General features: G+C 49.3%; 4 protein-coding genes and 1 long non-coding RNA gene across 5 annotated transcripts; all 5 read right to left on the bottom strand.

The window, feature by feature from the left end:
• Nucleotides 1–3,309: 3,309 nt before the first annotated feature.
• Nucleotides 3,310–5,688, bottom strand: LOC144148589 (kell blood group glycoprotein homolog). The gene has a single exon (XM_077680104.1). It carries the CDS (start codon nucleotides 5,686–5,688, stop codon nucleotides 3,310–3,312), a length of 2,379 nt encoding a protein of 792 aa, XP_077536230.1.
• A 19,798-nt stretch (nucleotides 5,689–25,486) lies between these two features.
• LOC144148587 (disintegrin and metalloproteinase domain-containing protein 10-like) lies at nucleotides 25,487–27,580 on the bottom strand. The gene has a single exon (XM_077680102.1). It carries the CDS (start codon nucleotides 27,578–27,580, stop codon nucleotides 25,487–25,489), a length of 2,094 nt encoding a protein of 697 aa, XP_077536228.1.
• Nucleotides 27,581–34,706: 7,126 nt separating this feature from the next.
• LOC144148586 (uncharacterized) lies at nucleotides 34,707–36,131 on the bottom strand. The gene has a single exon (XM_077680101.1). The coding sequence runs from the start codon at nucleotides 36,129–36,131 to the stop codon at nucleotides 34,707–34,709; it is 1,425 nt and encodes a 474-aa protein (XP_077536227.1).
• Nucleotides 36,132–43,463: 7,332 nt separating this feature from the next.
• On the bottom strand, nucleotides 43,464–45,953 carry LOC144148585 (endothelin-converting enzyme 1-like). The gene has a single exon (XM_077680100.1). The coding sequence runs from the start codon at nucleotides 45,951–45,953 to the stop codon at nucleotides 43,464–43,466; it is 2,490 nt and encodes an 829-aa protein (XP_077536226.1).
• A 4,513-nt stretch (nucleotides 45,954–50,466) lies between these two features.
• LOC144148855 (uncharacterized) lies at nucleotides 50,467–62,010 on the bottom strand. The gene is made up of 2 exons (XR_013318081.1): nucleotides 61,875–62,010; nucleotides 50,467–50,671 (listed from the first exon to the last, which is right to left on the bottom strand). It is a non-coding gene; the product is annotated as an uncharacterized LOC144148855 (long non-coding RNA).
• Between the last annotated feature and the right edge of the window lie 9,013 nt (nucleotides 62,011–71,023).

Genomic DNA, 71,023 nt, shown 5'->3' with positions numbered 1-71,023 from the left:
TTTCGCTTGTCGCTGTCACCCAGTACACTCTGCTGTTGTACCTTTTGAGTTACGTTTTCGGCGTCGCTTGTCTCCGTCACTGCATGTGGTCCCCCCTTCATCTTAAGAAACTCGCCGCTAACGCGAGCACATGCGTTAAGTGCTAATCACGCTGTTATTTATACATATCTGTGATAAATATTGAATGCCAGAAAGTGGCATCCCGAAAACGGTAAAGCATACCGAAAACAGAACTAACAAGCACTTCCGAGCCGAGAAGCATAATCCATAGCCCTTTGTACTAGCCACTTGCTGCCAATCCGATTCGCACACTACCCACAATTCCCATGTCGGCGTGCGATCGCAGCGACACTTTCCGCTCTAGGTAATATTGAGAAACTCTATGGCTGAGGCCCGCGTCGCGGCGCGTAAAAACGTCGTTCTGCCGGCTTAAATAAAGTTTTATCAATCCAACCCAATCTAATTATGTCTTCCTAAAGAAAGTGGAGAGAAGCGCGAAAGATTTCTGACATCAAAACTGCATGCGTAAAAGGTGCATCAAAACCTTCGCTAAAAGTGCGTCCAAACGATCGTCAAACCTTAAAAGACCCAAAACACGAACAAAGAACGAACTCATGCCACGATTTTTCGTAAACGTGTCAGGATACGTAGTTTATGAGATAAAGGAACACTCTTTCACCCCTTCTTCATGGTCAATGCGCGTATTGTCTAATCTAGAAACGTCCCTTTTTCTCGATTTTCGAGTAGCCATTTTGACACAATGGAAACCCCGTTTTACGTACGCGCCCCGTGTCCAGAGATCTTATCAGAGCTCTTTGGTTGACCAACCAAGACTATGGGGAAATGCATTAGCTTTTCGACAGGACGCCATCCGTCCCACTAAGGAAGCTTCGCTTTAAAAATGTTTATGTCGACGCTGCTGTGTCCGCGGGCGTAAACATTTTCAGAAACTAGCCATAGACAGCTTCGCTTTAAATTTTTTCAAGAGGCTTTCGGTGCGCCCTCAGCACCGGAACGGAAACGGTCGCCACATGCTGCTTTCGGCTCCTGGCCGGCGCCTGGTGAACAGTCGACACTTATCCTCGAGTGCGAGGCTGGACAGCAAGATCCGCCATCTCTCTTTAAAGGAGCCATGAAGACAAAAAACAAGTTGGGTTTATTAGAAAGACTGCTTAGTCCCGATAACAATGATACCAATATCATCGCAATCTTCGAACAAATGACGGAGATATTAAAGAAAACGTGCGACGCCATGGCGACCCTCCGAAGCCAATTTCCCGCAATGGAAGTGTTTGGGCTCGTTGGTTCATACTCCAAAGAAAAACAGCGCTCAAGACGACACAGAAAGAAGGAGGAGGCTACACACGGTGCGGTGCCTGGGCGGTGCCTGAACGTACGGCTTATGGAGCACGCGTCCAGTGTCAAAGCGAAATCCGGTGGCTGGCTCCCCTCGCACGTGTCGTCCTGCAAGTGCACTCCTGAATTTGAGCAGTGTAAAGTGATAAAGCACTACGGAAATCAGCGCACGCGTGAGCTGCTGGAAGCATACACGATTTATAAGAGTGGCACTGATTGCGTAAGCACCCCTTCTGTTGCCTTGTCTCCAAAGGAGATAGCGTTTATTGAGGACTAAGCGAAATAGTCGAACTAGTGATATGATAACGCAAAGATGCGGTTTCTTGTCTATACTTTTAATGTTTTTTTGTAATCTTTTATGTTTCTGTATTCTTTCCACCCTTATCTTGGTGTAACCTTTTCGTTTATATTGCTGAACGGCAAATAAACTCTTTGTTGGTTGTCAGCGCTGTGTGTGTAGCTTCCTCCTTTCAATTTCCCGCAACTTTTCTATGACGTCATGGAACCTTGTTTGTGCGATTGGCGGCCGCCTAACTGACCTGTCGCGACGACGCATCACTGGACGTCTGTAATGGGGCCTCTAGTTCCATTTTACCGCATAACTTGAATGCTAACGTGCAGTTAACGCACCGAAAATTATTTTTTGTTGTTGACCCGTATGACGTCATTCTTGCTCACAACACGTCACTGTGGCGCAAAATTTGAAAGATTTTAAATACTTTTTGCTTTTTTTTCGTTAAAAAACATTTTTTGTGGCTCTAATGGAGCGGAGTGAGAAACTGAATCCTAGTTTTTTTTCAAATTAAATGACGTTGTGTTTTCTCTTAATGGCTCCTTTAAGTGTTGGAGTGGGAGTGATGGGAGGAGGAGCACAAACGGGTGGGGAGTGTTTCTGGCATGAACGCATTCGCTTCTAAAAATTTGAGCGCGATAAAACAATAGAGAGTTTTAGCATAGCGGCTAGCGGATTCTCACGGGACGGGGTCGGGTTAGCGGGACCCTACTGCGCAGGCGCGCGCGGGGAGGGTGAAGAGGTTGATGAGGGTGAGGAGGATTGCGCGAGCAGAGCGAAGGCTGGCCCGCGGAACTAATTCCCCCTACCGGAACGAATTTACGCCTGCCCAGTCGGGCCCCGCTACCCGCCGCCGTAGCGTTAGCGGATGGAGCGCGCTATGCTAAAACAGAGAGTTTTAGCATAGCGGCTCCCGTACGCTACGCTAAGGTTAGCGGGTAGCGGGACCGGACTGCGCATGCGCGCGTGGGGAGTGCGAGGAGGTTGCCCCTCAGCGGAGGGAAAGAGCGGGCATGGCGAAGGCAGGCCGCGCGGAACTAATTCACCCCACCGTGACAAATTTGCTCTCCCCAGTCGCGCCCCGCTACCCGCCGCCGTAGCGTTAGCGGACGGAGCACGCTATGCTAAAACTCTCTATTAACGCAGAAGAAGGCCGACGCGTAAGTCCTTTTTCTCTGTCGTGCTTTTCGAGCTCGAGTTTTTAGAACCAGTATTTACCAACTTGGCTAATAATGTGGTATACTATCTTCTACCATGTGCATGGGTATGATGGCACGTTGGACGAGCTTGTATTAGTTTGTGGAAACGTGCAAATCTCGACGGGTAGTTCCCATGGCCAAGTCCCGCCGACAGCAACGCTTTCGTGGCGACGTGGTCGAGCTTAATAACTATGTGGCCAGCATTGCGTATGTAAAAGTTCCTGCAGGGACTTCTACACACTGACTCCCCCTCCCTTGAGGGCTTACTGCACCTAACTAGGCTGCCAAAGAGCCGGGAGAAATGAATCGTTGGTTGCCTGAGGTGGCAAACTTTTTCACCCAATCAGGACAGGGCCGGCCCTTTGCAAATACAAAGCGGCTCCCGTCACTGCGTGTCTCCGACGCGACTGCTTCTCGGTATCTCTGAACGAGGCAGCGGAAGCGTGGGCGAAGGTGCGTGCTTTATTGGCCGTTCCAGATGGCGCACCTGCGCGAAGGGTTCATGGGCGCAGCGTACGAGCAATTCCAGAGCTTAGCGAACGACGCCGAGTTGCGGAGCGGCTGGTTGACGCGCGTGCGCGCCTGGTCGGTCCGGTCGGACGTCCCCGCACAGAGGCTGGCGGCCAGCAGCACGTGGAACAGGTGTCGCGTGTCCAGACCCCGCTGCAGTCCGGCGCTGTCGCCCAGCGCGACGCGTCGCTCGCGCAAGTAGGCCCCGAACTGCGCCTGCGCCGGCACGATCGCCGCGTTGTCGAGCCAGCGTCGTGCCGACGCGAGCCCGTCGTCACCCAACGAGCCGTACTGGGCGTCGAGGCAGCCCTCCGTGCGATGCAGCGCCGCCGACGTGTTCATCGACCACTCGAGGCGGCCGAAGGCGTGGCTCCGCTGGTGCACGGCCTCGAGCAGAGCGCGCGCCAGCCGGCTGGCCAGGCGTGGAACCTGGACACCCAGTGACTCCTCGGACAGCTGCTTCAGGTCCAGCAGCGCCGCCGGCACGAACACCGAGCCGCTGGCCCAGTCCCAGCGGGGCCACGTGTCGAACACCGAGCCCTTCCAGCGGCCGGCCAGGCGCGCGGCGTAGCTGGCGCGGCAGGCGTCGCGGTACGCGGCCAGCAGGCGGCCCGGCCGGGCGTGGACGCCGTGCTGCTGCGCGCCCGTCCTGACCGGAGGGTAGAAGAAGCGCACGCGCACCGAAGCCAAGACGTTGCGGGCGCGAGGTCGGTCGGCGGGGGCCAGCCACGGCAGCGTGGGCAGAGCCGAGACGAGACGGCCCTTGAGCTCCGAGGAGAGCGACGCCAGTGAGGCGAGCTCCAGCTTGGTGTCCAGCAGGTGCCCGAAGGTGGCCATGTAGCGGTCCTGCAGCAGCGGCTCGAGCTGTCGCAGGCAGCGCCGCCAGCGGGGCCAGGCCGCCGGGCGCGGTTCGTGTCCACCGGCGAGCTGGCGAATCCGCAGGTCCCACAGTTCCCGGAAGTCGTCACCCAGCAGCGGCGCCAGGTGCACGATGAGTCGGAAGCCCAGGTAGTTGAGCACGTCCGAGGAGCGCGTCATTTGGAGCACCGAGCGCAGAGCGCGCAAATAACGGTCGCTCTTGACCAGCAGGCGCGTCCGGTCGCGAACCGTGATCAGACCGCGCAGCACTTGCGACAGCAGAGGCTTGTAGGCGCTGTACGAGGCGACCGTTGCCAGCCTGTACCGGCTGGCCGCGAAATCTTCCTCCCCGCGGCTGCTCGACACCTCGGCAAGCTTTTCGGAGAATTCGCGTACGCCCGCGCTGGCGTTGGCCTCCTTGGAGTCGCCGATGATGCGGAAGGCGGCTGCCGCGGCGTCCGTGTACCACCGGGGAAGCCGGCGTTCCTTGTGCCGGCCGATGAGCAGGTCCGGCTCGCCGACGGCCACCAGCAGCGTGCTGGGCGGGCCCTGCAGCTGCAGCGTCTCGACGGTCAGCAGCGCGTCGAGTCCGACGTCCCGCGACAGGGCGGCCGTGATGCGCCACACGTCGATGCGGCCGCGGTTGTTGCGAAAGGGCCAGCCGCCCAGGCCCACTTCCTCGAGCAGCTCTCGCAGCTGGCGCCGCAGAGTGGCCTCGGAGCCCTTCCAACACTCCTCGAGCAGCGGCGGGGCTCGGCTGCCGCGCATGGCTTCGACCAGGGCGCGCTCCGTGCGGGCCACCAGCTGGGCGTCCGACGACTGTCGCCGGCGGTGGCACACGAAGTCGTAAAAGTCCACGCACGGGTCAGCCGCCCAGTCGAGGTAGCCCTTGAGGTAGGCCGAGTGCGCCAGGCAGAAGCGACTCAGACATGCGCTGTGGACCACGCTCTTCTGCGACGCCGTCACCGCCGCTTCGGTGGTGCTGTTGGGCGAGCTCGCGTTGTCGGTCGCCGAGGTCGTTCCGCTGACGGGGCTGCTGTTGAGATCGGAGGAAGTCACGGCCACTGCGACCGCACGTTGCGAGGCGCCAGCCATGTGGCCCAGTCGGTCGTTGGACCAGTTCACGTACAGGTACAAGAGCGCGCCTGAACAGAGGAGGATGACGGCCGTGCTGACGACAGCGAACACGGAGCCAGGTGCCGGCGAGGTCTTGGAGTTCGAGCCCCATCCGAACGGAGCGCGGGCCGCTGTGCTACCACCGCTGCTGCTGCTGCTGTACTCGGACTCCTCGCCGTAATCGTCGTCCTTATGCCGCAGTTTGCGCAGCAAGTACGGCTTGTGGCGCGTGGAGACCAGCGTTTCGGACGAGTCGTCAGTCACTCGATCCTCCAGCGAAGCGAGCCGGCGCACAGCCCGCGGCGAATAGCGCTTCCCGCGGGGGCCTGGTTCGTCCCAGGCCAGCTCTGGCCCCATGCTGCATGACTTCTTTTTCCGCCCCCTCGACGACACGCGCAGAGCCCTATCCTGTGACCCCGTAGGGCAGTGCATACCCGTCCTGGGGCATTGGCCGATAAGCTGGCTGTGATAAAAGAGGCGATTTGTTCGCAAGAGACATAAGGAGAACGAAAAACATGCGAACACAAGGGTAGTGCCAGGAAAAAGAGGCAGGAAAAGATAGCGGGCTTGGGAGGGAAAATGTGCCTGTCGCTACAAAGGTGCGCACAACACCCCGGAGGAAAAACCTCCATGGCAGAATCGTCAAGCGAAAGAACAAGATGTGGAACAGCTCAAAGGTATAGACTGAGACGTAAGCGCAATTCTCAGCTATCTTTTCTACTTTTCTAGAGACCACGCACGTAAGTGCATTTGCTCAGGTTGTACAGGCACACAAACGTTGCCCCCCCCCCACACAAACCCCCCCCCCCCCCTTGATACGGGAGTTGGGGTATACACGTTTCGTTTGAGTAGGAAGACCGATGGTTCAATTACACAGTTAGCGCCCCTCTTTTAAAGCGAAGTTTTCTATGCCTCGCTGATGCTGATGGTATACACGAAAACGCACTGCAGAAAAGCCAACATGTGAACATGTATTATGAACATGTACCAACTCGCCCAGTCTTTCGTTTTAGAAAAGCCAAATTTGATCACATCGCAGTAAAGCCGACTTTACACACTGTACGAAAGCGATGATGATGATGAAATGCATTATAAACACTCTGCAGAAAAGCCAATTTTAGACAAAGTGCAGGATAGCGACGACGATGATAAAAGACACTGCGGGAAAGCCACCTTTACACGCTGCTGGAAAGCGGTGATGATAAAAAATATAATGCAGGAAAAAGATGATGATGATGGGGAATACACTACAGGAAAGCACTTTAAACACCCTGCAGGAAACGACGATGATGATGAAATACATCCTATAAGCACGGTTGGACTTTGGTGGGGGCGGGGTGGGGGGGGGGGGGGGTTGGCTTTGGACTCTAATAGTTAGATGTTGGACTTAGGTAGTGAGTGTATTTTGGACTTTAGTTTTGACTCAGGTTGCGTAGACGGTGCAGGAGAGCTTTGCGTTTTAACCATCTTTCGGTGTCGGGAAGGGGGGAGGGGGACGTCACTTTGTCAGGCTTTTTCTTTTCTTGTAGCCTTTTTGACTGTTCGCCTTGACAACTGTATAGCCATTCCTGTACCTGATGTCGCAATAAACTTTCAACGTTTTTTCATTAGAACGGGGCTTTTACTTTTTAATGTCCTTGAGGGTTTCCCGTACCTCAGTGTCGCTACATCTTCGCGCAATTTTAATTTGTGTAAATAAATAGCGGGTTACACGTGCAGGTCAAACAGTGAACTGGCAAGGGCGCACTAGCTTTGGTTTGCAGCGAAGCGGTCTTGCACTAGGTTTTGAGCCACACCTTTTTTACAGCGAAGCTGTCTAAAGTTACGTTGTTACCTGGCATACGTTGAGCGCTAGGTTCTGCGTGCGTCTGTCAGGTCGCGTCGACAAAGAATCGTACGCGCTCGTTTCACAGCTAACGTAAACGCCTCTGTAGATCTGAATCTAATACAGGTATTCATGAATCATACTGAAATTGGCTGCTTAGAGGACTGTAGGATTACGCCGAGTTTCGTTTACTTGTCATAACTACTTCACAGCGAAGTTGTTACCTGTCTGCTATGATTACATGGCCGTCAACGGAGGGGGTAGGATTATTAAAAACGGCTGTAACTCTTACTTTATCGGAACTATCCCGAAACAAATTATATGAGAATTAATCTCCGATTATTTCAAAAAACGTTATATGCATTTATTTGATCAATATAGTAAGTCCCCATGCATCACTTAGTTTAGAAAGGTATATGCATTTATTTGATCAATATAGTAACCCCCCATGCATAACTCAGTATAGTTATCCACCAAGACAGCTTCGCTGGTTTTCCATCTTCGCGGTAGTGGAAGGGCACTAATTTTTTTTATGGAGACGTTGTGCTCGTGCACACGATCTTCACTGCAGCGTGCCATATCTGTATAAATATTTGCCTTAATACTGGTACAGTCAACTCTCGACAATTCAAAGTCGCCTAATTGATTGATTGATTGTAGGGTTTAACGCGCCGACGCAACGCAGGCGATGAGGCGCACCGTAGTGGAGGGCTCCGGATTAATTCTGACCATGTTGGGATCTTTTGCGTGCGCAGAAATCTGGTACACACGGGCGTTTTTCACCTCCATCAGAAAAGTGGCCGCCGCGGCCGGGAATCAAACCCACGTCCTCGTGCTCAGCAGCAGGACGCCTTGCCCACTGAGCCACCGCGGCGGGTAAGTCGTTTAATTGGAATTTTCGGTTAATTGGAAGTGATTTTCTGGTCCCTCCACTTTTTCCTGCAACCCAATGGAATAACTCGCTCGATCATTCGACGCTAAAACCCGTCACATCGGTTAGTTGGCCATTATTTCAAATAAAAAGCACCGCCGTGACAGCCATTTCTCGATAAAATTTAAAATTTCAAGCGCCAAAACGCCGGCGTGCGCTGCACTACGTCGGCGTCATCGCAATGGAGTCAGCGCCCAGTCGATAAAGCGGCAGTTCAATTGGGACTCGCGCCAGCGTACGTATCCCTATCTTTTCAGGTTCTCAACCTCCTTCATCGCGCACACCATCGTGTGATCAGTTTAGGTGGAGGGCTATTTACGCTTCGATTTTAGGGATGTCTCAACTGCCATGGCAAACCGTGTCATACGCTCGAATTGGCGCCGACAGTCGAGATTATGAACAAAAGGAAAAAGAACTGTGGTTCATTCCTTTGTCATAGGAATCCGTAAAAAGCAGAAGTGAAATGTGCAGCGAAATCTGCAGCTGAGCATGATTTGCGGGTCGGCGGCTGTCTTGTGGCTGTTTGGCGAGCGACGTCCTGCTGACGGGACGCTTTTGCAAAGGTGTACTGACGTCATTTCCGTGACGGATATGACGTCAGCGAAGTCTTGTGTATCCCAGCATAAAACACTTCCGTTTTAAAATATAAAACCCGAAAAAGAACAACCCTAAGTATAACGTACTCTTTAGTACTAATAAACGTTGCTTCCCCACAAGAAGACCCTGTGTGCAGGGGTGCACCCTTTACAGGCCGCTTGCTTCGTTGTACTGGCGTCATTTCCGTGACGGATATTACGTCAGCGAAATCTTCGTGTATCCGGGAATAAAACACTTTCGTGTTAAAAAGGAGACGTGTTGCGGCCTCTAACGATGCTGTTCTTGTGGTTTTTGTTTAATTAGAAATTCGGTTAATTGGAAGTGCATTGCTGTCCTCGTGGACTTCTTATTAACGGGAGGGAACTGTATAAGGCAAATCGTACCAAATTTTCGGCCGACGTAAGGGTTGGCGGGCTTATTTCCGCACCCTATGCGCTTCTTGTATTTCTTCGCTACTCATGAGCAAATGCCTGCAAGTTTCACGGAGCCTGGGAAGGAGACTTTAATTCCGCATTTATTATGAAACCTTTCTTATATTGTGGAACGTACCTTGGACATCAGGAACGCCTTCAGGCTTTGCAGCTCCCCCTTCAAAATAATCAATTAGATACTGAAGCAAGTCTCGGGAAGACTGTGGATATATCCAAATCACAGAAAAGAAATTGGGCGCTGAATCAATATAGACCGGGCAGTATTCGGTAAGTATCCAGAAGTTTTCGGGAGTGAACTACCGTAACCATTACAAAAGCGGGTATACTACAGCGAACTGCAATATGCGTCACGATTAGTTCGAAATAGCCGAATCAGCCAATAACGAGTTTTTTTGTTACGAGTTCGCAGTACGTAGACCCCCTTACCCCCACCCGCCCTCCTCCTGTCATTCCCGCATGCAGAAACGAACATAATAAAATATCCCATCACCATACAGAAACCTATCTTTCTTGAAAGTAGTATGATGGCGGATCGTTCACCCACTCTCTAGATGTCCCCCCAAACACACCCTTTGTGGCTCCTGAACGGCTCCTTTTGGATACCCCAATCATGGCCGTATTAGAGTGTCCTCGTCACAACTTCACCTGTGCATACCGTGCTAAGTGAACGCTCACAGTGCAGTGCAGACTTTATATGAACAATCTTCCCCTCCCCTTTTCCCCGTGTCCCACAACAGGGCCTATTGGCCTCCTCCTATAATAAAGTCATCCATTACATTCCATTGCAAGCAATAAAGCTTTTTTCCGCTGTAAATACCTACATTCCCAAAAAGCGGTGATTCTTGTTTTCACTTTCGTTTTGGCGGCGTCAACTAGCACAGCATTCTCTACATGAGACATCATTTGCATCAGTTGCAGTCCGTGTCCTTCTATATCGAAGCAATATTGGTGGAGCACATTGACTGCCGAAAGCGCTTCATTAAGCATCGGACGGCTTCCGCTCGCGACATCCCCCGCCTCTTCGGGGCTTCCAGCAACGACAGCAGCCATGACATCGGCGACGGTGTCGGCGTCTGAGGGGCTCACAGTGAGGGCAACGTCGTCGTCGACACTCAGGCAATCCTCGAAAGGTACTCCTTTCAGCACAACATCGGAAACGTTGGCGGGATCTTCCCACAGTTCACCGATGCTTCCATCTTGGTCCGGACTGGCTGACTGGGAGGGTTTAATCGTGAGTCAGGCGCGTCGGGAACAGTTACGGAAAGTGCCGGGAGTCACGTCGCTCCATGGGAGGCTCAACATCTCTATCGCAGCCAATCAACATCTCAATCGCCGCTCCGAGACCATGCATTTGGGCGGCAATTCTGGGCGCTCCGAGTTCGATATATCAAATGTGAACTTCGTTATAAGGGATATTTTTCGCGTGTATTTTCGTAACTGATCTTTCTTTGTTCGATATATAGCATAATTCGCTTTATCCGGGTTCGTTATAATCAGGTTTGACTGTATAACCAGCGTGTACAGTCGTCCACAAGCTTAGCTGGAGCAATGCTTTACCCACTCATCGTCTCCTCCCGATTTATAGTGTAAAGTAATTTAGTCACGACTGCTGCATTTATTTTAACTTTAAGGGCACTCATTACAGCTCCACCATTGTTTGAAGAGTTTTTGTTGAGAACTTTCGAGATATTCTACGCTAAAGTCAAATGCGGTGCTCCAGCGAAGCCTGTGGATGACTGTACAACCGGTTGTGACGTATACGGGGCAAAAACGTCAGGTCTGTCTAAGCACATTGAGAGGAAACTTCGATAAGCTTAACGAACGTTTGAAAGGAAGATGCTACGGATGACTTTTGGATAGAGAGAGAGAGAAAAAAAAATCACGCCATATCCACGGAATGAATGATGATGAGTGGGGCGAAGCTCGAGAGGGGGAGATCATCGGTAACCGTAACTCTCCCGTGAAAGTTCGCCCATTACATCATTAAGAAAGACGTAAGACTGTGTGCGCACATTGTACAAATCAACTTTTATTTTCGGAGTCAATGCTCCCAGGCCCAGACCTGGTGAAAGACCCCGCGCCATCGAGGACTACCCCGCACCTCCACCACAATTTGTCACGTAGGATGGGACACAACGGTAAAGAAAGAACTTTTATTTAGGGCGAACTTGTGCCCGAACAAGACGAGAGGAAACGAGCAAAGGTCCTTGCGTCTCGTTCGATCTCCGAGAACGACTGCCTGCGTTCGTGGCGTGATCTCTTGCGTGATCTCCCCCTCGCAGTGCACGTGCGCTCGCGCCTCCGTTGGCGAACACAGACAAGCTCGCGCTCCCGGTGCCGAGTTTGCGCTCCCGGTTGCAGCCGGTTCTTGCGCGTGCAACGCGGCCCACTTTGCGACATCTCCGAAAGCATGCGGCGGTCACGTACCACGAGACACAGGGGATGGACAGACCCATGGCTTTAGGACCTTCGCCCCTAAAAAAAACTTTAATTGCCCACAGGACCTAGGTCCAGGCCCTAATTGCAGTCATCAATACACCGGGTCCGAGTAGTGGTGAAGATTGTTCGTGCGGATCCAGTGCACATGATCACAGAGAGATACATGAGCAGTGTAACTTGACATGGAGGTTCGAGCTAGTTAGTAATCCACTGTACGAATTTCACGCGCAAAAACGCAGACAGGGGATGAACGGGACAGAGGCAAGCGCTTTGCCTCTGCCCCGTTCGTCCCCTGCCTGAATTTTTGCGCTTAAAATTCGTACAATGGGCAGTGTGCATGTTCATTGTCGGCGGGGTGGGCAGCCAGAGTTCCCAGGAAGTGATGGAGGCAAATATTGGGGCAAGAGGAGGCGGGTGGATAGGGGTAGGAAGAACAGGTGGGACAGGAAAGATGGCCGATAGATGCGATGAAGAATGTTGTGATGGGAGGGGAGTGAAGAAGCTCGCCAAATCAGGCACGCAGCCTCACGAGTTAGGCGGGAACGGGGCGGGGGGGGGGGGGGGGTGGTACAGGGTGCGTGGAAGGCGCTGGGAGTGTAATTGATAACGGGAAGCACGGTGCTGAGTGCGAACCGTCGGCGGGATGACTTTTAAAGATAGCAAATCAGCAACCTGGGTCAGCGTATATAAGCGCGTGTGGAGGACATCCTAGTTCAATTTGAGCGAAGGAAGTGGGCGGATGCGGGACAAACGGTGGACCATTCGTTTAACAGAATGGCTACCACGGCACGGTAAACAGAGTAAGGGAAGGCCTAGGGCAAAGAAGAAGAAAACAACAGAGAGAAGAAAGCAATTCCCTAGCATTACGTACCATAGACTGAACTATAGTGTTTTTCAAAATTCACATATAGAAGCACTGCATCGGGACATTCTTGAACATCCTCAAAACCTGGTGACCTTAGCCCAGTTCGGCGTTGCCAGCAGCCTGGCGAGCGTGATTCAGTGGGCGTCTGCCTCCTTCGATATTCCCCCTCCTCCCGCATCAGTGACCTTCGGTCCTCCCCTTCCCAATAAAAGAATTTATCATGATCACCTTAGCTGCCAAGAAAGTGTTGCACGTCACGACACGGGGGATGTAGAAGTTTCAGCCTGGAAGCAATGTGAGGCCTTGACCTGCAGGTGCGAAGGAGCCCGGCTTCAGTGTCATTGGCGGATCCAAAAGCAGTATAGCGGCACACGAAGCTAGGCTACTGGTGATAAATTTCAGATGAATCCCCGATAATGACTTGGCATAGTTCCCCATGATCCAAATTACGACGCGGAACACCTTTCGATATCGAGCTGAGCTGAAGAAAGAGGACGTCAACTTCAATGTTTCGTCAACACGGCGGTTATCTATACCGGAGAAGGTAATATCACCGGCATGAGCTGGTACCTTAACCTACACTGAAGGAAGGGAAAACACGCGGACAAGGGGATAATTTTTGACGCGGAGTCAAAGCGGTTCCATGTAAAGGCCAAAAAGGAGGGGAAAAGGGGAACTTGCGGATGATTTAACGGGTATAGGTTGAGTCACGGTTCTATTTGGAGTACCAAAATGTAGTCCAGTAGACTCTCGATAATTCGAAGTGGCTCAACTGGAATTTTCGTTTAGTAGGAAGTGGTGCGCTGGTCCCGGAAATTTTACATGCAATTCAATGAAAAAATCGCCCGATGATTTGAAGATACAACCCATTAAATCGGTTAATTGGAAGTTATTTAGAATAAACGCATCGAGACGGCCATCATTTCCCGATAACATTCATAATTGTAAGCGCCAAAACACCGCCGTGAGCTGCACGTACACGTCGGCGCCATCGCAACTGAGGTAGCGCACAGTCGCTGAAATTTCAGTGGTAATGGCGGTGGCCCATAAACTGGCGCATACCGATTCAGGGAGATTGGACAAGAAGATTTTGAACACGAAAGTGTTTTATTCCCGGATACACGAAGATTTCGCAGACGTCATTTCCGTCACACGCCAGTACAACGAAGCTAGCGGCCTGTAAAGGGTGCACCTCAGCACACAAGGTCTTCTTGCTGGGAAGCTACATTTAGTACAGGAGAGTACGTTATTCTTAGGGTTGTTCGTTTTCAAGTTTTATATTTTAACACGAAAGTGTTTTATGCCGCGGTACCCCAAGATTTCACTGACGTCATATCCGTCACGGAAATGACGCAGTGCACCTTTGCCGAAGCGACCCGGCAGCAGGACGTCGCTCGCCAAACACAGCCACAAGACAGCCGCCGACTCGCAAATCATGCTCAGCTGCGGACTTCGCTGCACATTTCACTTTCGTGTTATACTGATTCCTTGACAGGGGAATCAACCACAGTTTTTTTTTTCATTAAAAAGAACCAGATAAGGACAAACAGTACAGTTGAAGAAAGAATTTAGTATGTAAATTTAAGAGAGAAAGGAAAAAAAGTCTACCAAAGCTTGCACTTACGCGCAAGACTTGAATCGAGAAGCTTCTGTAGGTGAGCATTGACGGACACAAAGTTAGTTTAAGTAGCACGCCCTGCCTTTCGGATCGCGGCCGCTTCCTCGTCTAGAGACCCTGCGCGCAAGGTCTCTAGGATACTGAGCGCATGCGCACGCTCCTCTCGAGTGTGGCGGCGGCCGCTTTCACATGTATTTCCGGTGTATATAGAGTGAGCGATAGCGTTCCGGGCGGGGAGCTTTCGGCGCGCTGAACCCCGAACTTACGGCCAGTAACAACAGCTCCGCCGTTAAAAGAAAGTGGCAGTGCGGTTGGGACTCGCTCCAGCATACGCGTCCATCTTTTTTCAAATCCTCGACCTTTTTTGTTGCGCACGGTGCCATGTGAGCAGTTTGCGTGGTTGGCTCTTCAAGGGACCCTGCATCAGTTTTTTCAACGTTTTTGAAATCTTAAATGCTTGCAACGTAGTCACCCAACACACCCAGTACTTAGATTAGGGGGTCGCAAAGTACCTTAGCTAGAAATTACTGCTCTATGCCCATCAGATGACCTGTAAACTCGCTCAAGAGATTTATCACCTTTTCCCAGCCTTGGTGCTCTTCAACGGCTCGAATTACGTCACTGAGGCCAGGTAGCGGCTGTTGGCCGGTTTTCCTTCGGTTGCAGCAAGTAACGCTTTTTGATACAACTTTAAAAATAAAGCCACAAAAGCAAAGCAGAAACGGAAGGCGTATCTGGTACGACCAGCAAATCACGAAGTGCCGCTCCGCGCTGGCTATGGTGCTGGCGATAGCTATATAGCTTTCGCAGTGCTTCCAGAGGCGAAGTAAAGAGTGAAAGCGTTTATCGAAAGTGTTGAAAAGCGCCTTTCAGGCTTCGATTTTAGCGGTAAGTCTCAACTATCAAACCAGCTAGGGCTGGACATCGGTTAAAAAATTTAACAGGATTAATCGGCAGGGTTTAATCGGGTATTTGATGGATTCATCGGGTGCATTGCTTATGGAGAAAAAAAGAGTAAAAAAAGTTTGCTTGTTAGACTGGTATTTGAACTGTCACGTGGCCGACACAGTCACGTTTGGATAATTCATAGCGAGCTCGCGCTGCTCGGCTGCGGAAGTGGTTTGGTAACATTTGCAAGCATCAGTGTGATCCAGCCCTGTTCACTGACACTCCAGATGAGGTCAGCTGATCACCACCATGGCGCTGAAGCGTTCGGAATACGTGTTTCCAAAAGCTTCGCTGCACAGAGCACCCACTTGACATGTCTGTTCGCGTGATGCAGAACAGTAATTAAATGTCGTAATTGGCTTCGCCCCAAACTAAAAGCGACCTAAAACATACCAAATCACTATTGCTTACAAAAAGAACAGGTAGATTTGTGTTTAGAAAAAAAAAATTAAATTTCGAAAAAAAAAGTAAGCAATGAAAAAAAGACATACCGTAAAATCCGAAGAGATAGCCCACCTGAGATCGAGAGCAAATCGAGTGAAAATATGACGTGGGCTAACTTTCGGTGTGCAGTAAAAAAAGATGAGAAATGCATCGCAGCCAAAGAGTGAACACGCGTTTATTAGCACTGTATTCATTCGTCGTCAAAACCGTCGAACGAACAGTCGCTCTCACTGTCAAACAAAAGGTCGACCACCTCCTCACGCACGGAGTTGGACGCGGTTGGCAGGCAGCAGGAGGAGGGATCGCCGAAACGAGCCGCTCATGAAGCTCTGAGTCTTCTTATCCATCGAGGGCTGTGGATATAGCGCACCTTTTCAGGTTCCTGTGACCTGTGACCTGTTATCTCACCCTACCCACGCTAGCTAACCTCGTTTCCCCGGGCGTCATCCCCGGCTGGGATGATGCTATTGTCAGGGGTGGGTTATCTTTCGGTGTTTTTGAAAAAATTGGAAAATTGTGCCAAAAACAGGGGTGGGTTATCTTTCGGGGGTGGGGCATCTCTCGGGATTTTACGGTAGACCTGATGGGGCCAGAACCCAAGGCGTCAGCGCCAGTACTCAGTACTCTACATCGAGGCTAGAGAGCCCGATCGGTGGGCTCGTTGTAGCAAGCGCTCAAAAGAATAGCGCGTGATGTGACATCACACATGTCACGTGGGTGCTCTGTGCAGCGAAGCGTTTGGAAACACGTGGCCGGGACGCTTATACCCGCGTTTGTTGTCATGCACACTATTTTTGGAATCAGGAATAGGAGGCAGCGCTCATCAATCGTGGTTTGTATACGTCAGATAGCCTATCCAACGCCAAAGTGGTCTGAGTGCCCCAGAAAAATTTCCGAGCTGGTTGTCGACCACGAAGCCAGAGATATTCTATCGCCGCACATGAGAAGCCTCCACAATCACAGGGCCGTCTCCACATCGATTCACCCTCAAATCATCCCTCGCAGGGAAACTCCATCGGATTCAATACCCCTACCCTAGTGACGCTATCCGACCCCAGTCTTCCGCGTTCGAAATTTCGCCTACATCCCCTTTTTGGGCAAAAGACTAATGTAGGCAGATTCCTTAATAACGATTACTTGTCTCTTTTGTTGTTCTTTTTCTTTCTCATTATTACTTGAGGACCTGCGTCCTTGTTCTGCGTAACCGCGGCTTTAACACGGCCCGCTATTATGCCTATTGGATAAAGAAGTGAGGGATAATTCATATTCAGGTTAGCCTCATACAAAGCTGTATTTTTAGTTTTAGCCTTGCGTAATTGGTGGGCGCCCGTCTAGATCCCACCAAAGGGAGATAGAGAAAACGATTTTGATTAGCCCGGCGATGTCGGCCGAGCTAAAGATAAATGTTCTACATATGGAGAATTCATCAGTGGAAAAAGGCAGTGGGTAGTATCTTAGTTTATTCTGTTCTGCGGACGTTTTACTTGTGGTCTTGTACTTATGTATTGTACTTGCGTATTTTTTCTATTGTTCTTGCTGATGTACAGGTGTGTAGTGTTAAATTCTTGCCCCTCGTGCTGGGGCCCTTAAATGGGCCGGAACGATTCTCTAAATAAATAAATAAATAAATAAATAAATAAATAAATAAATAAATAAATAAATAAATAAATAAATAAATAAATAAATAAATAAACAAATAAATAAATAAATAAATAAATAAATAAATAAATAAATAAATAAATAAATAAATAAATAAATAAATAAATAAATAAATAAATCGACATTTTAAATGGACAGCTTAGAAGTGCAGCAGCACATGCCGTCCCCTGACGGAGACAATTAACGAGCAAATGATAGAAGCGGGAAAAGTGTTTACGGTCCTTTATTCAGAGATCGAGGAGACAGCGGGACAGCTTGACCCATAACTCAGTGTGCTGCGAATAATTGCACCCCAAAATACAGGCCGGCCAAAGACTCCGGTACCCCGGAAGAATACTCGTAGCATCCTCATCCCTTACTTGCACGCTCTGTTATCAGCAGGCTGCTTGAGAGTCTGTGATGACGATTCTACTGGACAGTTTCCTTTCAGGGAGGGTGGCACGAACGACCCCGCGGTTACTTCAGCGATACCGTCCATCTCACCTAGTGGCGATCGTTTGGACACCTGCCCATGCCTCTGTAACGGGCAAAAACTTCGCCCACCGACAGGCTCGTGAACTGGCCCACCGAGCCCCAGAGGTCACCGCAGCTCCGGCGCCACTTCTCACCTATCAGGAAATTACTCAATTTTACCGGACCACCAGACGAAAATTCCCGTGCCCTCACCCATCCCTTTAGCAAAACTAAGGAAATTACACTCCGATAATTACAAGCAGGGAAGTACGTTCACCCGGTTCGAATGAATTTATTGTTTCCCACACAGTACGCCGCTCTATGCAAATTTTTTTCACAGCTAGGTACCCTCCAGCACATAATTGTGGAATGCGCTCACAACCCAGCCCTACCACCCTTCTCCACCTGTTCCTTTCCTGAGCTGTGGGAGACACTACTGACCAGCTGTCAACCGGAGGACCAGACTCTCCTGGTGACACAAGCGAAGACGGCGAGGGCAACGCATGGATTCCCGGACTAGGGTTCCACTCTCACATTTGAGCTCATTAAATGTTTTCTCTCTCTCTCTCTCTCTGTTATGAGCACGAGAAGAAACATTTGGTGACAACCCCGCATTTGCTTGACTTTCATTTGCCTCCGTTGCGTCGGCGCGTTAAACCCTACAGTCAATCAGCATCACCTAAACGCGTCCAGGTAACGAGCAAGATTTCAAAAAAGAAGCTCTGCGGTCCAGTTCGGAAATATACTATACTACCGTTTCAACAACTTTTACTGTGAAGGTGAACTTTGCAATGGATGGTGAAAGAACACGGGCTTTCACGGGATTTCCTGGCATTCGCTGAGAGGATACATCCCGATATCAGTTACGAAAAAATTAGGATATACGTAGCGTGGGCTATGGTTCAGTAATCCAGTCCAATCCAGTCTTATTCAGTCCAGTCCAGTCCAGTCCAGTCACTGCTCCTCGGGCATACTCAGCACGGCTCTTCACGAGCCACGCGAAACGGCTATCAAGCGGCTCCGGTGCAGCGTCAGAATTGGCTACTGCGCTATTGAGGCGCACACGTGGGCACGCGCCGGCGCCAGTCCGTCTGCCGCGGCGATGACGCAACACAATCCAACACAATCCACTTTAATCCAATCCAATCCAAACCCAATCCAATCCAAGCCAAGCCAAGCCAAGCCAAGCCGAGCCAATTCAATCCAATGTCCCTCGCGCTTGCGCAGAATGGCCCTTCACTGCCAAGGAGGTTGTATAAACAACCTCCTTGTTCACTGCCACGACCAACTATACTTTGGTCGTGTTCACTGCACACGCGAAACTGCTCAACCTCGGCGAGTGTAGCTTCCGCTACAAAAAAAGAAAACTGCGCATAAAACGAGGACACAAGAGAAGACGGCTAGACACACAGGGCGCAGACTAGCAACTGATTTTTAGTTGGTTGTTTATATTCGTTCTGTGCCCTAGGTTTTCGCACATGCGTAGAACGCATTTTCCTTCATAATCTGTTCCTTTACTAAAATAAAAATCAGTTGCTAGTCTGCGCCCTGTGTGTCTATAGCCGTCTTCTATTGTGTCCTTGTGAAAAGCAAAAACGCCCGTGTGTACGAGATTTCGGCGCACGATAAAGATCCCCAGGTGGTCAAAATTAATCCGGAGCCCTCCACTCCGGCGCGCCTCATCGCCTGCGTTGCGTCGGCGCGTTAAACCCCACAATCAATCAATTGTGTCCTTGTTTTATGCGCAGTTTTCTTTTTCGTAATATACTAACTGGCCCAAGTTTGTACTCTAACGATATCATTTGTGCTTTGCAAATATTCCCTGCCACGGCATGTAGTCCGATCGAGTGTTCATTTAACATGATTCGGCGTGTGAAATAGTGGCTTCGTTTGGCGGTGTCCAACCACCGTCTGCTTGAACTCAGCATGCTCCAGTTGCATCGCGAAAATAATTGGACAGGCAAATAGCATTCACACCGATAACCACTTTGTGATATGGGCGCACCTGCAGACGCACTGTGCTTATAAATATGTAATAGTGAGTGTAAAAACGGGTTTCCAGAAAGCAAATACTAATTTCTCGCAACCTTGCCTCACATGAATGAATGAATGAATGAATGAATGAATGAATGAATGAATGAATGAATGAATGTGCTTTATTATAAAGGAGGCACGAAGCCCTTTGGGGAAGGAGGTAAGTAAAAAAATTAGCAGTGGCTTAGCTCGGCTATGCCAGGATATACGTAGCGTGAGCTAAGGTTCAGCTGGTTATTCTTAGGTTTCCTGGTTGTCTAGGATTAGCTGATTAGCATGCTTACTGCTGCTAAAACGATTTCCAATCCAATCCAATCTAGTCCAGTCCAGTCCAGTCGCTGCTCCTCGCGCATGAGCAGCACGGCTCTCCAGGAGCCACGTGAAACGGCTATCAAGCGGCTCCCGTGCAGTGACATACTTGGCTACTGCGCAACGGAGCCGACAGCTGGGCACGCGCCGGTGCCAGTGCGTCTGCCGCGGCTATGACGTCACTCCTCTGAAATGCGCAGACTGGCGAATGTGGAGACCAAATTCTCTACACACCCGTACTACAATTGGATTGGATTTCTAATTCAATACAATACAATACAATTTAATCCAATCCAAATCCAATCCAATCCGATCCAATACAATGCTCCTCGTGCTTGCGCAGCATGGCCCTTCAAGGTCTACGCGAAACTGCTCAACCTCGACCAGTGTAGCTTACTCTCCAAAAAGGATGCAGGGGGAAACATTAAAGTTCATTGTGGGATCATAGGTCGTTTCGTCGGCGTCTTCGTTCTTGTGTGCTGCCTAAACAACCATGGTCAGGCCCACTCTATACTGCTTTATAGAGAACACTCTCTATATAGTGCGTATTGGCCTATTTCTCCGAGTAATGATGCGTTGCACCGGAGTAGCTGCAAGTGCGCGTGAGCGTTAGATGGCAGTGGCCATTTATCAAGCAGCATACTTTATTTTACATGGTTATCTGATCGATACAAGGCAATTGTTTGAAAACCAGTGCCTTCGATAATTCTGTTTACTAAAATATTACCGCTTATGTGATGCAATGGTTCCTTGTTGTGATGTATGAGCTTTAAAAAAGATGTTTAAACTTATTTCTTAATATTCTGAATTCTTAAAAACACACTCACTTTCTTCGTTATATATCCTGTGAATGATGTGGCATTTCGCTTATGATATTTTACCGTCTCCTAGTGTGGTGCAACTGATTCGCCCCCCTCACGGCAAAATCCTGCCGACACCGATGTCCACGTTGTATATCATTCATCACTACCAAACACTGACTGCCAACTCCAGTGTCTCAATTGGTACTTTTCGTGCAACTTTTGCATTAAAGTCGCCCATCGCCACGGTGTGTCGATTTCTACGTCCCCGATTTATTGCTGATTCAATATTTTCGTAGTAACTGTCAATCACCTCATCCTTGTAGCTGGATGTCGGTGCATAAACTTGCATTCTTATTGCCATAAATTTTTGTTCAGCGGTGTGCTCTTGCACCTATGTTTTGGAATTTCTGTGTGGCTGTTGCCAGGAGGAGGGCATTGTCAAGCCGGCGTGGACTCCGACGGGTCACGTGGCTCAAACTGGGTCACGTGTCCGAAGGAGGGAGGGACTTGAAAGCGAGGAAGTTGACGGATTGCTGTGGAGGGACAGACGGCCCTCATAAAAATGTTTACCGAGATTTAATAAACTTCTCATAGAGATTGTTCAAAAGAATCTTATAAACATTTTGTTAGCATTTTATAGAATATTTCTATTGAGTTTCCATTAAAAAATTGGCCATCGAGTTTTAATTAAAAGTTTTTAGACCCAAGTCAATAGACCTTACCAGTTTTGAATGTAGTTTCTTATGAGTTAAATTTCCAAAAAGGGTTTCTATAAAAATGCTCAATAAGCTTTCTATGCAATTCTTACTTAGTAGAGTCGTAACCGCCTATTGCGCGTGAGACAGCTTTGAATAGCGTTTCTGGCGGGTTTTATAAAATGTATCTCAATCACCTTTGTATAATATTCTTATTCAGTATAGCCGTAACATCCTGTTGCGTCTGAGTCAAGTTTGAATAGAATTTCAGATGAGTTTTTATTAAATTTACCTCAATTATCTTTCTATAAATTCTTATCGAGTACGATCGTAACATCCTGTTGCATACGAGCGAAGTATGAATAGAATTTTACTAAATTTATATCTTAATTAGATTTTTATAAAATTCCTATTAAGTATATTCGTAATATCCTGTTGAATATGAGCTAAGTTTGAATATGAGCTAAGTTTGAATAGTCTTATGCGTTTTTATTAAATTTATCTCAATTAGCTTCCTATTAAATTTTTATTGAGTATGGTAGTAGCATCCTGTTGCCTGTGAGTAAGGTTTCTGGTGACTTTTAACAGCTGGGCTTCTTAGGGGCTCGCAATGTCCGGCGGCGATGTCTGTCACCCCATGCGCCGTTGCTCCAGCCTGCTCTTAAGACGAAGTAATGGCCGTCCATCGCGCGATCTCGGTTCATGCGCCGGGACACGCGACGCAATAGCACCCCACATATATGAACCGATAATCTGCCAAACCTCCGTGGGTCACCAATACGAAGTCTATTGAAACTCAACATAAAGAAGGCATTAAGATTCTTGCTGCTTGTTCGTAAAAAAAAGTTTATTGCCTGGCTAACGACCACAGTCTACAAACTAGAATTTCGATATACCCTATAGAAAGAAAATACATAGTCTGTTCTGTTAAAACTCAATATATTGAATGCAATAAATTACTTGTTTCATTTTTGAAATAGAAAAGTTTATTGATATTCTATTGGCCGCAGTTTATAAGGTGGGATTTTTGGTTCACTCTCTACAAACGCAATATGAAGTGTATTGCAACTCAATGTCTTGAAGGCAATAAAAGGTTGGTTGAGTTTGTGCAACAAAAGGTTTATTGACTCCCTCACGACTTCAGTGCATGAGGTATGAGTTTTACTTAACTTTTTATTAACTATATAGAACACCATTACAAAGTTTAGTAACACTCAATGCCCATTTTCGTTAGGGGGAGGAGGAAGAATAGGCGAAAGGGGATGGAAAGAGAAAGCGCAGTGGTGCAGGAGGAAATGCCTCCCTTCGACAGCTTTCTAATTGAAGAAAACACGAAGACATCCTCATCTAAGGAAGTATGACCGTCTAAGGTACGGAGAGTTTTAAAGTTGGGCTAGGAGCCACAACCAACGGACGGAAAATGCAGTTGTGGCTCTACCATTACCGCAGGCCCCTGCGGAAGCAATCACCAGAAGTTCACAGCTACCTTCAAGGAGGCATCTCGCAATCTGTCATGAAGATTCTAAAGCGGGATCACACGGAAAAAATTCGCACAAAAGAGTGTGGCACTTCAGGTTTTAGACCTAAAGTGCCGTTATACCTTGGTGGTACGGCAAGGGCCTCTAATTGTATGAGCCCGTTTAATAAAGTCCTTGCGAAGGAGTTAGAACCACCGGGGTTAGAACCCAGGCCGTATAGGTGAAAATCCACAATTCCACCCCTAGGCCGCTGAGACAGAACGGAGACGCCGTATTGGCAGTTCCCCGGGAGAATTAAACGAGTGTTTCATTTGATCGGGACAGTATAGATGGCGCTAGTGAGGGTTATCTAAGCGACCAGGCTTTCCAAACACGCTTCCCGATTGGCCACTACGGCAACATGGCACCAGCAATCTCACGTGCTTACTGAAGGGGATCAGCTGGTGAAAATGACCGCTGCCGTCATAAGCTCACGGCCGATTCACTCATTCATATTTGACTGCGGCATCAACATACCTACCAACCTTCTCACATGCATACGTACTGAATGTCCTTCTGCATTTGTCTTCTGTAAGCTAGAAACTTTCTTGGCGCAGTGGGGTAAGCTATATTTTCAGTTTTCGCATTCACTGGCGAAAAATTAAACTTTCAGCCAGCGATAACTGTGCAGGGTTGGAGCAAAAACTCGCCCCATTGAAATGCATTAAAAGCACGATAACCTTGTTGGTAACACTGCATACATGCACCCTCTTTTTACAAGCTGCCCTAAGGCCGATCTCATTCATATATAATGCCTCCGATTACCAGTGGCATGAATTAATCTGTCAACCTAATTTATAGCTTACCCTAGTCACCCGGAGCAGTAGCAACAGAGAGGGCTATTCAAATTAGTTCTTAGCTAAATTCTTAGCCATTCAAATTAGTCTCAAAATAGATATGCAAAGATACTGTCTCGATATGAGACCAGCTCTCCCTTTCAAGCCTTGCAAATCACTGGCTTTGGGACAGCCCTTCAAATACCGCAGTGCAGACTGAAAATGAGCTCTATCAAATAGAAATTTAGTTTGTAAAAGATATACCGCACGTTTACGAGCTCGAGCAACTCCGAGGTGGTGATTTCGTTGCAATAGCTTCCATTCGATAATACTCGAGAGTAATATTGGATCAATAGAAAGTAAAAATAAAGCAGCCAAGAACCATAACATACAAATGTTACGCTCCAGTTTACCGCGGGTACTAAAAAAGTGTCTTATTTCTGATTTTCGTCGCCTCTTTTATTTGCTTCCAACTGTAGTATCCATTGAATCTGTCTGTTCTTAATATGCCCAGTTAGCCACTATACATTTTTTCCCCAACGTTTATTGAAATGTAGAAAACAAACAACCGGGGGTCTCTTGCTAGTGCATCAGACCCCCTTAGGGGCAGCGATAAGTTAGGGTTCACGACGGGTATGGGTGGGAAATAGCAAGGGAAAAATAGTGGGTTGGGATATGAAATGCAGGAGAGTGCATGCCTTCGCTAAATTAGGTGGGGAGGAGGGACGCAGGAGATCATTTAAAGAATTTGGTCGTAAGTTAGCGGGAAGGGTGTCTAGGAGAACCTGTCTTTCAGTTTGAAATCGAGGGCATGTCCAAATAATGTGTTCAGTGGTGTCCGGAATTTCACAGGGGATACACATGCCTTGATTGGGTGACGAATAAAAAAAACTGTTGTCGTTTTGTAGGGGTTAAGAATATCGAAGAACTACACATTTAAACTCGAGAAAACTTCGTGCTTGTCGGATGTACAGCGCTGTTTATGAAGTAATGGGATTGTCAGTTTCATTTGGGTTTCACTTTCAACTCTTCTCTTTCCTTATCTCTTCCTGTGATTCGTTTATTACTCAGTCTTTTTTCCACTGCTGTCTGCCAATGTGAATTTTAAATCTTGTTTGCTTAGGACTGCAGTGGTGTTATAAAGTGCTTTGCCGTCTTTGCTTGTACTGTGTGATGTATACTTTGATGTATTTTAATGTATTTGATGTACTTCCGTCGTTGCCTGTGACGATGCTAGTCTTGTTTTGCTTAGTCATTTTTGTATTGTTCCCCTCCTGCCTGGGACTAAATAGTGGCATTCAGTACCAATAAATAAAAATAAAATAAAAAAGCCTGTCAACTTGCCTACCCGCAACTTTTTCCTCCAAATACCCTCCGTAAAATTGTATTAGTTTTACAGAAATAAATTCATTCATTTCATATATGCACCTGAGGCACGAAGTTAAGCATCGCTCCATGGCCGGTCATGCGGATAACCGGGCATGTCCCGGCAGCATCTTCTGGTTAGGTTACCGGAAGCTCAGCTTAGCTTACCGACGACGTGATGGGGGCCCGGCCGGCGCAAGATACTCTCGATGGAGAAGCTCAGCGTCTGCGGCGCCGACGGCGGTGGCAGCGCAGCGACGTCCTCGGTCTGTTCCGCCGGGCCAGCCTCGGTCGCCCGGCGCATGCTGCTTCCCGCCCGAGTGCGCCGCCGACGCCGCCGCCGCCGCGAGCTCAAACCCCGCGTCTGGGCGGTGCCGCGGCCCCGCCCCCGTGGACGCGCCCCGCGTCTCGCAGGCCGCCTTCTGCTCTCGGACCAATTTTGTACTTTATTGCGTCTCGCGCGCCAGCCGGAGGCTCAGCGCAAGCAGCATCGCGACGACGACGACCACGGGCGCCCGCACTGAGGCCGCTGAGGACGTGCTGCTGTGCGAGATGGTGGGAGATACGATGCAGATGCCGAAGCCGTCGCACTGTCCCCGCCGGTCGTGGCAGAAGAAGTCGGAGCGCTGCACGAACAGGCGGCCGTCGAGCGACTTGAGGCCGTGCTCGATGGCCGGCAGGCAGGCGCCGCGCGACCCGTTCCGGCAGCAGATGTGGCACTCGTCGTTCCCGTACCGGCCCTCGTCGACGCACACGCAGTCGAGCAGGCCGCGGTCCTGGCACGGCGTCGACTGACACTTGCCCCGGCGGCAGGTCTTCTTGGTGCCGCGACACGGGTAGCCGTCCTCGCGAGCCGCGAGCGGCTGGCAAACGCCCTTGTCGTCGCACACGCCCGTCGACATGCACTCGTCGAAAGGCCGGCACGACGCGTTCCTGCCCGCGGCGAGCAGCGTAGCCCCGCACTGGTCGCTGCAGCAGGCGGACGAACGCGGACTGCAGGTGGAGCCGCGGCTGCGCCGCACCGTGCACGGCTGGTCCGGCCTGGGCGGCTCCAGCAGCGCCTCGTGCGGGCCCACGGACGAGGCCGGCGCGCAGCACGGGTCCAGGGTGTCGCACGTGGCCTCCGAGCCGCAGTCGCACTCCTCGCCGGGCTCAATGATGCCATTGCCGCAGCGCGCCCCATCCTCGGCCAGGCAGGTGCCCTTAGCGCGCAGCACCTTGCGCATCTCGCGCACCGAGCAGGGCGAGAAGGCCCGGTGGTTGGGCAGCGAGCCGTCCACCGAGTACTTGACCATGATGAAGAAGCCCGACTTGCCGAGCGGGTGGCAGGCCGGGTCAGCGGACGGGTCGTGCGGCGAGCCGAAGCTGTGGCCGATCTCGTGCGTCACCGTGCCGAAGGAGACGCCGTGCGGCACGCGCTTGCGGTTAGACGTGCTCGTGGTGATGGAGGCGATGTTGAAGCTGTGTATGGTGTCCTGGTCGATGAAGCGCATGGGCAGCTCGCATATGCCGCCCACGGGTCCCTCCGGGTCCGGGTTGGCCACGAACGAGATGCCGAGCGTGTTGCTCTCGAAGGGCCGGTGCGAGAAGCCCACCACGAGGCAGTGGCGCTGCACGTAGAATGAGAAGCTCGCCAGGTAGTCCTTGGCCGAGAGGTCCTCCTGGCCGAGCGGGTAGCCCTTGCTGCTGGGCTCGGTGAAGATGGTCACCTTCTCCGGGATCAGGCCCACGCGGAACGGCAACTGGAAGTCGGTGTTGCGGAACACGAGGTCGGCGTAGTGCAAGTGCAGAATCATCTCTTGCACAACCAGGTTCACGTTGCGGTTGCGCGACCGGAAGAACGAGTGATCGGCCATGAGTTCGATGCCGCACACCCGCAGCCCCGACGAGCCGGACGACGGGGAGCGCATCCTCTGGGCGCTCATGCGCGTCAGCAGGTCTTCCTGGGCCGACATGCGCTGCAGCTGCTTGGAGGGCCCCACGGCGCGCGTCGTGTTCTGGAAGCAGGCGCGGACGCCTCCCTTCATGGTAACGCAGTCCGGCGTCATCACCTCCATGCCAGAGTAGACGACCGCGTCGTAGTTCTGCTTCTCGAGAAAGAAGTTGTCGGCCGGCTCGACGAAGTAGACGTTGTTCTCGGTGCGGATGACGCCATCGAACACGCCGTCGCGGAAGTAGCCCATCACCTCGGACCGCGGGTTGTCCTCGAGGCGGCCGATGTAGAGGCTGTAGTCGGCCTCGTACGCGACGCGCGACAAGCCGCTGGTGTTGTGCACGAACACGGGAATGCGGTCCACGTGTCGTGGGTCCTCGGCCAGCGAGAGGTTGAAGTGCTGTCCGTACGCCTGGAAGGAGACCCGGAATCTGCCCTGCGCGTCTGCCGCCACGTCCATGGCGTCTACACTGCGGGTGGGTGGCACGCTGAACGCCTCCATGCGAACGCGCTCGTAGCGGCTCACGAAGTCGCTCAGCTCCCCGCACACGGCCCCCATCAGGAGCCACGGCAGCAGCAGCGACCGCTGCAGCCGCCCGCAGCCCATGGTCGCGGCCACCACGCCGGCCCTCCTCTAATGATGATGAAGATGGTGGTGATGGTGGTGGTGCCAGATGATACGGCTCATACCCACTCAGGGGGGTTGGCCAGGAAAGGGGCTTTCACCGAGAGAAACTGTATACACAGTAATTAAAGAAATAGAATTAACGAATGAAATTAAAATAGGCGTTCAGGGGGGAAATATAAGCAAAAAAATAGGCTGCCCGAACATGAGATGTAGCATCAGGAAGTGTTAAAGCCAATATAAAATCCAAACTTAGAAAAAATAAAGAAGAGAAAGAAAACCACGAACAGTTTGTAAAGAAACAAAACAAGTAGAGAAGTTGGTGATGGAGAGCCAGTGGGCGGGAAGGCACCGATAGCAGTGATCATAAGCGCTGGGATCTTTTTGAGGGAAACCCGGAATGGCCTGGGGCTAACACCGGAGATGGCTAGATTCCGAAATGAATAAGCGCACGGCGGAGCAAAGATCTGCGTGGCTAAAACCCAGCACATTCGCCCCGAATGATAAGATTAGAGGAAGAGACAGTGGGAGGGCCAGCTGGTTGAACCTATTTTCCAAGTATCTTTTTCGTATACAGGAGTACCGTCGGCAGGAGAGGAAAAAATGTTCTGTTGTCTCTAATTCGTTACAAAATGCACAGAATGACTGACTGATGCACAGAGAACAGAGTGACAGAGTGACAAAAGCCAGTGACTGACTGATCTGGCACTTCCATTGGGGGGATGACGATGTTTCTTTGTGAATGAAACTTCTCCCTTCTGCTGGTCCATACCAATGCAGGCGGCGTGCATCACTGGCCAATGTTCCTCTCAGTAGACCATGTCTTGGTGTCTTACTCCTTTTCCAGCAGCCAATTTAAGATTTTTTAAAGTGGTCTTTCACGGGAGAGCCCGTTTACTCTTTACAATAAACATGAACGGCTACTTTGAGCTGAAGGGGCGAGGGTGGTGTACGTAAACGATCTCCGCCCCGTATCACCTGCATGATGTGGTTCCCTCGCTGGATCTGCTTAGAAAAAGAGAGAGAGAGAGAGTAGTGGGGGATCAATCGTCACTGCATACTTCGAATATATGCCCTGAACGCCTGAGCACGTACGCAGCTAGCATCAAATTCTAAAAGTTAATCACCGCTGACAATGGTGGCCTGTTCATGAACAACCTGCTTCGCTACAATCGGTCGCCACCGGTATACAGATTAAACTTTTTTACACCCTTTTTGCTGGGAACGGGTGTAAAAATCTTGTCCCATGGTGCACACCTTTAAAAGGTGTTTTGGCTAAAAAGGGTGCAAGGATGAAATAAGGGTGTTCTTGGGAACACCCTCTAAGAAAGGTGTAAGGTTGCTCAACAGCCTAAAAAAGGGTGTGGGCAGCGCCGTTACGCGTGACAATGTGAATCGGCTAGCCAGAAGCGTGATATACAGGCACATTCAACACGCACAAGCAGTGCCGGATTAGCAGACTTTGGGGCCCGGGGCTGCTGTGTCTTTGGGGCCCTAATGATGAGGATGTGGCGATGATGATAATGATTCCGCTTTATTATGGTTAAAATTTCGAAGCCCATGTTATGCTCTCTGATCAGTAATAAATTATACATAATTTCACTGTTTCCGGAAACTAATTTCTTGGCTTGATGTCTAGTATTATATAACTTATTTTATCAGGCGTAAAAGTCAGCATCGTTTGATTGCTGGTCCATCACTAATTCACAAATAATCGATGTGCCTTGTCCGCCTGCACACGCCATAGTACAGAAGAGTGTTTTCTTACAAGACGCACTTTTTCTTAAGCCTTTAAGGTTTTAGTTTTAAACGCATAAAAATGGACAGGACGTATGTATTGTCGCTAGTTCTAACCAGTAAAGTTTCTTCCCGGAAGTTCGGCGTCGATCAGAAATCTAATCGCCCAGCTGTTGCTGATTTGGAAGAGTGTTCAGCATGGAGGCGGTGTTGAAATTTTCGGAGATTGTGGCCGGAGTGACGAACTGGAGATGTTGTTCATATGATGAAGGGAAATGAGGATTTATGTACAAATATATGTTAACAAAGCTGAATACATATCTAATAAAAGAAAAACTTGAAAACTGACTAACTCACTCACCCACTCGCTCATTCAGTAAGTGTTCAGTCCGCAAGTTTGTTACAGGAAGAGTTAATTATAAACTAACAGCGATGGAAACAATATTTTTTTGCATTACCATTTTGAGAAGGCCACTAGCGATTGTATGTGAGAAAGTGCAACATCCAGGTAGTGCAAACAAACTGAACCACTTCAGCGAGAAATATCGAGTCGATATCACCCTTATGCAATTCAAATAATCCACCAGCTTTATGGAACCAGTCTTCATCGAACTTCCGTGTTAAGTGCAATGCACTGAAATTTCTGGCAGAAACTGTGTACGCAGATATCTCACCCCATAGGGTAGTGCTCAAGTTCTCAATAATTGCATTTAATGTCCCTCAGGTTTAAACAGTTCACAATGTTCTTCAGAAATTAGTTCATTTTCGCATGCCCGACCCTTTCTTATGCCGAAACGCGTGCGTGTCGTAACGTCCGCGTACTTAGAGGTTCGTGTACCGAAAAGACTACCGAAACGACCTGTGCCGGAAAAGACCGGAGCGGAGTTCGGGGCCTTTTTTAAGCGGCTTTTTGGGCGCCGCCAGCCTGTGTACCCACGACTTTTGGTCCAAGACGTCTCCTCAGATACCTTGGGAAAGTAAGGAGGAGTAGGACGAATAACTACATAAATTGAAATGGACGCGAACCATAAGGTGCGGGGCTCGCCGCTCCTCCCCGCCTGTAACAAATTAGCTTCGTTGTGAAGGTGAGGTTGAAGCTCCTACCTTCAACTTTTGATGCGGGCAGCAAGCATACTCAAGAACCCCCTTTTTTTCCAAATGGTCGAGCGGGGCCCCTGGCAGCTGGGGGCCCGGGGCTGCAGCCCCCGTAGCCCCCACCTTAATCCGGCCCTGCACACAAGTCCCACGTTGACCTCAAATGAGTTCGGCAAGAAAGCCATTGGGATGCATAGGAAGAGCGAGTACATAGTTCCGAACCCAGAGGGGGGGTTTGGGGGTTCGAACCCCTCCCGAAATCTTTTCCAGGCAGCACGTAAACAATACTTACTGTTGCTTTCAGCAAAACTACCCCCGTCCCAAAATTCATAACCCCCCCCCCCCCCCCCGAAAAAAATTTCTGGGTACGTACGGCCCTGCATAGTTACTCAGAAATAATCTGCTCTTGCATTTATAGCCAGCAGAGGAAAGTCCTCTGATAGAGTCGGTGGGCTTGTCGCAAAAAAAGAGATATTTTAGCGCTAATATTAGCATTATGCCTTTTCATGTGAGCATATACAAGTTAGCATGCAGATTTGCAAAAGCTTTTTAATCGGAGGTGGCTATTGTATTCAATAAGTCATAGAAGTTTATTAAACACCAAACAAATGTTCCACACCATTTCAACAGCCACCAAGAAGGGTCATTTCAATCCCTTTTCCCACGAGGGTGTAAAGCTGCAAATTAGGGTGTTGGAAACTAAGAAAAATGGCGTAAAATACCTCCAACTTTGGAGGTAATTAGTACCCATTTACTCGGGTGGACTGAACATTTTCTACAGGCGGGAAGATGTTTTGTACCACCACCTCCTCCTCCTCCTCCTCCTCCTCTAAGGCCTCTCGCAATGACCCCCAACCGCTCCTGTCCTGCGCCACTCGAGTCCACAGTTTACCCCCGAAGTTTCGTATTTCATCCCTCCATCGAGTTATTGACCTTCCCCTTCCTCTACACCCATCTCTTGGTGTCCACTCTATTACCCTAATCATCCACCGGTTGTCGGTTCGTCTGAGTAAATGAGCTGCCCAAGTCCATTTCTTTTTCTTTATTTGAACCATGATGTCGTCAACGCTAATTTGTTCCAGATAGCTAGTTTCTTGTCCCTGAGTGTTATTCCTAACATTATTCGTTCCATGGCCCGTTGAGCCGACATAAGTTTGCTTACTAGTTGTTTAGCAAGGCGCGAAGTTTTAGCTCTGTACGCCATCACCGGCAGTATGCACTGGTTGTAAATTTTTAGACTGTAGACTGTACATTGTAGATTTGTACCTCACGATGTTTAAAATAATATGAATCGGCATAATTTATTGCTAGCGGAGCTGTTTAAGCCCGAGCTATGTTCGGTGACGTAACCAAAAGATACCAAGAAAAAGAACTGCGCCGCCTGTAAAGGGTGCACCACCACCGATAGGGTATTATAATAGGGAAGCCGACTTTCAAGCCTGTTAGTGGCGCAAGGCTGGAGTAACAGCGGAGTTGGGGGTCGACCTAGCTTGGTTCTCCCTTGGTTCCCCCTTCACTCTGACAGGTGAATGTCGCGTTCGTGACTGCTTTGGTGCGACGACGAGAGACACCCCAGCGGGAAGCGGAACGCTTTCAGGGGTTCACGGTCCAAACCTGTACCTCTGTGCCTCTCGCGTTCCACAAGCTGAGCTCGTCGCAACGCACCCGTCTGCAGTACGCGCCAGGGAGCAGAAAATGGTCGCACCTTTGCCAAAGCGACCCGCCAGCAGGACGTTACTCACCAAGCACACCCACAAGACATCCGCTGCAAATCATGCTCCTTTCGCTGCACATTTCGCTGCACATTTCACTTGCTCGTGTTTTACCGATTCTTATAACAGAGGAATCAACTACGGTTTTTTAACACGAAAGTGTTTTGTCCCATATTTCACGAGGATTTTACTTACGTCATATCCGCAACGGAAGTGACGCCAGTACAATGACGCAAGCGGCCTGTAAAGGGTGCACCCCTGCACAGAGGGTCTTCTTGCGGGGAAGCAACCTTTAGTACTAAAGAGCATGTTACACTTAGGGTTGTTCGTTGTTCGTTTTCGGGTTTTATATTTTAACACGAAAGTGTTTTTATCCCGGGATACACCAAGATTTCACTGACGTCATATCCGTCACGGAAATGACGCCAGCACACCTTTGCCGAAGCGACCCGCCAGCAAGACGTCGCTCGCCGAGCGCACCCACAAGACAGCCGCCTACCCGCAAAACATGCTCAGCTGCAGATTTCGCTGCACATTTCACTTTCGTGTTTTACCGATTCCTATGACAGAGGAATAAACCAAGGTTTTTCAGATGCGAAGCATCTCATGCTTGGGGCTGTGTTCCTCCCTCCCTCGTTGTCATTGTCGCTGTCCGCAGTCCGCACTCTACTGCGCATGCGCGTCTCTTCAGCCCGGTCAGCGTTTTGGCTGACGTCCTCGCAGTCCACTATAAAAAGAAATAGTTAGGCGCTGCCCGGTTTCGATCCCACGACTCTCTGGCCGCAACGGGAGGTACGTGGCGCTCTTCCCACTGCGTTACAAACCCAGACGGGAGCATGTGCTACGAACGCGCCTTATGCCCTTCACTCATTCAAACTACGTCAAGAAGCTACTGATACAATGAAGGCACGCGAAGCTGAACGTCAACAGAAACGACGAACTGAAAACTAATGGGAACTTCAGTCTACCCCATGGCTGCTTTGCATACTACTCAGGGTTCCCCTACGGGAAGATGGTGTAATTTTTTTTGAAGACAACCGATTTTTGTCACGTATATGTTCTCTAGCTCATTAGAAAGCCAGCGTTTTATATAGCCCGGTAACCACAAGCAATTTTTAAACAAATTGGCGGAAATAATTTTATTTGGCAGCAAACTTCCTGAAATCGGAAGGGTGGCGGTTCGTATCGAAACTTGACACTACAATATGTGTCCCTGTCACGTGACCTGCAAACCTAGCAGCTACTGTAACTGCTGAAACGTTTATTTACGTATTGAAAACCTTTTAACACAAGTATTTGTACCAGGTTAAATTGTATATGTACTTCTAAACATTATTTTGAAATTTTTAAATACACGCCGCCCGCCGTTGCTGGGTGGCTCTCAGTGTGGCTAACTGAGCCTCCATGCCCAGAATCAACGGCAGCCACGGCAGCGTTCAGGGAACAGACCCAGCGAAGGAGCTTTGACAATACTGCCTGAGTCAGGGGCGTTTGTTCTGCCAAAATATTTGATTTCTGTTTCTAAATACGCCAACGGCAGCTTTAAAAAAAAAAAAAAAACCGTCGCGCTCGAGAAGAATCGAGCTTCCCACCTCCACAACGTGAAGCCATATTCTACCTATCGTCTATCCCAAAAGACGGCGCATTCGTGCAAAATAGACCGTTGCATAAAAAAAAAAACACAAAGGAACAGGAAAGCCTGCAATTCAAACTTTTTTAGCTGGGGCCAAGTTTCTAAATATCGTTTTTCATTTCGCATAGACAAAAGTATGTTGCCGAGCTACTGGAGCTACTCTGTCATAGTTGCCAACATTATTTTTGGGAGGGACACATACGGCTCGTAGTTCTGAACATTTCGATTTAAAAAGTTCTAGGGCGTTATCAGAAAAACCGTTTCTCGTCAAGGTGCTTTAAGTGATGCCCTCCCATTTGGGATAGACAATATATACTCGATAAAAATCGGTTGTCTGTCCCTTTAAAGGTCCGGGTACCCTCGTCTGTCAGCAGCTGAGGTGAAATGTCCAAAGAACCATGCAACGCGGGAGAACAAAAAAATGTTGTTTGGGTTGTCGCTCCGGAGCAACAGGGGACTCAGCACCTGGCCACACTTTTATAAGACACTACAGTGACCCACGGGCTCAAAAACCATCGCGCACCAAGACGAAAAGTTTTATGTACTTATGAAAATGTTCGTAACGATATCACTACTACACTTAAATAAACAACAAACAAGAAAGATACTTTAGTTAAGCTACTTTTCACTAAATGGCCTCGCCGCTGTGAGGTTTTTATTTTTATTTAAAGAAAACTGGTGATACACTATTACTAAAAAATCAGTTCAGGCCGTTACATAGGAACATTTTCAGTTAAGTGTTGTGGTAACCGTGCAACAGTGGCGGAAAACAATCCCAAAGGATGGACATGTGCCGGTACAAGAGAAGGATGTGGCGCGACATGACCTAGGGCAGAACATGACGGACTCGGCTGGACGGACGCAGCGGGTTCGGCTGAGGAGTGGCCCTTGGCGGAACGGGACTCCCAGTAAAGGTGTGGTTTCAGGGGGCTCAGTGTCTTTTTGGGAACCGCGGCCGGGTGCAAGAACCCCGGTACCATATTTGGCGCCCAACGTGGGGTCGCTTGCGGTCCCTCCAGAAGGCACCGCCCCCGGCCTCCATGCGCGGTGGCCCGTCAACCATCAAGCCACCGCCAGGGCCCTCGTCATACCGTCGCTTGGTCGGCCGGCGCATCAAGCTGGGTCTCTCACCAAACCCGGCGACCCGGCCCATCTTTTGCTGCCGAAGCTCCTCGCGTTCCCGCTGGATGCGCTCCCGTTCGACACGCAAGAGTTCCATAAGCTCCCACTCGAGCTTTTTGCGCTGCACGCGGATGCGCTCACGTTCAGCCTCAATGCGGAAGATCTTCTCGCGCCGCCAGCGCCCAAGCTCCCTCTGGCGGAAAGACGCGGCTTCGTCCATGTTGCGGCGGAACGGCTCCCGGTCCCTGAAGTCGGTGCCCATGCGGCCGCGGAATGGTCCCCGGAAGGAGGGACTCCGGATAAACGGACGCCTGAAGCCTCGGATCGACCGGAAGCCCCGGATGAATGGGCTGCGGAAGAAACGGCCGCGCCCGAAACGCTCGCGTGAGCGGCTTCGACTGCGTTGCCGCTCCTTGTCGTCCCTGTGCCTCCGGTTCTTGCCCTTCCCTTCCTCATCACGTTCCTCTTCATCTGCCTCTTCCTTTTCCTCCGCTGCTTTTTCTGCAGCCTCTTCATCCTCAGCCTTATCACCGTCACCGTCTTTAGCAGCCGCTTTCTTTTCTGCAGCCTCTTTGGCCTTTGCCTTGGTAGCTGCCTTTGCCTTCGGGGTGGTCTCTTTCCCCTCCTTGGCCGCCGCTGACTTGGTAGTGCCCGCAGTGGTGCTGGCTGCGGCTGCAGTCTTGGCTTCAGATTTGCGCAGATCACCTCCAGGCCCGTGCTTTGTGCGTTCGACAGAAATCATCTTTCCGTGAAGCTCCGTGTGATGCAAGTGCTGGATGCACTCGGTAGCCTCCTCTGCGGTGCTCATGGTGATGAAGCCGTAGCAGCGCGCACCGGGCGTCTTGGCGTTGGTGACAATATTGGCCGAGGTTACCTTGCCGTGCTTGCCGAAAAGCGCTTCCAGGTCGGCGTCCCGCGTCGTGTTGGCCAGCCCAGTCACCCACAGATTTCTGATCGGCTCCTTGCCTGCGGCCGCGGCTTTGGCGGTCGCTTTGACGGCCTTGCGGCCGGCTGCCTTCGTTTTAGCGGCCGCCTTTTCCGGCTCGGCTTTGCTTCCCTCGACGGCTTCCTTCTTGGCCGCCTCCACCTTTTTCGCGGCTGCCGTCTTGGTAGCGTCACTCGGTTTAGCGGTCTCGCCCTCGGCGCCCTCTTTGGCAGTGACGGCCTCGTCTTCCTCGATGTCGGCGTCCAAGTCGTGATTGCCGTCGGCATGGACGATCAGCGCCTCCGCCATCTTCGTTGTTGTTGTTGTCGTTGTTCCTTATATTATTGGCGCATACCCAACCAGGCGATCGGCCAAACATGAGTCGTTAAACCGAAAGAGATTACTGACTAGATACATTACTCGAGAAAAATTAGAAACATTTGGAAGCTTTTTTTCTTCTTGTGTTTGAGGAATTGAGTTTGAAAATTAGTCATTATTACAGTAAAACAAAAATGGAAATAAATAAATAAATAAATAAATAAATAAATAAATAAAGAAGAAGAAGAAGAAGAAGAAGAAGAAGAAGAAGAAGAAGAAGAAGAAGAAGAAGAAGAAGAGGAGGAGGAGGAGGAGGAGGAGGAGAAGGAGGAGGAGGAAAAGGAAGAGCAAGAAGAAGAAGAAGAAGAAGAAGAAGAAGATGGAGGAGGAGGAGGAGGAGGAGGAGGAGGAGGAGGAGGAGGAGGAGGGAGATGATGATGAATAAACTTTATTGGAGACCAGGTGCTGATGTTAGGGCACCCGCCCGGTGGGAGGCTTCCTTAGTCCGGGATGCCTTGGGCTATGCTGGCCATCCGTGCCCTCTCCACCAATCGTCGCTGGTGTGGAAGGTCGGAGCTGGTCAGCAGCTCCACCCACTGCTCATAAGTAGGGTTGGGGTTAGGGGTGAGGGAAGGGGATTGCTGGCACTCCCATACAATGTGGTACAGGGTGCCTGGGTGGGGGCAGGAGTTGCATGTGGCAGGGTATTGGGTGGGATACATGGCATGTAGCAGGGTGTTATGTGGGTAGGAGTTTGTCTGTAGGCGCCGGAAGGTAGTAGCTTCATCGCGAGAGAGGTTCGGGTGGGGGAATGGGTATTTGCGACGCTCGTTCCTGTAGTGGGCGAGTATTTCGGCGTATGTTTGCAGCGGGGTGGGCTTAACTGTTGCTTCCGATGGGGGTTCGTGGCCCTCGTGGGAAACGGCCCGGTGTGAGTGAGCGCGGGCAGCGGCGTGTGCCGCTTCGTTACCCCCGAGGGATTCGTGACCTGGAGTCCAAATTATTTGCAGTTCTGGGAGTAGTTTTGCTTGTTGCAGAATTTTCAAGGCGGGTTGTGATATGCGTCCTTTTAGGTAGTTCCTGCAAGCGGCTTGGCAGTCAGTAACAATGGTTAAAAAGTCTTGGCCTGTTGTGGCGGCAAGGGCAATGGCAACCTCTTCAGCTGTTTCGGTGGAGTTGGTGAAAACAGACACTGCAGCGAGCTCAGTTCCTCTGGCATTAACCACGCTGGCGGCTTGTGCAGATTTGTGGGGGTATGGCGATGCATCTGTATATCGGGTGCAGGGGAGGTGGTGGTATTGATTATAGATGGTGCGGGATCTTGCTGCTCGGCGTGCTTTGTTGTAGGTGGGGTGCATATTTCTTGGGATTGGAGCAACGCGAATGTTTTGTCGTATAGCCAGAGGGATGCGAATTTTCTGGTCGAGGAGGGAGAAGAAAACAAGAAAAATATTCAGAAATGAAGACTTTTGGAGGGCTTAGGTGAGGTGCCAGAATAAGAATCGAATTACGTTGTGAATCTTTTGGAATTTTATATGAAGCGCAGAAGAGCAGAACAAACACCCCAGCGGCAATATACCGTTTCTGAAGCCGCAAATGATAATAGAGCCGGCACTGATAATGCCAATCCCAGCACCTCAAGGAGCTGACGTCTGAGGCTCGAAAATCGTCGACTCCGCCTTGGCGTTCTTTTTCTCCTTCGACTCATCGTCATCAGCGGCCGCTACGGTGAAAATGGTGAAAGAAGATTTCACATCGCGCGAGACACCAAGCGGCCGCTGGAAAAAAGACACACCACCGAGAAGAGAAAGGCGAGGGCGGGGTGCGAGCAGGAGCTGCGAACCCGGGAAGCGCAGGGCGACTGAGACAGGGCATGGTTGGATTGGGCATTCCCATGTCAGACGTACGTTCGACGTGCCTTCCGTTACGAGACCGTCGCCACCGACCGGTCACCAAGGCGAGCTGCCGTCTGGGTGTGGCTCATCATCAACGTCATCATCTTGGTGTTCCAACGTCTAATCCGTCCAGTGATGATGATGATGATAATAACTTTATTTTGCCCAAAACTGGGTGAAAGGAGGAAGGGGAAGTGGGAGCCTTCCTGAATTCCTCCCCCTCAGATGGCGGCCTGCAGCCCCTGGGCGCGAGCGCCATCTTCGGCCAGAGCTAATAGTCTCGGCTCTTTCTCAGCATCCTCGAAGACTGTGTCTCAACCTTTTCTTCGGAGTGGGGGAAAGTGTGGTAACCGTGCAACAGTGGCGGGAAACAATCCCAAAGGATGGACATGTGCCGGGAGAAGAAAGGGATCTGGCGCGACATGACCTAGGGCAGAACATGGCGGACTCGGCTGGACTAGGTCTGCGCAGCCGGATCGGCTGAGGAGTGGACCTTGGCGGAGCGGGACTCCCACTAAAGGAGTGGTTTCAGGGGGCTCAGTGTCCTTTTGGGAACCGCCGCCGGGTGCAAGAACCCTTGTACCACAGTGTAGAACTTTTCGCACTGAATCACGATGTTTTTTAAGCCCTTGGGTCGTGAATTTGTTAGTACCCGCCGCGGTGGTTCAGGGGCTAAGGAGGTGTGCTACTGAGCACTAGGACGCAGGTTCGATTCCCGGCCGCGGCGGCCGCTTTTCTGATGGAGGCGAAAAGGGAAAACGCCCGGCCGCGCGTTTAAGATCCTCAGGTGGTGAAAGTTAATCCGGAGCCCGCCACTACGGCGCGCCTCATCACCTGTACAGCGTCGGCGCGTTAAACTCCACAATCAATCAATCAATCAATCAATCAATCAATCAATCAATAGATAGATAGATAGATAGATAGATAGATAGATAGATAGATAGATAGATAGATAGATAGATAGATAGATAGATAGATAGATAGATAGATAGATAGATAAATAAATAAATAAATAAATAAATAAATAAATAAATTTGTTAGTCCCATATAAAAGGTGAGCCCCCTTAACTACTTCTGCTGACAAAACTGGTGAGGGGGTGTCTGATGTATTGTACGCCAAAAATAACCAAATTCTTCTCTCCCCTCCCTCTCCCTTCATTGACTAATTCATAAGCACGCAATACACAGCGCTGCATGGTTCTCGCCTTTATGAAATTCAGCGTTAAAATGCAAGAATCGTGTGTATAGCTTTGTATGCCGTACCGCAGAACTCTATGCCACGACAAGGGGTCGAAGTTTTTCCGGGGTGCCTCAGAAAGCGGTGTTCTGTCTATCGGCGATATTACCTTTCACACGACGCACAGTGCCACATAAGAACAGGAGGAGGAGGAGGAATAAACTTTTATTGTGCACACCACGATGTGCTCAGCCTCCCAAGTCCAGGAGGCCGCGAGTCCGAGCTGCGTCCATAGTTCGTTGCACCAGGGCTTGCTGTCGTTCTGGCGCTGAGCTGGTCAGCTGGGCCTCGCACTGCTCAGGGTTGGGGACTGGAATGGGGTTAGGGTGGTGAGGACAAGAGAAAACAAGGTGGTAAGTGGTGAGAGGTATGTGACAATGCGGGCAATTGTAGGGGAAAAGGGGCGGCGAGATGTGGTGTAGGATGGGGTGATTATAGAAGGTTTAAGTTTGCAGGCGGCGGTGAAGGGAGGCGTGGTGCGTTGGGACGGAGGGGTGGGGCGGGGGGTATATTCTTCGTGTGGGTCTGTAGTGAGACCGTATGGAACAGAAGGTCGAGTCAAGGAGAGGAAGCGTGTCTTCAGTGGTGGGAGGGTAGCACCCGGTGTCGGTCCTTGAAGTTGCGAGTGCCCGGTAGGGCAGATCGCGGGCTGCGGCGTGAGCCGCTTCATTCCCAACCAAGCGGGCATGGCCAGGAGTCCATACAGTGGTCACTTCTAGGTCCGGAACAGTTTTTTAGAAATTTCAGCAATTTTCTTTATGCACCCACTTGATTAAAACCATGCTCTTCTGAATAGGATTTTCGTGCAATACTATAAAAAGTCACCAGCAAGGTGTATTTAACGCGTTTGCGAGTCGCAGCAGGTTTCCCTTCGCTTAGTGCAATGGAGGCTCAAGTACAGTCAAACCCGACTATAACGAACCCGGATAGAGCGAATTATGCTATATATCGAACAAAAATATTTCAGTTAGAGAAATACATGGGGAAAATATTCCTTATAGCTGAGTTCACATCCGATATATCGAACTCTGCGCGCCTAGAATGGACGCCGAAATGCATGGTCTCGAAGCGGCGATTGAGATGTGGATTGTCCAGGACCACGGAGCAAGAGCCGCGACTGAGATATTGCGCCTCGCACGGAGTGACGTGATGCCCGACACTTTCCGTAACTGTTTCCGACGCGCGGGACTCACGATGGAACCCGCAAATTCCGCGAGTCCGGACCAAGACAGCAGCATCGGTGAACTGTGGGAAGAGCTCGCCAGCGTTCCCGATGATGTCGCGAGTGAAAGCCGTCCGACGCTTACAATGAAGCGCTTTCGGCAGTCGATGTGCTCCGCCAATGCTTTTTTAGATTTTGGAGGACGCGGACTCGAACTGGTACAAACAATGTTTCGTGTACAGACTGATATGCTAGTTGAAGCCGCCAAAATGAAAGTGAAAACAAAAATCACCGCTTTTTTGCAAAGTAGGCAGCTAAGGCGGAAAGTAGCTTTATTATTTGCAATAAATGGATTATTTGGTGTATGGTAATGACTAATTTACTGAGTTCGTTTCTGCATGCGGGGATGGCGGAGTAGGGAGGGGGGAGGGGGGGTGGCTCCCGCGGATTACGAACTCGTGAAATAGGTTCGTTATAAGCGCGTTTTTCTATATCGAACTATTGGATATATCAAACTAATCGCAGTGCATATTGCAGTTCGCTATAAACGGGTTTGACTGTAAACGGTAAAAACCAGCTACGGTAAAAGAGTTCAGCCCTCTTTTGGCAGAGGTCTCCGAAAACATTAAAAACACAAAAATGCTGCTGCCTTCTCTGCGGAGCACTAACTTGGTCCACATACCCAGAAAATCCTCCCATGATACGGAACCCAATTTGTGAAAAACTTCAGGCCGATCAGTCCATACTCTCCAAAGACTACAGAATACTAGCCCGTATCCTGTACCGACGTCTCGAGACAGACCTCAGCAGTGTGGTAGGCCCTCATCAGACTTTCGGATTTAAGAATAGTTCTATCAACACCAACCTGCACCGCATAAGAACCGTCTGTGAGGCGGCAGAGTCTGGCGTCATTCCTTAACTTTGTGTCCGCGCGTGTGTGTGTGAACATCTGCTAATGCATCACCTGCTGAATTGTTTAATCGTATTAACCCATCGAAAAGGGCCGTATCTAAAGTGGCCGCTTCCTTACAAAATTTAAGCGTTTGCGGTACCTCCTATGCCCGAATTCAGCTTCATTAAAATGCCTTATTTTGGGAGACAAGTACTTTCCCAATCATGGCGGTAGCAGCCTCTTTCTCTGAGCACGAGGACGCGGGTTCAATAACCGGCCGCGGCGGGCGCTATTCTGATGGAGGCGAAAAGGAAAAACGACCATGTGTACGAGATTTCAGCGCACGTTAAAGATCCTCGGGTGGTCAAAATTAATCCGGAGCCCTCCACTGCGGCGCGCCTCATCGCCTGCGTTGCGTCGGCGCGTTAAACCCTACAATCAATCAAGCAGCCTACTTCGTAGGCCATTTCTGATTCTCTGCATTCCTAGCGGAGGAGTTCATAACAACGAAGCATTCGTGTACTATCGTGATAAATTGAAATATGAACAACAGAGCGCGTGGCTTTCAGTACATGCCGCGCATCCCATGGCGAAGGGCCGCTTATGCGCAGTGCGAACAAACGACCAGAGTTTGTGTCCAACGTTTATATGAAAACCCCGTCGTTCGGCGTGTGAGTGTTTTGGTTTGTCTTCCCACCGCGTTCAGCGCCCGCTCACGCAAGCTTTATCTAAATTTGTTGCTGCGAGGAGTGAAAACGGCGCACGCAGCTATATTTCCTTCATTTCGTCCTGAGCTCCCAACGGACGATGGAAGTACGATGGTCTTTCCATACCAAGGTGGGATACGAACTCTCGTAACTTGCTCGCACTGCGCATACCCGGCCCACCGCCAGGGTGCGCGGCATGTACTGAAAGCCACGCGCTCCTTTGTTCGTTTTAGATGCGACTGCATCTCATTCACTCGCCTTGTCCCTGCATCCGGCGTCGTCGGCGTTGTCGTCGGCATCCGCCCCTCCTCCATTCTCCTCGCCGCGCGAGCTGCGCTCTCCGCCGCTTACCCCCTCTCCTCTCCGATAGCGAACACTCTCTCGCGAGGGGCATTGGATTGGATTCGATTGGATTGGCTTGGCTTGGCTTGGCTTGGATTGAATTGGATTGGATTGGATTAAAGTTGATTGTGTTGCGTCATAGCCGCGGCAGACGCACTGGCGCCGGCGCGTCCCCTCACCGTTATGCGCGCTATAAAACGCGGTGCCTGCGCCGCTCCGCTCCATCGTTCTAGCGCCGTTCCTCCGCTGTCCAACGCTGCAACGTGAACCCCCTATGCGTCGCATCGACACAGGGGTTCCCGCGAGGGGAGGTGGGAGTTTTTTATTCAATTTATCACGATAGTAGGTGATGCGCAAGGCACGCTCGTGTCCGCGGAACGCAGTATGGGTAATCTTATCTAGTGACACTAGGGAGAACCACCCCGGCCGGCAGTTATCTGCCGCGTGGCAAAGCTCAGTCACAACAATAATCAATCCCGCGTAGTCTGAGAATGCATGCTCACGAAGATTGACAAGCGCCTCCCGCGTTCTTCAGCCGATGCACCCGTTGACACCAAATAGACAAGGGTCAGCGTGTCGATTCGGCAATCCGTGGCTGCTTTCGTGTTTTGCGAGTGTTATCAACGCAAATTTGGCTGCTATGCCGTCGTGGAAGAGGCCGAATTCGTACGGACGTGCAGGTCGTAAGTTGCGCGAAAAATGTCATTGGGGCGGGACGTAGGGGTGGCCGAGCGCGCACACAAAAATACGTGAGGGGTTTCTGCCCCTTTTTGCCCCCACCCCCGGTTGCGGCGTCAGTGATACCTAATGCACGTACCACTTATAACTAACATATTGGGAAACGGAAATTCCTTCGTTATATCCGTTTTTAGCTTTATCTGGAAATTTAATATATATATACGAACGGTAACGGGAAACGAAGATTTGTTCTTTATAGCCGGGATTTCGTTAATACCGGGTTCGCTAAAAGTGGGCCGTACTGTATCGCCATCAGCTTATATCAGCTGGTGAAGCGCACGCCTAAAAGGCGAGAAGGTCTAGTCAACAAGCACATTCAGTCCATCTGCAAACAAAAGTATACGCTCCATTTATTGCGACGCTAAAATGTCACCGTCGGTGGTCAACCACTTCTGCTTATTCCTCTTCCACACACTGCATCGATGAGCCGGGTTCATATAAGTGCCTGGCTTGCAGTGAAAGGCTTCGGCGAATTCAGGTAAGTTCCTCAGCGGCACGTTAACACGCCATGGAGCTGGCGTCACGTGGAACCTTCGCTGCTGCTTCCAAAGTTCTTCGTCCCTGGAGTCGCAGTGGGCTGCCGCAAAGTTGTAAAAGAACATCTGGTCCATCGTAGGACCGCCGGTAGTTGCCACACCAGGATGCCCACTCACGTTGCGGCCAACAATGGCGTCACCAAACGCGTCTCTGTAAAGCCGGAACAGAGGGTACGCAACGGCGTTGTCGAGGAAGTCCATCTCCAAAGAGCGCATCGAGCTCCCTTCGACGAGAGCCGTTTGGTGCTGAGACTCGACGCAGGCGCTGGCGTTCTCGTACGCCTCGATGGTGCCAACGCTCCACCACGCGCGATGCCGAGACTCCTCGTCCACGGAGGAGCCGCTCCGTGTCAGCACCTCTAAAACGCCACGGACAACGTCGGCCGCGACAACGCCGTATAAGACGGGGTGCAAGACGTTGCTCAGAGGGTTCAGAAACGCCACGGTCGCCTGCGGCACGACCAGAACGTTGCTGACGTGTAGGAGCTCGTAGCCGGCTCGGAAGGTCGTCAGCCTGTACCGGTTGTCGTAGGCAGGTACCTTGGCGTTGCCCCAGGCATCCCAGTAGGCGGCGGAAGCCGTCACGTATAGGGAAAACACGATACGAGGGAGGCGTCGTTCATCCCAGAAGCCATTGCCATCGCCGCCGTCAGCTAATGTTTGTGCAGAGGACGTTAGCGTGACGTTGGGTTGAAACAGAGCTTGCCGATAGAGCTCGTAATCCACCAGGTTGCTCTGGGCGCCAAATTCGAAACGCATCGCCTGGAGCTTGAGGGACGCCGTCTTCCGGTCCAACGCGTTCACCCACGAGTTTCTGGACTCGACCAAGCCGGTGATCAGATGCCTGGAAGCGTTGAACAGATGCGTCAGCTGGCGGTCCATGTGATTTCGTGGCGTAGTAGCGAATTCCTTGCCAAGTGTGAGCTTGGCGACGATGCCCACGCCGTACTTGAAGAGTCTCTCCAGCAGGACGAGACAAGCCGCCTTTCTCACGCTAATGTCGGGAACGTCGTCGTCGTGGCCGAACTCGAGCAGAAATTCGGCTTCCTCACCCAGAACAGGAGCCAGCACAACGGCGGTTTTGAAAACGATGTAATTAGCGATCACTGCGTCCCAAGTGCCTCTCATGACGTGGCCCAGGTTACGGAAAAAGATAGGGTCGTTCACGGTCACCCTCGTGTGATTTTCAATGTTTCCGTTGGCGCTGACGATGACCTCATTGAAGTAGGTCGTCCAGTCCCAGTTGTCGGCGAGGAAGAGGTCTTCGAGGGACGTGGGTTTCTCTCGCGGAGGCATCATCAGCTCCTCTTCCGAGGCCAACATGAAACTTTCCAGCCGCTTCTCAAGCTGCACTATCTTCCTGGCCGCCGAACGGGTTTTTCCAGGTGAGTACAGGTCAAGCGTTCTTGCGACGAAATCGGCGTAGAGTGAGTCCGTGGACTCGACAAGATTGGTCATAAAGCGGCGATACAGCGTCGCCGGGGCAGAAAGGACGATCTCGAAGCCTCCAGTCATTCTCATCCCGCTCGGGCGCGCCACCTGAACTTGAAACAGCGGGTGAAGCCTCAGATACCTGTCTGCAGCGGCTACCAGGCTTGCGAGTCCTCCGCGATGCACTTGCCTGACCGGCACTTCTCCGTTGATCCCCAGCACTTCCAAAACGACAGCCAGTTCGTCCGAAACGTTCCGTGTGACGTTCGTCTCCTTCACGCAGGCGCCGTAGACCCACATCATGCGCGAGAGGAAGTTCTCCCCCGGCCCACCGGCAGGCTCGCCTTTCAGCTGGACGTAGAACCGGAAGAAGCGTTCCACGTCCGTCATCAGCTGCGCGGTGCTCAGTTCCGCAAACGGCCGCGTCGACGCGTTTCCCATCCTGAACCAGCGGGTGGCGTCGCAGGCGTGCGCGTAGAAGTCGTCGCATGGGTCTTTGCGTTCGTCTAGGGCCCGAACGATGTAGTCCCTGTTCCACCTACACAACTGCGACCGGCACCAGTCTTCTTCGTAACGCTGGCGCGCCTTATTAGCGACGCGGTAACGGAATGAGGACCTCATCGTGTGCAGCCCTTGCGAAGTAGAGTCGGCACCCGTGCCCTCATAGAAGGCACCCATGGCCTCGCGCCCCGTGAAGAAGAGGACGGTGGCGCCGATGAAGACGCTGCACCCTGCGATTGAGACGAGCAGGAGGGCTGGTGGAGGGACCGTGTCTGCGTTGTTACGAGCGGCTGCGGGGCCGTCCGTCGCTGGCTCGCGGCGACGCTCATCGTTAGCTACCCGTGGCTCGTCCCTTCCTGCGGGGCTGGACATGGTTGTAGTTGACAGCGATCTGGCGAGCAATGGACAGTGAACTGCTGCAGCTTCAGATAATGGTGATGATGACTGCGAAGATGACGACGACGACGACGACGATGGTGGTGGTGGTGGTGAAAAGGTTTTATTGAGCTGGAACGGAGTTAGTTGAGCCGTTCCTCTCTTGCGGGGGCGTCCTTAGCCCAGGAGGTCCTGGGCCCGTGCGACCAGTTGCTCCCGTGATATCACTCTAGCTGGTCACCCCGCATACCCAAACAGGGGGATTGGTCAAGAATAGTCTTTTTCCTCATGAAAAAGAATTAGATAAAGCAATAGTAGAGCCGAAGAAAGGATTTAGTATTTAGATTCAAGAGAGAAAGGGAAAAAAAGAAAGAGGAACGAGAAAACAAAATAAAAAGTCAGCCTGATCGGAATAATTTTAGCACGGCAGACGAGCCGTCACCGAAATGAATGAATGGCGTGACAAACATCCCCATGGCAGTGGCCTAGCTTCGCGCCCCCGAAAGACAGCAGCACTGGCAGAGTCAATGAGAGTTCAAGACATCGGAAGAGGGAGAAGAAGAAGAAGAAGAAGAGGGAAGAAGAAGAGGGAGAGGTGTGCGCCCCCATATTATAGTCTGTCACTAGTACAAATGGGAAAAATAGAAAATAAGCAATCGCGCAGGCACGGGCCCGAGCGTATAGGCAAGGGCGGTGGAAAGGACAACATTGTTTTCGTGTGTTCCGGTGCCCCATTGGCACCCGCAGATCATGTGAACCCCTTGATGAGCAAACAGACGTGCCCCCAATCGGGGCCACGACTGGGAGTTGTGAGTGACAAGCGGCGGGCACGCCGACCCCAAAAACACAGTATCAGGTGGCTAACAGCTGTAACGAAATGCAGGGCAGGGAAAGCGTACTCCTTTCACTTGGTTTACGGTTTTAGAGAGAGCTGGAGCTTGCAGGCTGAGTGCGGTGCACGGCCCGCCCTAAAGTCAACGCAGTCAGACAAAGCACCTGTAGGGGACCCTGCATTTCTCAGGCATCTTTTCTTGTCTCGCACTGTTGAGCGTCCTGCTGGAACAGCGGACGCGCCCGACGAACGAGGCTTACCCCAGATAATTGTTGCGCCTGAAAGGGTGTCGATGGAGAGGCGTGCCCGCAAATATTCAATGATGGGAAAAAGGTCATTTGTTGTGTGCGATGCGCCTGCCAAGGTAGTCAGGGCAATGCCCCCACCTCCTCCTGTAAAGTGGTTCCGACACTGGAGCCACAGCAAGTGTACAACCGTTCTTGTCAATTCAGTACTAGCAAAAAATAGCAGCAGGTGCAAGTGTGTAACTGGCCTTTTAATCCAATGTCAAAGGTGTTGTGATTGTTGGTTTTTTTTTTTTTTTTACGAATGCCTTGGTGTCGCCGTCGGTGTGTGAATGCGCGAACCTTGACAATCCATCTATAAAATGTTGAACATTTGGACTTGGAACGTTCGGGGTTTTAGATGGCCCCCCAAACAGCAGAAAATAATAGATCTCGCGAAACAACACAGATGTGACATACTGTGCATACAGGAAACAAATATCAAATCTATTCAGGATGTCCAAAAATTTGAGACTCAGCATGTCCTTAAGGGCATCTTTTCTTTCCCAATGCAGAACTCTTGTGGAGTTGGCATAATAGTCCTTAATACATCCTTGCTGGCACATAGCCACTTCACCTTTGATACAGAAGGTAGAATAACAGTTTTGGACTTCAACTGGAGTGGCGACCGATACCGCCTAATTAATATTTATGCTCCCCCATACCATTCCACTGGGAAAAACTTGTTCAAAAATATAGAATAGCTGTTTCTCGAAAACCGGCATGTCATATGCCTTGGAGATTTTAATTGTGTATTAAGCCAGGATGACAGGATAGGGCCCTCACATAGGGTAGATTACCAAGGACGGGATTTAAACAGGTTAATACTTCATTTTAATTTAATTGACGCACACGTACTTCTTCACGGAACAACGGTGCAGTACACATGGCAACAAAGAAGGACGAAAAGTAGACTAGACAGAGTCTACGTTAGCTCGGTTCTGGCAGACATTGTCACAGAGTGCGAAATAGTGGAAGCTGCAGCATCGCTTCCGCAAATCTCGGACCACAGCCCTGTGGGAATTAAAATAGCTAGCAAAGGAAACCCAAGCAATAATCAAGCCTGGCAGCTGAACACTCGCATACTATATGACAGGACATGCAAAGCCAGCCTAAGAAACAGAATAGCAGCGTCAATCGAAGGGAGGCAAGTTAACGACTGGGACTCGTTAAAAGTGGAATGGAAGACCCTCTGCATTGACGAGGGAAAAAAGCTCAGACACAGGCAGTCAGATGAGTTAACAAATATCTTAAAACGAATAAGAATAATAGAACGAGGTAACCCTGCAACACTGCTAATGCAAACCTACCTTAAAGATTTAAAACTGAGACACTCCAGATTAAGCAGGCTTTACTCCACCATTGACGATGTTCATAGAGATAGACAATCTCCCAGTGACAACCCTGAAGTCTTGAGGTACGAATGAAACAGGCAGCTGAAAGCAGAAGCAAACAAGTCAAACCAAGCAAATCTCACACCAGGGGACATTGACAGGTTCATTTCCTACTTTCAGGAAATGACCTCTAGTGAGACAACCAGAGACATCGATAGCATTACCTCTAGCCCCTACTTAGCAAGTTTTCCACAATTACCGGATGAGGACTTTGTACGCTTAGTCGCTCCGATTACATTAAAAGAATTAACAGAGTCAATGAAGCAACTCCACAGAGGCAAGGCGCCAGGAGTGGATGGATTGCCAGTCGAGTTTTACAGCACATTTTGGGACCTCCTTGGACCCTTCCTATTCGCAGTACTAAATGACGTTCTCACAATGCACACAGTACCCCGAAGTTTTAAACGAGGTAGGATTATCCTAATCGCAGTGTCTAGAGTTACGTCCGACGGAACCCAAAATTAAAAACTAGAGTTACGTCCGACGGAACTTTAAGCCAGTTTCTAGAGTTACGTCCGACGGAACCAAGAATTGAAAACTAGGGTTACGTCCGACGTAACTTTAAGCCAGTTTCTAGAGTTACGTCCGACGTAACCCAAAATTGAAAACTAAACTTACGTCCGACGGAACTGTAAGCCAGTTTCTAGAGTTACGTCCGACGTAACCCAAAATTGAAAACTAAAGTTACGTCCGACGGAACTTTAAGCCAGTTTATAGAGTTACGTCCAACGGAACTTTAGGCCAATGTTTTGAGTTACGTCCGGCGAACGTAAAGCATTAAAAAATACAGCTAACGGCACCAAATACCATGACGCTCCATGGGTGTAGCCCGAAACAACCCATTCCCGTTTGAACCCGCCCCGCTTGAACCCATTCCCGAAACGCCCTTCCCGTTTGGCCCGTCCCGTGTACGCCCGTTCCCAAAACGCCCTTCCCGTTTGGCCGCTTTCTGTTTCAACCCGTTCGCAAAACACCCTTCCCGTTTCAACCCCTCCCAAAACGCCCGCTTCGAATAGCTCAGATAAGTTTCTGAGCTCGCAGTTCACTTCCCAGTGAACGCAAGCACGTCTTGTAGAATTCTCAAACTTATCTTGTGTAGCTGTCCAAGACATCTTGATCTGCACATTAGGACAGCTACCACACTTCTATACGACATCTGGGCAAGACCTCCAAGATGTCTACGCAACACCTGAAGATTTTTATAGACATTGCCAAGACTGGAGATAGCCATCCTGTAGCTCGGCTAACGCGACGCTATGCCTGAGCTACAAGTCTTGCAAGATATTCTTGATGATATCTCAGAGACTGCTAAAAATTCCAACAAGACGTTTACAGGACGAATACTAAACACCTCATAGCTATCTGGATTGAAAGCAACAAAACGTTTATTCTCCGTTTTGACGACATTCTCAAAAATTTTGAATAGCAATCTACGAGAAGACTTCTAAGCATGCCAGATAGAGACATAATGTCTTGTGAAGATGTTTTCTAGTAATTGTGGAGACATAAAGGAAAACCTCTCACAGCAGTTTACGCCAGCGGCATTGTAGCCATCTTGCTATCATCTTATTAAGATGTCATCAAGACGACTCTTATAGCTCTCTTCCTGTTTTACGCCCAGGGGTATATAGAAATGTGGTTATCAGAATAAGAGTGCACATATATAACTTATTTCATCTAAAACAACTTTGATATTGTATAGATGGGACAGCATAACCACATTTTACTGCATTTCGTGTGGCCTGACAAATCTGACTGAGCTAAAGCGTCTAGACACACCTTAAATGCAGCAATAAGCACACTGAGCAACTTTTGCAAGACGAGCAATTTTATTATTCAAAATACACATGACAAGTCAAAATAGAATAATAGGTGGCCAAAAGATGTGGGAGTAAAAAAAAACTTGATATGCATAAAAGGCAAAAATTAGAAACAACCCGTTCTATTTGGCTGCCATAGCAATTAAAACATGCTTATAAAAAATGACTAGATACTGAATGCCTTTCAGCCTTTCAATGTTATAGCAAAAAAAAGTCAACTGCAAGAACTAAAAAGAATGATCATAAAAAATAAGTTAGGGATCACCGAAAATATATCAAAACATGTGCATTACAGTGAAAACCTATTCAAAGTGGCCGAGTCTTGATGATGTTTGAAGTGCTGGAAATCCAGGTAGGCTGATCCAATGACGGAGGGTTAACCTTCCTGCGATGAGGTAAACACACTAATCTGAGTATACACAGACACGCACCCAAATGAAACACCCGATGGACACATTTTTGTGTAAGGAGACTTTTTTAGACCACAAGGCAGGGCAAAGGTAAATGCTTAAGGTAGCTACTAATTTACAGGTAACCAGTGCACTCTTGCTGAAAAAATTTTTAATGAACCATTGTTTTGATACATGGAAGGCCATGGGTAGGGGAAGTCAACAGCGACTGATGATAGGGGAAGGGGGCTAGTGGGTATACATTTAAGAGGCTTCAGAGTGCCACTTATGCAAGATGCCAATAATATGCCCAATATGACAACGTCAGGTTAATAATCCAAATTAGTTGTAGGAAATAGTAAAACGTTGCTTGACAACTATTTTAGGCAATATAAAGCAGCATAAAATCATTTCATCAATTTCCACAATATTAAAGCAAATTTAGAAGAGGGGCAACACAAACAAAGGGGGTGTGGAATATTGGCTGCATTCTCTTCCAGGCTACTACCCACAATAGAACATTTTTTTCTTGTGGTGGACATTTGGCAAAATTTTGCATCTTGCAATGACAAAATATTAGGCTTGTGCGAATAGTGTTATTTTAGTTCGAAGCGAATTCGAAGCAAATAGTCCTGGGTTCGAATATTTTCGAAGTGAATTCGAATAGTCGCGCAGAAAACCGGGCTAGTTGGTACAGATTCATCTTCGCAGCGCACAAATGACAGGACAAAGGGGAGGAAAGGCAGGATACATCTTCAGCGCTTGTCCAGTGTTTTCCTCCTCTTTGTCCTGTCATTTGTGCGCTGCGAAGATGAATTCGAATAGTTGTCAGGTGTCCGAAGAACAAAACAACAGTTGAAGTTGTTCTATGCAAAAGTTTTTATTTGTGAGGTTAGAACATACAAAGGCATCACAGAGAATCCTGTGATAACATGATAAAAAATCGCGCCAATCCACCCCGTGAATGTGGTTGGAAAGCAAAGCTGTAAACGGCACCCATAACGATTACCCATGCGACGTCACTTAAATTCACTCACATCGCTCTACAAATAGCAAAACCAGAGAGAAGTGAAATGCACTTAACCACACCATTTATTACTTCAAAGAGACATTCTTGTTAAGGTTAAATCAATGCATGAAGCATGAACGGTGTTTGGTTGAGTTGTATTGGTGTAGCACAAGAGTGGAAACTTTTTTTATAAAATTAAAGTAAGCTCCAACCAGGTGTTAGACGATCTGTCTTCTCCGTCTCTGCGCCGCGGACGGAGGCGACGAGATTTGCGGCAGAGAAGGAGCAGGGGGAAGAAATACTTCTGTTCAGATTTCTGAACGGCCCAGAGTGCAGCCCTGGGGAGTGATTCCTTCTTCCGTGGGGCCCATATGCAGTCGCGCGCCTGTGTTCTGTCCACCCACTGAAGCTGGGTAGGTAAAGAGGGCCTGGAGAGCAGCATCTCCCATTGCTCTGGTTGGGTAGTTGACGGAAAGAGAGGAGGGTGCTCAAGGCTAAAGCCGCACACCCCGATTACGGGGCGGAGTGTTCCTACTTCTGAGCAAAATTTACATTCAGCGTCGTAGCGATTCGGATGCATTAAGTGAAGACGCGTTGGCTGTGGGAAGGAGCCCGGATTGTATAAGCCGTAGGGTAGTTTGTTGTTCTCTGGAAAGGTCAGGGTAAGGCGAAGGTACGGTCTGTCTCAGAATGCGATAATGCTGGGTTATCTCCCTGAACGTGACAAGCGGGTGACTGACCTTGTGCAGCTCCATAGCATGGGAGGTAAAAGCACAGGCTTGTTGGGTGGGCGTATTTGTTGTCCTCCATTGAAGTGTGAGGGGGGTGTCCAGATGAGCTGAATGAAACCGTTTGGGGAGTGGTTTTTTAGCACGCGCAGTGCAGGTCAGGACACCCAACCCTACTGGTAATTCCAGTAGGTTTGCTGGGAATCAATGACTACCCTCCGAACCCCTGGTTGAGCGAGAGCCAAGGTGATGGCTGCCTCTTCTGCTGGCGTCATTTCTTGGGTCCTAAGAGAGGTACACGCAAGGAGGTTGGTTCTGAAGGTAGCCACGATAATGGCGTATCGCTGCCCTCGATGTTTGGAGGCGTCTGTGTAGATAACTGCATGATTCCCATCGAGGGTGGTGTTTAGCGCTTGAGCCCGTGCTTTTCGGTGACCCTCGTCATGTGAGGGGTTCATATTTCTAAGCAAAGGGAGCATCTTTAGTTTTACTTGCCAAGAGTCTGGGAGTACGTCAAGCGGAGTGACATTCTGGGCTGCCCAGCCAATCTGGTGAAGCATGCGGTTACCCATCGCAGTTCTGAGTCGGACCTTATGGTTAGAAAGATGGCCTTATATCAGCTCTTCCACGGTGTTGTGGACGCACTCATAAGAAGACCAATGGCCTGCTCGACCGCCTTTCTAATCATTATATAAAGCGTCTCTATGTCTTCCTTGTCTAGAAGAAGACAGGGGGGGTTGACGTAAGTAACTCTCGAGAGGACAAAAGCTTCAATTAATCGAAAGGTACCGGATTCCTTTAGGCCTCGCTTCTTGGTGGCAACTCGCCTGATCATGTGTATGATTTGATTAATGCTGTTTTTGAGGCGCTGCAAGGAGACGTCACTCCTGATGTTAGCCTCGAGATGTAGGCCCAGCTAGGATCTTGATGCTGGGGCTTGGAGTGATGGCCTGGCCATCAAGGATTATTTGAGTGTATTCCTTGGTTTGGCGTAAGGGCGGATGACAAGGAGCTGTGATTGTTTACGTGAACACTGGATGCCACAGGCTTTAGCATATTGGCGTAGTAGAAGTGAGATGTCATGCATTGGTGTGAGCTTCCTTTAATTTTTGTAACTCTTAGCACATGAGTAAGGTGCGCACAGGGCCGCTAGATGGGCGTGACTGGTCGCGTGACGCTTTCACGTGGCATTCAGCGAGAACGCAGGGGGTAAACCCGTAGATGTGCTTGGTTAGTACACCACCTGTCTTCCCAGTCTTCGTGTGGGCTCGTAGCTAAATCGGTAAGACAACGGGCTCTCGCTTTGTTAGTCTATTAGTTCCAGGTTCGATTCCCGGCGTTGCCAGTAAATTCTTTTATTTGTTAGCTGGAGTTTTCTGGTGACACCAACGGTCGCGAAAGAACCCTTGGGGGTTAGAGGTAAACAGCTTTGCTTTAAAAAAACTTTGCTATAAAATGTGTCAACATTATACCAACGCTGCCTATTTGAAGATGAAACAAGGGTACATATAGACGTTCAGTTTGTTTTAAGGAATAAAGAGTTTTCCCGCCTGAAAGTGGACCAGCTTGAGAAAGCAGCTTGTCTCGATTAAAACGAACAGCGACTGCTTTCGTACGGGTACGCCGTTGCAGCGCAGCGCGTAAGGTGAAATATACTTTGCAAAATGTTTGTGTGGGCGTGTGTGTAGAGAAGGGGAAGCACTCTGCACTACCTCTGCACCAGGCCAGAATTCTTACGCAATATGCATACGTGTCGAACAATTTCAGAGCTTGCCTATTGGCCACTATTGCAAAACGCATCTAACATGCTCAAAATAGGGCAAAATTATTTTATAGAGCACCGCCCAGGCCTAAGCGACGCGCAGGCGGAGATTTGGAAGAATAATTGTACGGTAAGTCGGCAAGCTTTACGCCAATTCACTCCGTACGCGTGCGAGCGAGTACATGTGATAGCAATCACTTACCCCCTACCTACATGCAGAGCGCCGATATCGATTATAGGCTACTGTTTCGCGATTCCAGCGCTTTGGGGACGTAATGATTTGGAGTAGATGCACCTAGCACTGAAGGTATCAGCCAAAAGATTGCGTGCAAATGCCTCCTACGTGCAAATCACCGAGATTCTAACTGCGCCAGCGCTGCGCTCCTCTCACGACAAAAGCAAACGTGCAGCGAACTTTCGCAAAGGCGTAGCAACGACTTGAGCAATACGTAGCGGTGCGCGTAGTTTGTCAAAGCACGCATCCTGGGATCCAAAGCAAGCGCAATGCCTGAGAGCCTGAGACGCCACAGCAGGACTGCTTTCAAATGGGCGCCGCCATTTTGGCTACAGCTTCAGTGGAAGTGACGTCGGTGACATCACGATGCTGGGGCGCTATTTAGGGGGGGGGGGGGGGTCGGCCTGGTCCCTTACGGGATATGGTTTGGGAATACGCTGCCGGGCGCTTACGGAAGGGGGTGTGGTTTGACCTCTAGCGCGCAAGGGCAAAACTGGTCACCCCGCGAATACTGCTCGAGGTAGCGTAGCGTAAAAACCAAAACCAAAATGCTTAGACGAGCCACGGCATGAGGGAATAAGCGCTTTGTACGACAGATAGTGTCGCCTTGTCGCTGAAACTGACCAAGATCAAGCAGCCGCAACCTTCACTCCCACATGTTCAGCCACACAAGCGTAGATGGCGTCTGTTATTTGTGTGTCAGGGCAATTTAAAACCATCTTGGCTAACCTTCGGTAACTGGAAAGCAGAAATTGTAAACGCAGCAACTCCCTTCTAAAACGCTCATTCGGCGTCAAAGTAACGCTATCGCGTCCAACATGTCACTGCAACTTTTTCTGATGCAAAAATAACTGTCGGACAGTCTTCTTCATCCTGATCGATAGCAACGTGGTGTTGGAATTGCGCCTAACTTCATTAGCTTGGGCAGACGTTAGTGGGACTTCTTCTGTGGAAATAACATTGGGACACGCGGCGTTATCACGCGCATTTGGAGGCTGCTGTGAGCGGCCTCTGATTCTGATGCGCATGCTTCCGTTCCATCACCTATGTGACGCCCGGCCGCCGGTAATGGCCGCGTTTTTCAGTTTAGGTTCCCAAAACACCAATCTTCACGAGCTGTTTGCGTCGCGCGCATTCAAGCTTGAAACGCAGTATATTTGCATGTCGCACTCTTTTTATTGGCCCTGTTGGATGGCCTTATTTTTACGCCGTCGAAAATTTGAGTGCAGTTGGCCTTTAGGGAAAAGCTTCAGTATAACAAGCAGCGGGACTGCATGCTTTGTTAGGCAAGCGGATGTTGGATTAGCAGCAACGATGTTGTTTTAGCCCACTCCCTCCTCTGCTTCGTTTTAAGTGGATTGTCTTCGTCGTACGCAATCCCAGTAGGCTACTTCTTCACTAAACGTCCAACGGGTAGTCAGCTTCCCGAGCTAGTACTCTTTGTGATGAAAAAAGGAAAAAAACCTGTGGTTGCCGCATAGTGCAACTTGTCACCGACCACCACCGAGTCAAAATGAAGATGCTGGACCAGGGCACTCTGGCGTTTGAAGTAGAACCCCCGTGCGACTGTAACAAACCTGTACTCCTAAGTTTCGACTCCTGCGATGTGCTGAAGAATGAAGAACGCACGCTCATGACGTAGGACCTAAGGGGAAAATTTAGGTATCTCACCTAAAGTATGTGTATGACCTGCAAGAGAACCTGACGGTGAAACCGGTCCGTTATCTACACCGAAAGCCCGTCCATACGAATAATGTCGAAAAGATGAACGTGAGAAGGACCATTCAAGTTCTGCCTCCGGCTGTGACCGCTGCCTTATAACACCTAAAAGAACAAGCCAGGCACACATGCAGCCCATTGTTCGCAACTGCAGGCCACACCATCACATTCATGAGGAACTTCTATCAGGAGTTCATACTTCTGGACATGAGCAATACAACCCGGCACCTGCGGCAAAAGTTCCCCGATGTCCGGCACTACGGCGATGCTGACTATGACAGGCTTGAGTGGCTGGAGGTTACCATGCCTATGTATTTGGAAGATGTTAAAAGAAGTTGCGGCGATCCAAGCGAGTTCCTCACGAAGGAGACGTATGAGGAATTTTCTATCACCACCTACTCTAGTGTTTCCTGCATAAGGTACCTTCTGAAAACCGACAGCTTCCTGTTCGTGCATATACCGAATAGAGAAACGGAGCGAGAGCCCGTTGTCTTACCAATTGAGCTACGAGCACACGCAGATACAGGGGAGACAGACGGTGTATTCACCGAGCACAGCTGTGGGTTTACCCCCTGCGTTCTCGCTGAATGCCACGTGATAGCGTCACGCGACCTCTCGCGCCTCTGTGCGCTCCGTCCACGGCACGTGTGGCGGCCGTGTGCACCAGTGGTTTGTCCAGGTAGGCCTCGAAAAGTTTGGACTCGTGTGCAATACCGATACCAAACAACCGACTACCATACGTGGAATGTGCTTTGAGTTAACTTTCACGAATAATATAACTGCGCTGAAAACGCAAAGTCTGAGTGCGTATCACACTGGTCATCAGTCCGTTCTGAACATTGTGCTGAAGTGAAATAATAAATAACGTGTTACAGGTACAGTGTAACGTGTGAATAACGCAACCGGGCCGTAGGCACCCGTGGTAGGTGGTGTATAAAGCGTCGCTTTCGAAACGCCCTCCACAGGGTGAATTGGCCCGCACTTTTTTGGAACGCAGTGCATAACGCAGCAAAGTCTTGCGAAAAGAAATATGCTCGGTTGTGGAATGCAGGCACAGAATTGTTTACAAAATCCCGCAGTCTTGTCAGGACGTTGCATTGATGATCGCCTGCGTGACTACGAGAACTTTCTCAAAGGGTCATGCTGGCAGTCAGCTTGCTGTGCATTGGAAAAAAAAAGAAGAAAGGGCACGCGTGACCCACGAGGCTTTCTGTATCGCACAATGCTGCGACGAGTGTATTCGTATGCCCAGTGTCTCGCGTGAACGGAAAAGGGATCGCATATCTTTCGAATTGATACGGGTTTCCTACCATCATTGTGTGCTTTAAGAATTCGTACAGCACCGTCGCCTTCTTCTATTTGTTATTTATTGTTGCGTAGATTTGACTCTTTCGTACAAAGGTTGCGCCCTAATGCAATAAAAAAGATGTAATTGATAGTCAGTGCACATGTTTGTCTCCTCCTTTCTCGTGTCCCGTCTTCGGGCTGTTGTAATCGCTTAGTTCGTTTTTTTTATTTTGCCACCCTCTGATTGGCTAGGTAGCGCACAAAATAGGCGTCGCTGAAGGAACGACGGGCATTGTGTTGCTGGAACTACGTGCGTCGCCTCCCTTCTTGGGCAAGCCGGCGGTCGTCCAGGCAGCTGGTGGCAGCGGTGGCGACGGAAGGGAGCGTATGCGTCGGCGTTGGTCTTGGCGTCGGATTTGGTGAGAGCACGGTTTTATTATTATTATTATTATTAGAGTACCCTCAGGGCCTTTACGGCGTTACAGAGGGGGTGGGTACAGTGCATGAAAACAGGTAACAGTGTAGAAGTACAGGCAGTATGTAAACACAAGCATATTTCCGGAAACCAGGTTACTGCATTACATGTACAGAAAGTGCATTCTTGAATGATGCCGGATCTTCAATGGACACAATGTGGTGGGGAAGCTGGTTCCATTCCTCAGACATTTTGGGGAGAAATAAATCTGAGAATGCGTTGGTGCGGCCAGATGGAACGTTGTTGCCTTGAACGGATGGTCGATGCGGGATGATATGTACGTGGGCCGTGAGAAAAGGTCGCGTCTTATTGATGGGTTATGGAAATAGATTTTGTGAAACAGAGAGAGTCGTGAAATTTTTCTGCGATGGTGCAAGCTTGGTAGAACCAGGTTATTTTTCATTAGTGAAACACTGGAGGTACGGCAGTAGTCGGAAAGTATAAATCGAGCTGAGCGGTTTTGTACAGATTCCAGAAGAGAAATTAGGTTTTGTTGTGCAGGGTCCCAGATTGCCGAGGCATACTCTAGTTTCAGGCGAATTAGTGTCCGATAAAGTGTTAACCTGAGGGGGGATGGATCATGAGAGAAATTACGGCGAATATATCCTAAGGAACGGTTTGCGCTGCTGCAGACATAATTAATGTCTGTGTGCCATGTTAAGTCATTGCTGATATGAACACCAAGATACTTGTAGGATGTAACGTATTCGAGAGTGGCTCCGGTAATTTTGTAATTAAAGGGCTGCTGGGGATAACGTTTGCGCGTAATGGTCATGCTTTTGCATTTCTTTGTGTTAAGTATCATGTGCCATTTGCTGCACCATTTAGAGACAGTGTCGAGGTCGGCGTGTAAATTAAAGTTGTCCGTTCGGTCACAAATTTCGCGAAATTACGCAATCATCAGCGAATAATTTTATGGAGGAATTGATACCATTAGGAAGGTTGTTAATAAATATTAAAAATAGAAGAGGACCTAACTCCGAACCCTGTGGTACACCGGATTTAACATCAGTAGGGAGAGAATTGCATTCGTTAACAGTCACGAATTAGGTGCGATTGGTCAAAAAGCATTCTATCCACTTAACCACATTAGGGTCAATGTTTAGGGTACTGAGCTTAAGAAGTAATAATTGATGAGACACTTTGCCAAACGCTTTTTGAAAATCTACAAAGATGCAGTCTGCAGATGAACCGCGATCCAGAGCTGATGCAACGTCGTGTGTGAATGTTAGAAGCTGAGTTTCGCATGAGTAATTTTTCCGAAAGCCATGTTGAAATGGGCTGAAAAAGGAGTTGGATTCCAGGAATGACAGAAGGTTAGAATAAATGACGTGCTCTAAAAGTTTACAGGAAATAGACGTTAACGACATTAGCCAGTTTTAGCATATCGTTACCGTGTTTGCGTTACCGTTTACCGTGTTGCCGGAAGCGCTGACGACGGTGAAGCCTGTGCCGGTAAGTTGCCGTTCGCGGCAACTCTCGCGCTGCGCAGTCTTCTCCCGCAAACACGGTAAACGGTAACGTAAGCACGTTAACGATATGCTAAAACGGCCTATTGGCCGGTAATTTAAAGGAGAGCTTTGGATACCGGATTTGAAAACAGGGACGACCTTCCCCACCTTCCAATCAATTGGCACAGCACATCACTGAAGGGATTGAAAAAAGATGTGTGGCAGGATTAGTGACGAATAAACTTCGGTGTTTTTTAAGAGCTTGGGATTAATTTCGTCTACGCCACAACTGGAAGGTTTAAGGTCATGAATCAGCTTCATAATTCCAACAGGATCTACTACAATAGGATCCATTGGAAAAAAGTTGTAATCGCATAATTGCGGCACAACATCCGCAGGACAATTCGAAAACGACTTGGCGAATACTTGATTCAGAACGCGACAACATTCGTCACTGCGCATGACCTGGTTGTCAGCATATCTAAGAGATATAAGTTCTTTTTTATTAGATCTAATTGTCTTCCAAAACATTTTTGGGTTACTTTGGAGAAGCGAGGGGAGAGTGTTCGTAAAAAAGACGTCCTTTGCTTTTTTTATGGCTGCACGATAAGCGTCGGAAATATTTTTGTAAGCAAACCAGCGGGATGTCTCATTTTTGCGCTTGGCTACACGAAATGAGCGTTTCTTTAGGCTTTGCAGTCGTTTTAGATCAGATGTGAACCAAGGTGAGCGTTGCTTGCCAGAAATAACAACTAAAGGAATATATTTGTTAGTCAAAAATGTAACTTTTTCTTTAAACAAGTGCCAACTGTGTTCAACCGTGCGATCAAAAAAGCCTACCATGTAGGCATCGATAAAACATTCGAGTTCTGTATTAATTGAAGCGTAGTCTCCTTTGGCGTAATTTCTTATTGCTTTGCTGTGTGTTAGCCGGCGCGAAACCTCAGCTTCCTAGGTAAAATGAATGAAACAATGAGCGCTTAAACCAGGAAGGAAAATTAGGAGTCGCACAAGATCTGGAACATTTCTCAGGACCAGATCTAGTATGTTAGCGGACGTCGGACCCACTCTAGTTGGTTTGTCAACTAGCTGAGTCAAATTAAAGTCGAGACACATGTTAAAAAATGTAGTACTATCTCCTGATAGATTACTGTAAGCAGAGCAGGGCACTGACCAGTTTATTTTGGGGAAGTTAGTCCCCGAGCAAGAACAACGGCGCATGTGGAAATTTCAAGACCAGGTTGTTAAGAACGTCATGTATTTTGTCACAAAAGTCAGATGTAGCATTGGGCGGACGATAACAGGCGCAAAACAGGGCGTTTTGATTATTTAAGTGTATCGAAACACAGATAATTTCTAAGACTGAATTTGTTATCACCATACTGGAAGTGAGACAATCGGCTGCAGCGTTCAATACACCGCCACCAGGTTGATTACAACGATCAGCTCGGTATACAAAGTAATTTTTATCGCAACAAAACAATTCCGAGTTTGCCTACTATGTCTGCAGCGCAGTCATCAAAAAGGGAAAACAAGGCATCGCGCTTTTTAGTGACGCTGCGCACATTTGAAAATAAGACTGACAGGTTCTTGTCGTTATTTTTTGGGCGCGGGTCAGATGTTAGGATGACACGGTATCTGAACCCCCGGACGTATCATCGATCTGCCTTGGCTTGTTCGTTTCCAGTTCGCATATGCTATCGGTAGCAGGAGAGTAGACATAGCACTTTTTGTTCAGGTAAAGCTTGTTATAGCGAATGGTAAACTGCTGGCCGCTATCCTTTCCGTACTCGTACAACTTTTTTCTCATGCTCCTCGTTGCCCTGCAAAAATCTTCGTTCACGACCACGTCAGACTCTTTCAGCTTTTTTTTTGGAATTCAAGATGCTGTTTCTTCATTTGGATGAGGAGAACTTTACAATATTGGCCGACATTTACCAGGAATGAACTTGTCTAACCTGTGGGCGCGAGATATTCGGTCGTCGCTAGTAGTCAAGTTTAAGTTCAATACGGAATTCAGAACTGCACAAACCTTTTCTTGTGGTTGTGCCCACGTCTCGGAAGAGCTGTCTGCAAGGCAATGAAATATTAAATTCTCCCTTCGTGAACGATCTTCAAAGTCATCTAGCCGTTGGTTCAGCGCCATTACTTGTGGTTGATAATTTTGCGTGGGCAGCCCTTCGGGGCAGCTGACATGTTTTTCAACTTCCGAAAGCCTATTATCGAGATCCGTAATCTGTTGCTCAAGGGATGATTGCGCCTCTTTCACTTCATTAATAGACTCCATCAGTTCATCGTGCTTTACAGATATCTTGTTATGCAATGACTTAATAAGGGAAAGCAGCTCGTTGTAGTGTTTGTCAGGAACATCCTTTGGGGGGCCGGGTTTTGATTCAATATCGCAAGACATGATCAGCAGTTTTACAACATGAACACATTGGCTTGTCACAGCAATCATTACACAAGGGCATGGAAGCAGCAGCAAGCAAACATTGTTTGATCTTTTGCTATAAAGGGAAGGAGCAGAACCCACCCGCACAAGAAAAGCGAAAGGGTTGCTGTAGACTCGCATTGTTGCTGCACTTCCATGCCCACTGAAGGCGATCCTCGGGTCCCAGCTGTTTAAGTAGAGCTGCGGTGATGCGTCGGTTACTTTGGATGACGGCGGTGCGCAGAGGGCCGGGGAGTCGTTCCACAAAAACGGTTGCTGCGCTTGGCAGTCCGGAGTGTCTTCTGCAGAATGCAACGCCTGGAAGCCTTGGCCGCCGAGTTGCGCAGTTGGCTGCAGTGTCTTAGCCGGGAGCGGAAGAATTTTCCACGAGGCAAGGAAGGTCAAAATCTGCACAACAAAAGCGAAAGGGTCGCTGTAGATGCGCATCGTTGCTGCACTTCCATGCCCACTGATATCGGCTTGTTTGACTTCATGTGAGCACTAACGCAATTTGCTTGGTAGTCGAGGATTTTTGACTTTTCTAGATATAAGCAGTACATCTAAGAGCAGAACTTTTGTTATCTGCAGTCATGATGTAGACGTCGCTAACAAAACCCAACCTAATGTTGCTCACCGAAGGGCAGTGTTGTACGGAACGGCGTTACAAGGAACGGCGTTCCTGGAACTAGTTCCTTTTTGGAGGAACGGAGGAACGCCACCGTTCCATTAAGGGTCGGTGGAACTGTAATGGTAACTCATTACGTTTTTGAAGGAACGGCAGGAACGGCGTTCCTGCCGTTACATCACTAGGATTTGGCTGTTTTTGATACCAAGGCTCGAGTACAAAAATCCACAAAGCGCTACTGCGTTTCTCTTCCTATAAGATTGTCAGTTTGCCCGCCCTTCAGTCGTACGTGCTTCCTCGAAGGTCAAAGGCAGAAGAATAACCACGCAGCAGGCCGCACCTTGTGCTTGCTCTCATGCTGGTTGCTTACGCGGCGTTCGACTGGTGAATAGCGTAGCCGCGAGAATGCTTTTCACCCTTCATCGTTTGTCTGGGGAGGCCAGAATGGGCGTCTGGCCGAAAGAATTGTTCCCTGGCGGGGAAAGAATAGAGTTTTAGCAGTCCGTCCGTTCTGTCGTATGCGTTGTTAGTGGGTTGACCGGAACCCGGCTGGGCACTTGGGCATTCGTCACGGTAGGGGGATTAGTTCCGCGGGCCTGCCTTCGCCATGTCCGTGCCTCCGCACCCTTCCTACTCGCCCTTCCACGCGCTCAGGAGCAGACCGGTCCCGAGCAACCCGGTAACAACGTAGCCAACGAAACGGACGGACTGCTAAACGGGGTCCGGACATTTCGGTGTCGGACATTTCGGTGCAGGACGTTTCGGTGTGGACATTTCTGTACACGGACATTTTGGTGCATGACGTCTTGGCCCAGACATTGTGAGTGAGGGAATGCCCCAGGCATTCTTTGAACATTTTAGCTTTAATATTGTAATTTCGTGACTTGATATGATCTTATGTTCGATACTTGTGCTTGCGCCGCCATTCGTGGAAACGAACGCTAAACCGTGGCGGAGCATTGCCACGTGAAACCCAATTTCTGTAGCAGATGGTAAAAATTAATTTGTTAATTTGGATCCGTTCAACCATTTTTTGTTATTTTAACATTCATTTGAACAACTATAATACTTTAAGTGTTACCAAAGCGCTTTCCTTTCACTTCACCCAGCGGTTCAAGACGCTGCTTCTTTTAGTCTATTCGTCCCCCCCCCTCCCCAGCCAAAACGTCCGCGAAAAAACAACAGAAAAACGAGGTCCATTGGGCGCGTGTGCATTTCGTTTTAATTATTCTTTCAATCAATCTCGCCTTCATTGCATTCGGTGTCAGTTCTACTTAAAACTAACAAACCGGCCAACGATCGCACTTACGGTGGCGTTACTTAGGGGAGGGGAAAGCTGAGCCCCGCCGGCAATCATCCTCTTAAGTAGAGAGAGAGGGATATCACTTGTGCTTCACCATTGCGTCGACTGGACTTCAAAAACTTGAAGACGACTGTTGCCGCTCTCGTCACACTAGCCTATTCATTTTTTTGCTCCTTATAATGGGAGGAAGCGATGTATACCTAGGGTGTCCATGATATGCGAGACTTGATGAGTTAATTCCCAAGGGGGCGACTGAAGGCTCAGAAAAAGCGATTCCTGGAGTGGGGCGCCTTCGATATAACCGCGACGCGCGGAAGGGCGTAGCCAGCAAACCATAGTGGCCATTGCGTTCTCAGCGGCTTTTTGGTTGGCTTTTTGTGTCACATTATTGAGGTTTCGTGCGCCCATGGTGAATGTAAACCTTTTTCTCTGTTTTAAACGCGAAGTGTGCTATGTCATTGTTCTGAACGTATCACCCAATTCCTGCAAAAGCCTCCAATAAGAGGCTAGCAGTATGTTCTAAATAAAAAATAAAAAAATCACTGCGGTGACACTTCGGAAACCGTGAACTCCACCACCCCAGTAGGATTTCCAGGGGAAACCAAAAATAATATGGCTGAAAAAGAAGTCTGGTCGAGATTCCAGCGTACAGGCAGGAGGTGGGAGGGGGGGGCGCTAGAACAAAGAATTAAAATGCGATAAATGTAGGCTTGTAAACATTAAACGAAGGTTGGTTGTCCCGAACACAATGGGTGGAAATTGTATGCACAACCGGTACGCGCTTAATCAGCATTTAGGACATTAGAACCTTCGGCTGTTTTCCAAAAGGCCCGTTTTTCCTCCCCGACAATATCCTAGACCAGTGTTCGCGAATTCATTTTAGCAAGGCCGCCCAGCCTACGTAATACTTTTCATAAGGTTTTCTTCATTCTGGGGGGCTAGCTAATGTTTGTTACTTTTTGGATATTGAGAGTGTGCATGTAATTTAGGTAATTTGAGGGTGTGTAATTAAAAAAAAAATACAAAAGAGGCGGGCGGTAGACCATCGTAAACACGGGTAATTGTCTTAGCTAAAAAAGAGCGAATATAAATTAACAACACGTCATAAAATACAAAAAACGTGTGCTAAAGAATTCAATCGGCTGCATAAAAGGTGTCCCCTGGAAGAGGTATTAAACAAAAATATATAAATTTAGAATTTCTAAAAATACCTGGCAATGGCATCAATCAACGAAATAAATTCACTGATCCAGAATGTTGTCCATAACCCACGTTAAGCGGAAATAAAAATATAACGGCTGTCGCAAACACGCAAGCACCGGATAATTTGGTCGCCGAAACGCCCGTACACCGATATGTCCGTACACCGAAATTTCCGCACCGAAATATCGTGCACCGAAATGTCCTCGAGCCGTCTGGAGTTTGTCCGGTGCTCCCTGAAAAAATTCGCCTAGGAGCGTTTCTTTTGATTATCTTTATCTCCAGATAATCTGCTGCCGGCGGTGTTAATATTCGTATAATATACGTGGTTCGATGTGATTTTTAAATGTCTCACTTAATTTAAAAACCTTATTGTAACGTTAATGTAACGACGCGTTCAAATTTTCGAAGTGGAACTGGAACGCGTTCCTTTCGCAATAAAGGAACTTGTAACGGGAACTCGTTTCAAAATTGGCAAGGAACGAGGAACGAGCTTTCGTTCCTATTTTGGAGGAACGTGTACAACACTGCCGAAGGGCTAGGTATCACACGGAGAGAGCCCACGCGGGAGACAGACGGTGCACTCACCGAGCACATCTGCGGGTTTACCCCCTGCGTTCTTGCTGAATGCCATGTGATAGCGTCACGCTACCTTTCGCGCCGCTGTGCGCTCCGCTCACGGCACGTGTGGCGGCCGTGTGCGCTCCTTGTGCATGCGCTAGGATGCGGTTATATAAATATAAAAGGAATCTCACAACAACGCATGGCATCGCACTTCTCTTTCGTCTCTGCCACCGATCCTGTCGTCTCTGTCGGAAGCGACGGAAACAGAAGTGAGATCGTCTAACACCGGGTTTGAGTTTCCTTCATTTTGCAAAAAAAGTGTCCACTCATGTGCTACACCAATAAAACTCAACCAACCACCGTTCATAAATCCTGCATTCATTTAACCTTAACAAAGAACAGGCAAGAAAGGGTATGGTTAAGTGCATTTCACTTGTCTCTGGTTTCATCTTTTGTAGAGTCACGTGTGTGAATTCAAGTGACGTTGCATGGGTAATCACTGTGGGTGTCGTTTACAGCATCGTTTTCAAACCACCTTCATAGGGTGGATTGGCGGGCATTTTTTGCCCACAGGGATCGTTTTTGCTCACGTCGATGAAACCGTTGGGGGGGGGGTAGAGGTATACAGCTTTGCTGTAAAAAATGCCTGCAGTATGTGTTGTATTCCACTCCATGCCCATGATTCCACTCCATAGAGCCAGTAATGCGCAACGGCTCCTGGCGTCCCTGGAGGTGGTACCTACATTTATTAATTGGTCCTTTCTACAGTGATGTTTTTGTAACTATAATAGTATATCACGGCTGTGATAGTATTGTTTCGCGTGCAGAGTATGTTATCCCAACTACAAATTCAGGCCGACCGATTACAAGCAACTTCTGAATAGAGTAGTTCCATATGACAAGTCTCAAGCTATGAAAGCTTTGAATATGGGCCGTTTGATTATCCTTGCTCCTGATTTGTTCGTATGCGTGCCAGCACGAATCGCTGCGTAGTTTACGTAACTTTTGCTGTGCTCATTCATACCTGAATTACAGAAGCAATAGGTGCATGCGTCCTCAATTATGGCGCGGCCTTGATAGTTTCCGCGCCACAATACGTGTCCCCATTACATTTAGCACGCGCCTTCTTACAAGTGCAACTCATGGTGCATTAAAGTGAGGCGTCTTAAAGGGACAGAAAACCGATTATTGTCGAGTATATATTCTCTATCCCAAATGAAAGAGCATCACTTAAAGCACCTTGACGAGAAACGGTCTTGCTGATAACGCCCCAGAACTTTTTAAATCGAAATTTTTAGATCTGCGAATTTTGAAAATGTTTAGAAATGCATATACAATTTAACATTGTACAAATACTTGTGTTGAAAGGTTTTCAATACGTACATAAACGTTTCAGCAGTTACAGTAGCTGCTAGGTTTGCAGGTCGGCTACCGAGTCGGCTTTCTAAGTAGAAAGCCACAACGCATTCACAAGGCCCACCTTCACCTGGAACCATAAAACACACTGGCAACGGGGATGCGTACTGGGATCGCATTTAATTCGTGTGTATTATTCCCATCCAATCCCGAATTTTAATTTTAAAAAATCTGAGAGCTGACACTATAGCTGATTAGCGATCGCAGTGACATAGTTTGTCTCGGGTGTCTGCTAGTTTCTGCATAGTGTGTCTACTAGTTTCTACCTTTAATTTTATGCGTGGTGAATAAAACTTCATGTAAAGTTCATTTCAATAGCCAACACGCCCCTTCACCAAGTGTGTGATCATTTCCTTAGCCGGTGCAGTATTGCATTCTGGGTCAATTTTCCTGCTTGGAACTTCTGATTATGCTAGGTGGCAAGTTGAAGGTGAACTTGAGTGAGTTTGTGTTGTGGGTGCCCAAGAGTTTTTGTGAGGGTGTAAAGGTGGGCAGTCGAAGGGCCGTTTTGTAGGCTTTCCATTTAAGGAAACACTGGTTCCAGAAACATCTTTTTTTTTTGCTTTACAACCAATTCTGAAAACTTCATAGGCTTGTTCAGTTTTTTTAGCTGATTTCAAATATCTAATTAGTTTTGATGTGAGGCAACTAGTTTCTGTGTTCATTTAAAAGAATTCGTTGGTTGTTTATGAGAACAGTAGAAAAAAAACTATTCAAGATTGCCAGCAAGACATGAATAGATACCAGAAGTTGTGGAGAATGAAACATGGGAAGTAGTTTTTTGTTTTGCAATCACATACAAGTTTACACCAATTCTAAGTTCTAGGTTTGAACTACTACTGCTAACCAATTAAAAATAATGCTAATTAAACAACTACTGAAATGCAAGATCTGCTTCCCTTATCGCATGGTTTACACATTCAGCTTCACAGTGCGAAAGAAGTGATCATTTCTAGTTGCACTACATGCTGGGATGTACTGTCGGCATCAAATGGAACGCGAACATGAAAATATGGACCAGAACGTGCAGAACCAGAACGGGCTAGGGCAAAGGCCAGTTCTTCGTCCTCCTTCGGGTGTTTGGTTTGGGTGGAGCAGGGGTCAAGAACTTTGCTCGAGCAGTCGGTGGCGGCTGAAACCATAGCTCCACGTGGCTGTGTCAATACAAACAACGTGCAGATTTCCTCGAGTTCCTGGACTCGCAGCTCTCTCCGCAGGGGTGGAGATCTTGTCGAAGGCGGTCTTCTCATGTAAAATGCGGAGGCTGTCTAATAGGTGTCTGCTCGCAGTTATCTTGGTGAGGTGATCCAGGTGCGCAGTGTGTTGCACGGCTTGCACCTTGATTTGTTCCTCGAAAGTGTTGCGCGCACCCAACGCGTCATATTTTTCGTTTGGAGCGTGCATGGGTATTCCTAGGGCTTAGTCATGCTCATTTCTTGATGAGGCTGCTTGGTTTGCAGTCATTTTAAATATTTACGGAATTGTGGAGTTGTTAGGGGTTTGTGTGAGGGAGAGGCTGGAAGATGGGTACTTGTTGTTAAGGGGGGATATGGCGATCCACCCGCCCCAGTTGACTGAATATTGCTTCACTACAGTTCGCAAACTGGGGTCACTTCAAATGTAAGCTGAATAATCTTGCGCAAGCGCTGTTGGGTAATGAAATTGTAGGTGTAAAACTATATTATGACCATTGATCTAAATTCCTGCGTAGGCTAAATAAATGGTGGGAAGCGGCAGCGTCCCGCGGTGTCCTACGGCTGCGGGTCGAATATGACAAGCGTTAGGTCGGCGGGGGAGCGGGGGCGATGCTACGATATGAACTAGACATTCTAGCTTCACCGTACTATCAGATCCGTTCGCCCCTAACGAGATCCGCGGCTTGTTTGGTTTTGATAATCAGTATCCTGGAGTAGCTACCTAGCGATGATAAATAAGAGTATCTAAACAAATGGCGTAAACATGCACAAGCAAACCGCGGTATGTACGTGTCGCGCGGGCGCCGGCTGGCAGCTTGTTATGTAGCTTTGTGCTTTACACAAATATTGACGCCCAGGTGCAACATACGACGCGGGGCGCTGCGCGTTTCTCGCGCAAGCACGACCATTGCCCAGGTCAGGTTAGTTTTTCCAGACTGCTCTCACACTATAGTTCGCGTAAATCCATATCGCGGCCTCTCAACGCCGAAAGTGCACAACAAACGTCTTCGAATCGAGCACGCATTAATAAAAAAAGTAAAAGCATTGCACGCACGGCATAGAACTCGCCGGCCAATAAGATGGCTCTAGCGGCGCCGTAGTGCGCGGTGTGCCGGAGCACGACCGGCTTTATAAATAGCGACCTGCGCACGCGCCGTTTTCCTACGGGGCTACGCGGTCCTGTTTTTTCCCGCCGTATACATTTTAGGGTTTGGACAATTTATTAGGCTTTGTTGACATTAACAGAGCGATGACAATGCTGACAACCTGGCAGTTGTTATTATCATCGCGCCACAAAGGCGGTGCGTTCGGAGAGCTATTTTTCTGCCCTACACTGAAGGTGCGGGGAGTTTCTTTGTGCAGCTGAGCCACCCAGGCTTGGACCACATGATGGAGCGTGTTTTTATGCTGCTGACTACTGCGCCGGACGACGGGTCGTCTGCAGCTGGCGAGCCTGCTGAAGTGGCGTGGTGCAGCCTGGCCGAGGGAGTCGGCCGTCTCTACTTTGCGGCCACGGGCCATCACGGATGCACCGCCACCTTAGAAACGCTTGCTTGGGCTGGCTGGTGCGATTCTTCACGGATCTACCTGCCTGCAGACATCAGCGGGTGATGACCGCGCCTGCTGGAACACTGCCAGCGGTGGCATTGGACAAGCGGAAGCCGGCGTAGGGAACGCTATGCAGTGACTAACGATTTAATCGACGAACGAACTTTCCGTCGCCTCTAGTCCTGTAGTCGGCTCTCGCCGGCGTACGCAAGAAATTTAGGAGGGAGGGATGTGGGGATCGCGACTTTCACGCGAACCCCTTTCTGGCTAGCTTCCCATCGCGGCTGGAGTTGCACAATGCGCCTCGCTCGCGCGACGGGAACCATACGAGAGGGCGCCAGCGACCAGAGTCTTCGTTGTCGCCAGGGTGGAGGCGTTGACCCTTTTCCCCTCTGCCTTACCTGAGAACCAGTTCTTCCTCGGCACTAGCGCCACCAAATGGCGAGGTCTGGTGGGTTGTCGCATGACTAGAGGACGCTCTCTTGTCTTGGGGATGCGGTGGCGCGCGGACGTTTCGGCGGCCAGTCCGGACCTGGGAAACGCGCCACAATGGGACGTGTCCGGGCGAGCTGGGAGACTGCAACCGCGCTCGCACGCGCAGCGCTCCGCTGCTCCGGTATGCCATCGGTGATTCAAACCATCTCGATCTCTAGCGTTGTTTAATGCCACGCTCCCAGTGTTACCGTTATGGCCTACGAGTAGTCTGTATGCAGTATTTGATTTGCACTTTGCAATAAATGCTGCCATATGGTGTTTTGCCCTCTCCGCCTCCTGCCTTTGTCTGCCTCCGCAAACAACGGACCCGTACGCAGCCGGCGCTCGCAAGGCATGTTTTCTGAGCGCGGATGGCTGCGGGGTGGGAAATAACTAGTGTGTGAAATGTAGAATCCTACTATATATATATGTATATGTATGTGTATATGTATATGTGTATATGTATATATCTATATGTATATATATGTATATGTGTATGTATGTATATATATATATATATATAACACCACGTCCGATTCTCAAGACGCCATGTTTGTTCTCCCCAGGACGGATTCCCCGCCTCTTCTATCACTTCCACTCGGCGGCTGTCCTCCGCGGTTTGGTAGTGGATTGGCCGGAGACCTAGGTCTCAGCTTTTTGCTTGATGTTTTACGTCTCTACACTCGGCCACACTGCAAAGAGGTGCACCACCGAGCTGTTTGCGTGGGCCCCTGGCTCTGTCTCGACAGACCCACGAAAGGCTAAAAAGTCCGTTGCAGGTCTCTTCCCATTGGTTATGTCTCGTGGTTCGGTTCTCTTTCTTTCTGGCCAGTGCTAGAGCAAAGCTTGTTTCCATTGATGAGGAATTCTTCACTGCATATTCCAGAAAGATCCTCTCCGGCGTTTCTAAGCGGCGTGTTCTGCT

Source organism: Haemaphysalis longicornis, unplaced genomic scaffold (assembly GCF_048455015.1).
Source record: "Haemaphysalis longicornis isolate Haplotype H1 unplaced genomic scaffold, Haemaphysalis longicornis Haplotype H1 scaffold_8, whole genome shotgun sequence".
Lineage (NCBI taxonomy): Eukaryota > Metazoa > Arthropoda > Arachnida > Ixodida > Ixodidae > Haemaphysalis > Haemaphysalis longicornis.
This window is presented reverse-complemented; position numbering and strand designations above follow the sequence as displayed.

Excerpts from the sequence above, each read along its gene's own strand:
- LOC144148589 (XM_077680104.1), bottom strand. The coding sequence starts at position 5,688 with ATGGGGCCAGAGCTGGCCTGGGACGAACCAGGCCCCCGCGGGAAGCGC.
- LOC144148587 (XM_077680102.1), bottom strand. The coding sequence starts at position 27,580 with ATGGGCTGCGGGCGGCTGCAGCGGTCGCTGCTGCTGCCGTGGCTCCTG.
- LOC144148586 (XM_077680101.1), bottom strand. The coding sequence starts at position 36,131 with ATGGCGGAGGCGCTGATCGTCCATGCCGACGGCAATCACGACTTGGAC.
- LOC144148585 (XM_077680100.1), bottom strand. The coding sequence starts at position 45,953 with ATGTCCAGCCCCGCAGGAAGGGACGAGCCACGGGTAGCTAACGATGAG.